Source organism: Ictalurus punctatus, chromosome 10 (genome assembly GCF_001660625.3).
Source record: "Ictalurus punctatus breed USDA103 chromosome 10, Coco_2.0, whole genome shotgun sequence".
Classification (NCBI taxonomy): domain Eukaryota; kingdom Metazoa; phylum Chordata; class Actinopteri; order Siluriformes; family Ictaluridae; genus Ictalurus; species Ictalurus punctatus.
The window spans coordinates 14,868,262-14,940,350 of NC_030425.2; the positions used below are offsets into that span (position 1 = coordinate 14,868,262).

Below are 72,089 nucleotides of genomic sequence, written 5' to 3' on the forward strand. Positions count from 1 at the left end.
CCAAAGTTTGAAAACCGCAAAAAGCGATTAGACACTGATGTTGTCACATTACGGATGTCCACGATCATGCTTCTCCTGATGGAAACGAGATAGATCTTTGCGCGAGTTTGCTCCTTGTCACTCCAAGCAAGGCAACCGTCCATTAAAAAGGTAAATATGCAGATCTAGATGAGCAGGCTGATTCTGACGTCATTTCCACACTCTCCTCATTCATCAATACTCGGTCTGACGCGTTTGAAGGAATGATTAAGATGCAGATGTCAGGCTTAAAGCTCAAGAACGTCTCACGGGCACCTGTGTCTCAGGTGGTAGAGCGGGTTGTCCACCAGTCGTAGGGTTGGTGGTTCGATTCCTGGTCCACATGACTCCACATGCTGAAGTGTCCTTGGGCAAGACACTGAACCCCAAGTTGCTCAAGAGAGTCACATATGAAAGGCCTAAGTGTTTTTTCTAAAATGGGGACTGTTAGCTGGCATTATGGCATTTGAGCTTTCATCATATTACAGCTGGAGCTTTTAATTTGGTCATTTTAAATTGTCACTTAAGCTCCGTTCTTTTCAATTTGCTTCTTATTTACCAGTCAGTTTGGACTTTTTGCCTTTGTTCAGCTTCGTCTTAGTAATTGTTCTTTTTTTAAAATTCATTTATTAATGTCGATATCGTTAAATTCTCTCAATGATAGGGGATTAACAAACAATGTGAAACGCAAAGCCCTTTTTTTGATAGTTAAAAACCACGCATCTTATTTATTTATTTATTTATTTATTTATTTATTTATTTAAAGAAACCCATTCCACGCAGGATGATGGAAAATTTTGGAGTTCCCAGTGGGGCAGTGATTATAGGGATTAGTGATGTGTCGTTCAACCATGATTCGTTCATTTTGAACGAATCTTTAATATGACTCGGGAACAACGATTTGTCTCACAGTGATCCGTTCATTTTTGACCGCGCATGCGCTGTTACATCCCCATATGTTCTGTACCGGAAAAAGAAATGATTAGTTCACCTCTTGAGAATGGAAGTGATTAGTGATAATATATAGTACTGGATACATAAATACCCAAATGCTGTTCATATTTTGGGTGGGGATTTTAATATGATATTAAATAATGATTTGGATAAGTTTCCTTCTAGAGCTGCTTCTGTAAGTCCAATTATGAATGCTTTTATGATGCGATTTATTGTTGTTAATATATGGAGAGAAACGTATCCACAGCAGAGACTATACCTGGAGCAGCAAGGACCACTCTAAGCAGTCTCAAATAGATTATTGGGTTATTTCCCAAAGCCTAGCAAACAGTTGTAACTCCGTGACCATTCATGCTATTCCCCTTACAGACCACAGTGATATCTCTCTTAAGGTCAGTTTTTCAGCATCCCTCGATTTCAGTGCAACTCCTTCTTATTGGAAATTGAACAATTCTCTTCTCCTGTTTAAATGTTAAAAAGAATACTACGTTATTGATTGAGCAGTATTGGAAGAGAGCTTTAGCGCTAGATTCATATTGTTGCCAGTGGGAGCTGTTGAAGTTTGAAATCGGCAAATATTTTAGAAAATTTTCCCCTCATCAGTACGTTATTTGGAACAATCAAGATATTGTATATAAGAATAAGTCTTTGTTTTTTAGTAATTGGTTTGAGAAAGTTTTTTGACTGTTTCCCAGTTATTTAACTCAGAAGGTCTTATTTTAATTTATGAAGAGTTTTTTTTTATGTAAATTCAGTTTCCCAGTAACTCCCAAATAATTTTTCACTGTAATAGACACTATTCCTAAAGGGGTCGTTATACTTCTAAAGGAGTCATCTAACACTTTACCCATTTCTTTAGATCCATTTAAGTTCCCAGTAGGATAACTGTGATTTTGTCTCATAGTTCATCATGTAATTATGGAATTATATCTCTCTTTCAAAAGGAGCGTGTAACAATTCCATGTGGGGTGTCATATTGGAAGAATTTGGTTGACCATATTGACTGGAAAAAAATATGGACTCTGCCTTTGAAATACATAATAACTAACAAGGTCAGAGAAATTTCATTCAAATTATTACACAAATTTTACCTGGCTAAAGTTTTTTTTAAAAATTTATTTTATTTTTTGAAAAGGTTTAAGTCAGATATAGACACAAGTTGTTCTTTTTGTGGTGCCCTTAATAAAACTGTTCTTCATATCTTCTGGGATTGTCCTCACACACAGCTATTTTGGATCAAATTAAATGTTTATTAACTGCAGTGTGCTTCCTCTTTTCTCTTTGTTTTTTTTGTTTGTTTGTTTGTTTGTTTTTTAAGTATGTACTATTTGGCTTCTTTAATGTACAAAAAAGCAAAATTTAATAAATACTTTATTATTAATCTATTATTGCTCCTTGCAAAATTCCACATTCACTGCAGTAAATTCACTCATCAAAATCGCTTATTCATAGTTTTTTGAAGCGGTCCAACAGTACATCCAAAATATTTAATCATCGAAAAATCTTAAAGCTATTAAGACAATAAGCTTGTTTCACCTTTTTAATTTATTTCAGTGAAGTTTTCTGGGTTTTTTTTTTATGTATAAGTGTGTATATATATGCATATGTATAAATTATGCTTTGCTTTCGTTATCATTTCATTGCATGTAATTTTTTAAATTTTTGCTATGTATTTGCATTTTTGATACGTTGGCATTAATTAAAATTTAAAAAAAAAAAAAATCTAATTGTGGAATCATGGACACCTGTATTAATCAAAACGGGTTAAGGGACTACTTGGGGCTTGTTTAGTAAACATCACGTGCCATTTAACGTCATTTCTCCTGAGTACAAAACAACCGAATCTGTCATGTTCACATTTACTTAAAAATGTGCATTATTCATCTTGATTACTAAATGGTACATACTTTTTCAGTATTAGTTCATAACAGCGCTTTAAAACAAATGCTAAGCGGTCTCTTTCTCACAGGTCTCCGTGGTTACGTCAGAACCCTAAAACTATCGTACTAAGCAGTATAGTATACCATTGCAGGTAGCTTACTATTCTAACGTACTATCTGGTAGGCTAGTATGCGGATTGAGAAGTTGCCCTTGTCTCTGGCGGCCAGCAGGTGGCGCTGTATCACGGCGCCGTTTCACACACTGAAGAAAGCTGAGTCACATCTAAATGCCGCGGCTGCTGCTAACGCTAACAGCGAAGGAGACGGAATTTCTGCGTTTATTTCTTCTTGCTATTATTGAACCATGTTGACGATTACGCTGAAAACTCTACAGCAGCAAACCTTTAAGATACAAATAGACGAAGAGTTGACGGTAAGTGGAAGTTAGCCACCCCTGTTCGACTAAATATGTTCTAGTGAGGCGTCTGGGAAAGAGAAAAACAAGGGGCCTTAAAATTCCTATTTTAAACATGTCACATATTAAATTCATATTCTATACAAACAATGTCATGGCGATACTACTGTGTAGTTTTAATAACACACCAACTTTTGTCCTCAGAAATGACCACGCACTATTATTGACATTAGATCAGGCTCCGTTATAGGCGGAATCCCAAATGGCTCAGCTGTCGACATGTAGTGCACTAAATAGTGTGTAAAACGCCATGATTTCATGTCCACTATAGTGCACCAATATAGGAAGTGAAGAGATGTTTAGGATTAAGACTTTGTAATACCACAACTGTTCAGGCATGTGTGTATTCAGCTGCTTAAAAAAAGCCACCAGTTAAACGGTAGTAAAAAAAAAAAAAAAAGTGACAATAATATGAAAAGTTAATCAAATATTGTATGTATTTTATCTATAATAACAGCATACGTTATAAAGTAATTCATACAAATCTCAGACGCTTTTGGGAGAGCAACTATTAACGGTAGATGCATTATGTTAAATTTATATAATATGATTTAAAAAAAAGAAAAGTAAAATTAGGATTAATAAAAGACTGTTTTACTTTTGTTAACATCAGTAACACTTAAAGCAATAATTGAGTGAAAAATAATAATAAATGTATACTGTTTGTCTCTTATCCCAAATGTAATCAGTTACGCAAGACAAATGAGGTTTTGGAAGTTTAATTTATTCAGTTGTGTGCTGCAGAGACAAGGCTAATGTAGCTAACAAGTAATGGAAGCTTAGAGCTACCAGTTTAGCATTCAGTGTAGGGATGGGCAATATGGAATTAAAACTATATCACTATATTTTCTGGTATTTATTGTGATAACAGTATCAGTGACGATATAAATATAGTACAATTCACCACTGTTTTTGGTTACAAGTGACAGCTGCATGCAGTCTTGAGAGCCTCAGAAACAAACATTGATCTAAAAGTAAAACTGATTTTCTGTAATAAAACCAATTCCAGATTGTAGAGGTAGCGCCTCATTTAGAGATAAACTCCTCCTCAGCTTCATGTCCGCCTTCTGCTGTACTTGTTTTCGCTCTGTACGTGAGCTGTGAATGGGTTGCAGACCGTCAAACACAGAAATACATCATCAACTAGGGTTTATCGTTATTATCGCAGGAAGACTAATTCTTATTGTGGGGAGAATTTCTACCGGTATATCTCAAATAAGATATCACCCATCCCTAGTTCAGCATACTTCGATCAAAAGAACTGATTTGGAAGATAATATTGTTCATATATTTTTTTATTGTCGACTTATGTTATGAAACTTTATATTATAATAACACAACTGAGCTGAATAACATCTTTTGAGGCGAGTGTGTAATGATTTAGGTATGAAGTTTACACGGTGCCAGATTGGAGGCTGTGCATTTCCATTAATTTTGTGGAAAACATAAAGGAGCGAACACCAGACATCAAACATATCTTGGCTAATCGAGGGAAACAAACAATGTATACATTTAATTGTTGACAAAATTATAGCTTTAAAATTAAAAAAAAAATCTTACAAATGTATATTTCCATTGCTGCTTGCTTTTATGTTCTAGGTACGAGCTCTTAAAGAGAAGATTGAATCTGAAAAGGGTCAGGATGCATATCCCATAGCTGGACTGAAGCTCATCTATGCAGGTCAGAAATCCATCTTTTTTGTCTTATTTTTGGAAATGTTAAATTTGTCTTAAGTTACAACATTTTATTTGATTCTGTGTGTTGGAATTTCCTGCATTTCACTTTGTGTTGATTGTATAAATGATTTTTGCGTTTATCTCATTGATTGTGTAAGTGGTTTGATTGAATTCAGATTGAGTTACTAACATTTTAATTCGTTTTAGGTAAAATCTTGAACGATGACATACCTTTAAAAGAATACAAAATAGAAGAGAAGAATTTTGTTGTGGTCATGGTAACTAAGGTAGGACTTATTTCAGGTTAACACATGTAAATTTTATATATTAATATATTAGTATATTATTATTTTTTTTTTTTTCTATAGATACAGTGGGGTCCAAAGGTCTGAGAGCACATTGAAAATCTGGGTTTTATTTATTAATGTAAAATTGGAAATAAACAGAAGGTTTTAGAATTTTGAAATATTAAAAACAAAGTAACTGTTCAGTATTGTGAATATTTAATGTTCAAGATTCTGTAAGATTTGTAGGTCTGTATTTCAATGTAAGCAAATGTGTGATACCGACCATGTTAACTGCTTTGTACAAAAGGTCAGATTTTCCTCATGTGTAATCTCTTCTACCGAAGCATGTGTTCAGACGACACTCTGATGGATCTTATCTAAAATGGAACATAAGGTTTTGCACAAACTCGTGGAGTCCGTGTCAGCTCGAGTGCATACTGACATTAAAGCAAAAAGGGGATGTAACAAACACTAAGAAACTCTGAAATTCATGTAAATATTCTACTTTTCACTCAATGCAGTAATATCATTTGTAATGAATTTTGTTGTATTAAATTAGAAAATAATGCAAATAGAAGAAGCATTTTCATTAGTGCTTTCAGATTTTTGGACCCCACTGTATAAATAAAGTTCATTGAGTGCAGTGTCCTGATTCATCAGTGTAATACTCTGCTCAGTCACTAGAGGCTCTCCTCTAACAGCTACAAAGAATGAATGCAGGCATTATGGTGCCCTTGGTTCTTTAAAGCTTCTGACTAATCTTTCTTTCTCCATTTGTTTCAGACCACTTCATCACATACTATACTATCAGTGATGTAGAGATTTTCACATGATAGCCAAAGGCTACAGTTGCAATCAAAATTATTCAACCCCCAATGCAAATCATGTTGATTGTCAAAATTTACAGACTTTCAGCTGTTTGCAATGAACAAATCAAACAAAAGCAATTGAAACAGTTCAACACAACGAATGCTTCAAGTGGTTTCAGCAACTTCAACTGAAAATGCAACTGATAATAATTTCTCCAGTCTCAAAATTATTCAACCCCTTCATGGCAAGCATCTCAGTACTTAGTAGAGCACCTTTTGCTGATATGACCTGCTGCAAACGAGATGCATAGCTTCTGCCAGCGTTCCCGAGGAATCTTAGCCAATTCCTCATGAGCAGTAGCCTCCAGTTCAGTAATATTCTTGGGTTTGTGTGCTGCAACCGCCTTCTTCAAATCCCACCAGAGATTTTCTATGGGGTTCAAGTCAGGTGACCATGATAGCCCTGTAGAATCTTCCAGGACTTCTTCTTCAACCAAGCCTTGGTGGAATTTTAGGTATGCTTGGGATCACTGTCCTGTTGGAAGATCCACTGACACCCAAGCTTCAGCTTCCCCATAGACGGCATGACGTTTTCTACTAGGATTTCCTGATACTTCAATGATTCTGTCTTGCCTTCCACACGCTGCAGGTTTCCAGTGCCAGAGGATGCAAAGCAGCCCCAGAGCATCACCGAGCCACCACCATGCTTGACTGTGGTCAGAGTGTTCTTTCTTCATTCTTCTTCCTCCAGACATACTGCTGATCCATCATGCCAAAAAGTTCAAGTTTTGTTTCATCGCTCCACAGAACTGAATCCCAAAACTTCTGTGGCTTATTTATATGATTTTGAGCTGACTTTTCTTGTGCTGTTGGTTCAGTAGTGGTAAACGTCTTGGAGTTCTGGCTTGGAAACCTGCAGCGTTTAGTACGCGCCTTACTGTGCTCACTGATACCTCAGTGCCTGTTGCCACCAAGTTTTGCTGCAGGTCTTTTGCAGTCACTCGAGTGTTTTTCACAACCTGCCTTCTCAGAAATCTGCTTGCAGCCATTGATGCCTTCCTTTTTCTGCCCCATCCAGGTATTTAATTTATTTTCAGCCCCTAGCCAGTTCAGGTATTTCATGTGTTCCAGCTCAAGCACACCTAGTGCAACTAATGAAGCCCTTGATTAGTTGTATCAGGTGTGCTTGAGAAAACACCTGTTTTGCATATTTGTGCTGTTGTGAGGGATTCTATTCAGGGGGTTGAATCATTTTGAGACTGGAGAAGTCATAAATTGTATTTTCAGTTGAATTTGTAGAAACCACTTGAAGCATTTGTTGTGTTGAACTGTTTCAATTGCTTTTGTTTGATTTGTTCATTGCAAACAGCTGAAAGTCTGTAAAATTGACAATAAACCTGATTTCTGATTTGGATTGAATAATATTGATTGCCACTGTAAATGTTTAGAATATTTAGAATTTTTAAACTTCTAAATAAACTTCTAAAGTAAACATCCGTTACTACGTCATTACTTGCTGACTGCCTTTACTGGCTATTTGAACAATGCTACTTTGTATCTCTGCAGCCGAAACCAGCAGCTCCTCCCGTCGTTCCTATTCCTCTCCCTGACCTTTCACCTCTGCCCCTTTCTGTACCTGCTCCCCCTCCATCTGCCCCAGCAGCTTCTGAACCCATCCCCACCCCTGCAACTGCTGCTGTACCCACCCCTACAGTTGCCCCTGCACCCACAGTCACCCCAACAGTTGCCCCTGCACCCACAGTCACCACTACAGCTGCCCCTGCACCCACAGTCACCCCTACAACTTCTCCTGCACCCACAGTCACTCCTGCATCTGCCCCTGCCGCAATACCTACACCCACACCTGGCCTTGTTGAACCAGTGCAGTCTGTGGAGCCTCCTGCTCCTCCAGCCACAGCGCCCCCTGCTGCTGCTCCTGCTGCCAGTGTGGAGTCAGTGGAGACAGAGTGTGCAAGCTCCCAGGCTGCATCTGCAGATCAGCCGCAGAGAGCCGAGCCGGAGCAGCCATCAAACCCCACTGCAGCTCTCTCAGCTGCCAGGTACGAGCTATGACAGAAAGGAAAAATCCACCCTGATAATTAACACGTGATCCTCAGTGGTGTTATGAATATACTGAGTTCACTTTTTTTTGCTTTTATCAACATGATGGTCTGTTTTCACATTGGTTACCAGAATCACAAAACGTAACATAAATATTTAATTATAAACATGTTTCATGTGTTTCAGGGTGGAGTTTTCCTTTATTTCCTTTAATCTGCACTGTGATTGTAGAATTAAAAGGCTATAAAGTGTATGTTGCTAAATTTAAAATGGGATTATTTTCCTCTCCACTCTAGCATTATGGATGAACTCGGCCTTTTAGAGGAAGCAGCATCAATACTTGGTATGCAAACTAATTTCTCCAGTTATATAATTATAGAAAGCTTATAAACATCACACTGTTCCGTTGAATCATGTTTGTTCATGTTGATTAGTCACAGGACAGGCATATGAGAATTTGGTGACAGAGATCATGTCCATGGGATATGAGAGGGAGCAGGTCGTCGCCGCCTTGAGAGCGAGCTTCAACAACCCTGACCGAGCGGTGGAATACTTGCTCATGGTGAGACACACATCTTCTCTGGTGTATCATTAATGCGTAATTAGGTCACTGAGTAATATTAACCTTTATACCACAGCGCTACTGAATTCTCAAATCTGATTGGTTAGAAAGTGTTGCTTAATGTTGTGTAACAGTACAGCTATGACAAAAGTATTGGCTGTAATTCAGGCGATTTTATAATGGTTTATATTAAGGCGCTCGTTCAGATTGTCGCATCAGCACTTGTTTCAGCCATAAAATGGCAGAAAAGGACTTCATATCCCAGCAGCAAAAGTCACATGATCTGGTCGCATGGATTTAGTTTGTTTCATTTGTGTACGCTTTAATTAAAGACTCCAAAGTGGTGCTCACTTTTATTTCTGTAAAATATGTAATTGCCTTTTTTCTAAGTAAAATTGTGACTGTGATTAGAATAACGATTATTTTGTATTCAATTAAGTTCCAGGTCTGTGTTAGTGGTTTATATATCTACAAGACATAATTACAATCTTGTTTCTCCAAAAGAGCCTCAGGGTCCTCAGAGGCCAGCTGGTACTAGAACCATTGTTGAAGTGGTGTCATTATTATAAACAAAATTTGTTAATAAAGTAAATAAATAAAATGTGCAGCGTATAGAAAGTGTGCTCAATGGATTTCTAATCAGCTTATTGGCAAGAGTGAAAAAATAAAGTTTTAATTTAAATTAAATGAGGTATTTAGGCGACACAGCCGGATAGTATTAAAGGAAACCTTCATTCAACATTGTGTTAGCTAAAGAAAATCGCGATTTCAATACAAAGCTGGTTAATCGTTCAGTACTACTCCAAACCACTTTTCTGACACAAATGTTATCGTTTCTATAGTAACAGCTCATACATAATCTAAGATTGATAATAAAGGGACTAAAAAGTGGTGTTATTTCTTAAAGAAAAATGTGAAATTGTTGATATGGGTGAAGTTTTTTTGTAAGGAGATTCGTAACAGTTATACTGTTACATAGATTTGCAATCACTTTTGAAAACTGAGAGCATATATTTCATATTGATTTGTGGTCTTCAAGGGTATTCCTGTTGAGCCAGAGCAGCCTGCACAGGAAGCAGTGCGACCCGCGGAAGAAACAGAGAGACCTCAGCCTCCACCAGCAGCCACTGGTGAGTTTCCATATGCATATTGGAGTGGCTAAGCATATTCACTTGTTAGCTAAAAATATCAAGAGTAATAAAGCACTAAAAGCGTTTTGGTAGCAGGCGTGTGCGCACAGGATTTTATGTTACAGGTTTACACATTTTTTCCTTAAGGCTTTTAATTACCTTATTATTCTTTAAACATAATATCAGATCAATTTTGTTATTATTGCTTTTTTTTTGATAATTCAATCAAAATATATAGTTTTGATTAATTGTTCAAGATTTATTAATATTCATAAAAAATTCTCATTCTGATGAGAAACGGTATATGATGCTTAAAGGAATAATTCAGCAACAAATCAAATGTACACGTTGTTCCAATTACCCCAAATATACAGTCCACACTGAAAGTATTTGAACAGCAAGGCCAATTTTTTATACAATGAAGACATTTGGGTTTGAAATCGAAAGATGAACATGAGACGATAGATCAGAATTTCAGCTTTCATTCCCTGATAATTTAGATAATTAACTGGAGTACCAGCAACCAGACACTGAACAGGTCGGCCAAGAAAAACAGCAGCATTTGATGACAGAAACATTGTGAGAACTGTGAAGGGGAAAAAATCAACAATCAGTGACATCACCAAGAAGCTTCACAGGGCAGGGGTGAAGGTATCACAATCCACCATTTGAAGAAGTCTTGGAGAGTAGAAATATAGAGGCAAAACCACAAGATGTAAACCTCTCCTCAGCAGTAAGAATCGGAAAGCCACATTGGAATTCGCAAAGAAATAAAGAAATATGAGCCACAAAAGTTCTGGAACCAAGATTAACTTCTGCCAAAATGATGTAAAGGCCAAAGTGTGGGAAAAGAAAGGATCTGCTCATGATACAAAACATACAAGCTCATCGATCAAGCATGGTGACAATAGTGTCATGGTTGGAGCTTGCATGGCTGTTACTAGAACAGGATCACTAATCTTTATTGATGATGTAACTCATGATGGTAGCAGCAGAATGAATTAAGACGTTTACAGGAACATTCCGTCTGCCAATTTGCAGAGAAATGCCTCCAGTCTAAATGGAAGGAACTTCATCATGCAGCAAACAAATGCTCCAAAAAATACTGCCAACTCAACAAAGGACTTCATCAGGGGAAAAAGTGCAAGGATTTAGATTGGCCAAGTCAATCACCAGACCTTAACCCAGTTCAGCATGCATTTCACCTCCTGAAGTGGACACTGAAGGGAGAAACCCCCCGAAACAACAACTGAAAGAAGCTGCAGTACAAGCCTGGAAAAGCATCACAAAAGAAAAATGCAACAGTTTGGTGATGTCAGTGATTCACTGGCTTGGTGCAGTTATTGCAAGCAAGGAATATGCAACCAAATATTAAGTGTTATTTACTTTAAGACTGTTCTGTTCCTAAGACTATCTGTTCCTTTTGCTCACCTGTAAATTGGGTGGTCCGGCACTAAAGGTGCCACAAATTGTTTGACGCATCTAGATGTAAATATCAGGAAATTAAAACTGTAATTCTGATCTGTTATCTCATACTCATCATTTGATCTCAAACCCAAATGTCTTCCATGTCTAGCAAAAACAAAAGAATTGTCCTTGCTGTTCCAGTACTTTCTGAGGGGACTGTAGTCAGCACATGTAATCAGTAAAGACATGTTTAATGTCTCAGGTTTGCTTCTTTAGTTCTGTACTGGAGCTACGAGGATAATATAGCTAACAAGCAATGGAAGTCTACCTTACTGAAAATATTTCTCTGCCTTAACCTGCATCCAGTTATTTGGTTGAGATACACTTCAATTGCTTGAATGAAGCAAACATCAGACACCAAACATGTCCTGCTTGTTTGACTACATCTGGGCAAAGTGGAGCTTAAATTAAAGAAAGAAATTTGTGGGCAAGAAACTCCAGTCTTTGCCTCACTTTTGATATCAAAATCTGAAATATATAAATTAAAATATCTGATGAGCACAATACATGTGTTACACTTCAACAGTTGTCAATTTGCGCTAATGCACAGTCTTGACTCTGGTCCACTGGTGCTTTGTTTGGGCCCGGGACACACTCCTGTACAGCCCTCTCTATACTGTAAACAGGTGCTACGCCCTCTCAGGCCCCACCTGCCTCAGCTAACCCCCTGGAGTTCCTGAGGAACCAGCCGCAGTTCCAGCAAATGCGTCAGATCATCCAGCAGAACCCGGCGCTCCTCCCGGCCCTGCTGCAGCAACTGGGCCGGGACAACCCTCAGCTCCTGCAGGTGATTGGTGCTCCGAGCTGTCCGTCTTTAGCCGCAAGTGCTTGGCCAGTTATGTGCTCAGTATTTAGTTCTGTTTACAGCAAATCACGCAGCACCAGGAGCGATTTGTCCAGATGCTTAATGAGCCGCTGGGAGGAGAAGCGGAGGCAGCAGAGGCACAGGGAGCTCCTCACACTAACTATATCCAGGTCACACAGCAGGAGAAAGAGGCCATCGAGAGGGTACGACTACTTCCATCAGATTTGTTCGAAAATATAACTCACTGGATTGAGAACTGTTCACAGCATTCTATCGTTCGCAGTATATTAAGAATTTTGTTTAAAGCCGATCCTCTCGCAATTTTGTAGGCTGTTGGAAAAGTCTGTGAAATGGGCTCTTCCTGTTAAAGTAGGCAGTTCTTGTCTGCATTTAGTAATGAAAGGTACAAGACTGTCTAGTGATATCTAGTGGTCTGTCTTGCAGGATTACTCTTTGTATTATTATAACACATTAACAGGTATTTGATTAGATGTTAAGATTTACTTTTTGTAACGTGTTAGATTTTCCCAGTGTATTTTTTGAAGACATTAAGGGAATAGTTCAGCCAGAAATGAAACAAAGTGTAATGTCACCCTTACTTCACTTGTAGTTGAATGCTTCTTTAGTTTTGCGTTGGAGTTATGAGCCTAATTTAGCTAAGAAGTAAGGAAGCTCATATCTGGCAGCATTGTGCAAAGTGCATGTATTCAAAAGTAATCATTTGGCTCTGAAAAGCCAATTGTACATAATTAATTTCAAAGTACTAGCAGATAATAACATTTAAAAATGAAATACAAAAAAATATTTATACTATATCCACAACCCCTGTCAAAATGTACGGAATCACCACACTTAGAAGATGTTCACTCGGGTTTTTCACGTCGTAGCAAATAAACAAATCACAGACATGACACAAAACAATTTTCCTTTAATAGCTGAACATCCTGGCTTTTTGAAACATACCTCAAACTAATTAAATGAAATTGTTTTAATTAATGGCAAATTTATTTCAAGTAGTGTAAAAAAAATATAGGAATTTATTCATTTATTTGCTATGAAGTGAAAACAAATCCAGGTGAACATCCTCTAACTGTGGTGATTCCATCATTTTTGCCAGGGGTTGTAATATCATCTGAATCATGTCCAACATAAAAGTCAGCTTCACTAACTGAGACTGATACTGGTGTTGAGTGACACCAATCTGTGTGCTGAGAAAAAACTGATTCCGCTCCAGATTGGAGCCAAGACTGTCTTTATCTCAAATGTCATTTTGTCCATTTTATAGATAGCTGTGTAAAGCAAGTCTTTGAGATACACACAGTTTGACAGGCAGGTTTGTGATGATTTACATATGCAATTTGTACAATGCTATTAAGCTTCCATTACTTGTTGCTTAAGAGAAAAACTAAAGCCACAGACATCAAACGCAGAACATGTTTTGGCTGATCGAATACCATTGGGGTAAGAGGAAAAATTATGTGAAATATTTTGCCTGATTTTTTTATTTTTAAAAAAAAATCTTTTAAAAAGCATTTAGTCTTTCATATGTATATAAATTTGCCACTACAGTTTTCTTGGCACTTTGTTAGCAAGCCTAAACAGAACTATTTGTTGTCTTTTGAAACTGTAATAGTATTGTCATATATTTATGCCAGCTCTAACAGGGGCTTTTGAATAAGATGTGAGTTAGAACAAAGTCAGTTATAGATTATTCCTGATTAGACATTTAATATAAAGGAAAATGTTTTACCCAAACCCTTATTGTTCATGCCTGTGTTTCTGTTTGTGTTCTGCAGTTAAAAGCTTTGGGCTTCCCTGAGGGACTAGTCATTCAGGCATATTTCGCCTGTGAAAAAAACGAGAACCTAGCAGCCAACTTCCTGCTCCAGCAGACCTTCGATGACGAGTGAATGTGTAACGTGGACTGAAACACTAGGGGGCGCTGGAGAGACTGAGAGTGCTAGTTTGTGTGTAGTGTGCGCTTGTGGCAGAGTTTGAGAGATTTTAAATTGCGACTGCGAGTACATTATGTTGGAGAGAAAAGCCATGTTGTGAATTACTCTAATATCAGAGATCAGATTTCTGCCTGTATTAGATTATTTCACTTAGACTGTAGGCTGTGTGTCTCTGCTGCTGTTCTCGCTGAGCGTGCCGTGTGAATTTACAGGTTTTTATCTCTGCTCTAAGTTATTAATTAAATCCTGCCAAGACCCAAAGACCCTTGAGTATGATCTCTCATCGTGTCCTTACAGTATGTGTGGCACATGGTCTTGCTTTTTTGTTGATAATTTTCACAAATGCTCTATAATCTGTAGTCACAAATGGGATGTACCATTCTTTAAGGAACTGAATTTTATGACATTGGCTTGGAAATAACACAGTACTACCACATGTCCAGTGAATAGACAACAAATTATATTGAAACCATTCTCTCTTGCTAAAAGTCTTGACAGTGTTTGGTGTCTTATCTAGGCACCTGAATAAACAGGGATGCCAAAACTTGTCTGGATTCTCATACTAATTCACCTGCATGTAACTCTAAGTTTGAATGGGTTTACATATATGCACTAAAGGGCAAACATATGCACCAAAGACGTTTTATATGGAGAAAAACCCTTTTCCTACTTTTTGTTGAGAACAATCTCTTAGTATATTTTTTTTTATGGATTTAGAAATTATTTATTTTGCCTAACCATTTCAGAGAAGTAATTCAACAGGAGTGCCTGAATATGAGAATCGGCTGTTTTATGTTTTAAATGAAAAATACCAAAACAAATGAATTAGCTAGACATTCCCTCTGTTTTTTTTTCCATCAACATACTACTAGCTTTTATATATTTATGTCACTTTATATATTGTTGCTTTCAGCACTATACATTTCATTTTAAAACTTATATATTTCCCTTTTGCCTGTAGTTTAGCTAGCTGGTTCAATAAAATTAAATTAGTACAAATTTTAAAAAGCTGCGAGTACTCTGTGTAGTTAAGGCTTTATTGTGAATTGTTTAATTTAAAAAAAAAATGTATATCACAAATACCTTAATCCCTTTTATTTATATTTTAATAATCATGAAGCATACTTTACAGGAAAATATTGTTTAGCATTTTTTGGAACAGTTGAGATGAATGCCACGAGTTCCAGAGAGTTAAAAAAAAAAAAAAAATACCCATGTTGCACATACTGTTTTAGCTGTTACATTTTCTTTGGATTTATGTGTTAAAGTGACACTTATCCTGACATCTCTGGAACATGCCAGACATGCATATACAAATAAGCAGCATGCTTTTAACCATTGGGTTATCACATTGCAGTGTTTGTGGCTATATTTAGCCCCTGTTTTTCTCTTGCATGCTTACCCCATCCCCAGTGTCAGTGATCATCTAGGAGAGGTTATAAATATTACGGAGAACAGGAGTACCCCAAGCAACAAGTTTACGAGTGTTAGCTCAGAGACATGGCTTGTGAAAAGCAAGTGGTAGAGAGCAAATGTCCAGGTCCAGGGACCGATGACAAAGAGCTCCATGAAGAGGTCCAAGAGGATAGTGAAGATTTGATGCCAGATGTTGTGCTTCAAGTGGAGACTGAATCCTTCTTTGTAAACCGTAAGCGACTGGCCCAAGTGAGTCCATACTTCCAAGCACTGTTCTTTGGCGGAGGTCGAGAGAGCAGCAAGCGGCACATTGAAATCAAAGGTGTAGGTTTGGACCCTTTCCGCAGTCTTATGGAGTACACTCAGAACCTCAGATTACATCTTGACAGGAAGAACGTCCTGGGAGTTCTTGAGACTGCAAATTTCCTTCAGCTGGAAAAAGCCAGGCTTCTATGCTGCAAGTTCCTGGAGAGAGAGTTACACCTGAGCAACTGTTTAGGCATGATGGCCTATGCATGGCAGCTAGGCTGTCTGGAGCTTTATGCTGCTGCACGAGAAGTGGTTCTCACCCACCTACCAGCTATAGTTTCTGAGGAGGACTTTATGCACCTCTCCAAGGAGACCATTGCCGACCTCCTTGCTAGTGATGACCTTTTTGTTCCACGGGAAGACTTGGCCTTTGAGGTTACTTTGCGCTGGGCGACATATGACCCTAGTCGTGAGGATGACTTCCTGGAGCTGGCAGGGCTGGTTAGACCTGAGAGCTTGAGTCTGCCATACATCACAGATCTCCTGACCAAGATGAAAAGTTCTGACCCTCGTGCCAAGCTCATCTGCAAACTGAACAATCATATCCCCACCAGCTGGACCATGGGCAGATCAATGCCCAGAACTCGGTCAAGAGAGATGCTGTTTGTGCTTGGTGGACCACATGAACAGGGCCAGCAGTCTTTTTACCAGTTCAACCCACGCAGTGGAAGGTGGCAGTCTTTGCCACCTTTACAGAGGAAGTGCTTAACACAGTACTCAGTAGCAGCAGTAGGTAACAAATCTTTTTTTTACCACTCACTGTATATCTGGCATGACATCATCACTCCTTTGGATCTTTGGTTTTATATGAAAAGTTGTTCAGTCCACTAAGGCCCAACCCTGCTCCAGGAGATCAACACTCTTGTTACATTAAGTTGCAACCTATTCTAACATCTCTATATTTTGCTTAACTGGATCAAGTACATTTCCAGGGGCAGGATTGGACTCTGTTTCATAAAACATCTTAGCTCTCGCTGTCTCAGATTGACCAACACCATCAACTTCTTCAAGGTAACAACGTGGTGGTGACTGGTGGCTACTTCCGGGAGGTTCTGTGGTACAGTGTGGACTGGGTTCGGATTTATGAGTGCAGCAACGAGCGCTGGGTGGATGGTCCAGCATTGCAGAAATCCAGGCACAGCCACTGTTCAGTGGCACTTGAATTCCAGGTCTTTGTGCTGGGAGGCAGCATGGATGAGGGGCTTGCACCTGATGTGGAGAGGCTAGTGCTGGGAGCAGACTGCTGGAACAGTGTTAGTCCCATGATACGAGTAGTAGAAAGAGCAGCTGCGGTTGCTATGGGCTCCTGTATCTATGTGGCTTGTGGTTTGGATGAAAACGGAGAGGTATACAGTGGAATTCAGAGGTATAAGACCGAGGTTGACCAGTGGGATGTAGTATCCTATTCTCCATTTCCACGGTACGGAAACAAAATTGTAGTATTTTGTTAACAACTAATCTACAACATATGCCACTGACAGCTAATAGAAATATACAGATGTTACCAAGCTGCTTTGGCAAATGAGCTTAATGAAAAAAAAAAAAAAAAGCCATATTCTATTCAATTCCTTGCACCACCGAGATTTTTAAAAAAATTATACCTTATTCATATCAGTCAATTATTTGTGCACATGGATACAATATTACTGTGGTGTTTCTTTTGCTTCTTCTCATCCATCCCTAGTTATGACCTTCTCGCCACTGAGCTCAATGGTGCCATCTATCTGCTTGGAGGTAAGGCGCTGCGGCTGGATGTTGATACTGACGAGTGGACTGTTCTGGAAGAGGAATTTCTAGACAGAAAGTTCTTCACTGGCTGTTCTACTGTGAATGGACAAATCTACTTGATTAGTGAGAGAAAGATTAACAAAGTTTCTACAAACATGGTACTCTTGGACCTGTACACTGACACTTGCATAGAAATGAATGATGCAATACCATGCCCTGTCCCCATACGAGGTTGTGTCACGGTCCGCTTGATGGACAGATGAATCAGATCATGAATCAGATTGTAAATTGGTACATTAATAGCAATACCATGCTGCATCCTTCATCAGTCATTTTACAGTTTTTGTTATACATAATTTCTTTCAGATGCATGATTAAACAATACCACAAACTTTTTCAATTGCAATTAAAAAAAAAAATAGAGAGTCAGATCCTATCAATTAGGAAAAAGGAGTGGTTGTTTTAGCACTTTTGTATTGATTTATTTATGTTAAAGTAAATAAAGAGAATACACCTGGAGCTTGTATAACAACCGGGTGTGGCATATCACCACTATAGCCATGCATTTTCCCTCACAGACTTACCAATAAATGCCTCGTCTGGTATCACTGCAACATAAATGACAACAAACATGGGGCTTCAACTACACAGTGAAGTAACTGAGATTATTTATACAGAAAGAAATTACAAGTCAGTTACGAACAAGGACCAGGACCAGCTCCATAGCGTATTCCTATTGTTAGGTCATTAAAGGCAAAACTGACCCCAGACCAGCATTGTACTCTTAAGATATTTCATAAGTACAAGGCCCTGCAGATAGTGGCTCACAAGCAGAAGGTTCAGTATTAACAACAGTGCAAATAACAGACAAGCTAAGTAAGCACCTGCAATAGAATGGCCACATGCCTATTGGATAGCACAATACAAACCACTTCCTCTTTAATGTGCTTCAAGCAAATTAAACTCAGGGGGCCATGTGACCAGAGTCATACCAATACTTTTCAGAATAAAATGGCTCTGGGTAAGGTGATTTTAGAGCTATACATCAGTATTCAAGGCATTGTTCAGTATTCAATCGCAACAGTCACTGTTGCTAGCCTTGTTAATATTTTTGTCCAAACTATACTGTTAATGATTGAGGTAAGGGCACATACTAAACTATGCTTTAAATATTGGTATGGATTATTTGTTCCCATCAGCTCCTGAACTGTTTCCAAAGCCAATCTGTTTTAAAGAAGCAAAATGAGCAGTCCCGTCCGAATTATCAGACAATGCTATTATTCCTAGTATTCGTAATAATAAGATAACCAAATGTTTAAGAGCAAACACACTGCTCAGATCATATGGACACAACAAGGACTCTTTTGGTCTTGTAAGGCAAGCTGAGTTGCAGATACTGCAGAAAGAGCTGAGCAAGCAGGTCCGCATAATGCAAAGCACTAAGATCTCATGAATCAATAAATCATGAAAGGCATCTATCATAGAGAGAAGTTGCCAAGTCAAGAAGGTCAGTGCTGAGTCCATCACTAAGCACGGATGAGTCTTCTCAAGTAAAAGAAAAAAGTATGAACATATGAATATGTAGAAAAACATTGGTGATGATTCAGATTTAAGAAGGTAAACCCAGTGCCATTTTGGGATTTCTAGTGTGAAAATTCAACAGTGCAAAGAATGAAATACTGGGATCCCTCTGTTAGAAAAAGCTACCTAAATGTTATCTGTCTTTTCTACATTATAATACTGAATAACTTCATTAGAAACATACGATTAAACAACATTTAAGTTTATATGCAAACGTTTTCTGAGCTACGCCTAAATTGTAGGGTTCTTTTTGTTTGTACTTTTTTAAAAATGCCATTATTTCTTGCTAGGAATGTAATGCATTCCATATGCTGGATTTATTTCACAATTAACACTCCCTTTAAGAATACTCTCTATAATAGAGAGTAATACCAACACACTTAGAATATTTAAGTGAATACTCCTTTTTTTTTTTTTTACACTAAATCTTTTGCAAGTGGTGTTAGTACCATGGATGAGACCATGGAGGAGTATTTTGAAGTTCCTTTACTGAAAAAAAGAGTGGATGAATGTTTGCTCCAGTTTTCCATTAAACTGTCTGCCTCATCCTAAAACCTATACTGTGTAAAGGCTGTAGTGTTTAATTCACATCATAAATTCACACATTTTCAATATATTAAAACAATTGCACAAACCCAAAAAGGGTTTGATTCTTTTCTTAGTACAGGGAAAAGTGTCAAACTGATGAATGTGTTAAATGCAATATAGATGTAATGGATAGAGATTAGATTCAAAAGACTTGGAGTATCCCTTTAAAACACAGTAAAGACTGCTGCTGTGTACCTTTCATGAGAAATAAACAGATTTCAAGAATACCTGAAATTCCTATCTTATACTGTTAAAACAGTGCATAAAAATGCTCTTATGTGTATTTTTTATGTAAGGATGGCTTGTAATAAATATTAACAGTGAAGTGGAGGAGGAATACTATCTGGCTTTTGGCAGTCTGCTGTTCATGTTTCTCCTCTGATGGGTCAGGTTGTTGAGGACACAGTTGTCAGCCAGTGAGCCGAGCTTGGAGTTGAGGGTTCCCTTGCTCTGCTCCCAGCAACACTCTCCCTCCATGCCACTGTCCTCTCCCTCCTCTTCTACATCGCTCTCGTCATCGCTCCGCTCGTCCTTCTCCACCTGAGCGTAGTACAAAATGTTATGAACTCAGTGGTACTAATATTGCCTGCTACATTTATAACAACAGCTTTTGGTAATATTCCATACTTTGCCCAAGAAGATGAATTTGTAGAGCATCCGCAGAATGAGATAAGCCCAGAAAATGTGCAGTGCCTGCAGCACCAGCAGGAGGCCATTGAAGAGGTAATAACCAGGGAATGGCTTGAAGAAATCCAATGACTCCACGAATGTTGAGTAAAGCACCCTAGTGGGCAAAGAGAAAAGATTAGTCCAGTAAAATGAACTAAGAACCAAATCCTACTCTCGAGTCCAGTCCCTCAAGTCTCACCTTCACACTAGCAAGCAACAAGTCACTCATGTCAATCATAGTTTGTCTCTTGTGGACATGTGGCCCCCGGTAATGTCGCTTGTGGGCATGCACTGTACAGCGTTTTTTTTATTTTTATTTTTTTTAGTTCCAATGACAAACAGAAGTAAAGCCTACACCACACTATATGATTTGTAAACATCACTTGTTTAAAATATAATTAAGTTTGAATTACACGTAAACTACTAGGCATCGTAGTAGCTTTCTTGGTCGATTAGCAAAACAAGCTAACTGTACTAGCTGTCTACACCAGAGGCAGCAACAATCTCTGCTACTTCCTTCCAAGCTTTATTTTGCTTTGTCATGTCTGTATACCCATTTAATTAGAGGTTCCATATGACAGGAAAAGATTAACAACTGTTCACTCTTCAATTTTTCCTCATTAAACAGTAAATGGGAACTGCAGGTATGAACTAAAGTTGTGAGTGGGGAAGTGAAGAAGTGTCGTACCACAAGCTCCAGAGGACTGGTCAGAGGAATTATATGAGCCAGTTGTTCGGATTTGTCACTTTACTGTATCATACCTAATTTGCATGGAATTGAAAAAAAAAAATTCAAACGTTGCTTGTCGTGCTGTCTCTCGCTGCTGTTTCTGAAATCACGGCACTCACAAATGTTGCTTGTTGCTTGTTAGTGTGAACAAAGGGTTACCTTTGCTCTCATATCTCATCATATCTCAGATCTGTAAACTACTTCTCAAGCTAAATTGAAATCAAATCCTTAATGGAGCCTCACTAATTTATTAAATTATCTCTAAGATTATGGCTGCCTTAATGACACGTGTGGTCTTTATTTTATGATAAACAACGAATCATTTTCATATCATATTTCTACATCAGAGCATGTGAAATTCATGCAAGTCCAAGTCCAGTTAGTTGCAGTACTGGACTTTATATCACAGGTATGTACTGTACATGCTAGATTTGTGCCAGTTAGGCTCAGTTATATGTAACAGAGGAACAAATGCACCCTGTTACATCATGGATTGAGGCAGGGCTACAGATACAGCAAGAGAAGCATAAACCCTGGTTTGTAAAGTTGGACATAATACATCGGAGAAGTAATTTGTCAGTCCGTACAGGATTTCGCTGAGGTTTTTTGTGATTGTTGTGGTCAAAAATGCTTGATTTTACTTCGGTTTTTTTCAAAATTTGCGATGCAACTTTTTTGTGTTTTTTGTGGGGGTTTTTTGTGGAAAACTACTTGAATTGGCAAAACTGCAATTGCACAAAATTCTTTGCATGGTTTTTCGTAGTGATGTTTGTTGGTAAATGTGACCTTTTAGCTGTACTCACGTTTGACGCATGTGAATCGAAGAGGGCTTTGGCTGAATGCATGTCACATGACGTGTCTTGGCTCAAATCTGCAGAAATTCTGTGGTAATTTAGAAAAATTGCAAGCTCCTCCACATATTGTGGAGTTTGCTTGATTTTGCGTTAATTTCTGCAATTGCAAAATACCAAAATCCTGGAGGGACTGATTTGTATTAATAACCTAAAGCTGTGATTTGGATTTACAACTCAGTTCCTTCGCCTTTTTAAAAATTGTTTTAGCTATTTGCAGTCAAAAATGCGGTAACATGGCATTGTGAAAAATGCAAATAATAGAAATCAGTACAAAGTCGCAGCACCAAAAACGTTCATTCATCAAAATGATCAGTTCTAAAAAATAACAGACTGTATCTTCTGAAAGAGACAAAAGTCTTCTCATTATTTTTTTCACAGACTGAAAATGCCTCACAGATTTACAGTGATATTGGCACATTTACCTGCATGGAAAGACAATAAGGCGAGTTCCCAGGAAAACCACAGCAAAAACAACAAAGAGGCTGTCGCATGTCTTCTTCCAGCCAGCGTAGTTAAACATCTTAGCAGACTGTGAACATAACAGAAAAAAGAAAAAGATTTGAAATGACTCCAAATTTCCAATAAATTAAAATGTTTTTTTTTAAATAATAAAAACTAACATAGCAATTAAAAAGTGTATACAACATCAACATAGTTAAATTGGAGTAGTTAGAATGGAGGAAAAACCTTTAAAAACATTACCAGGCTTTTTAGGCTTAATTAACTGTCACAGAAAACACTTAGATGTTACCATGATTGTAATCACCAGGGAGATTTTTAAAAAGATTATCACAGGCAGGTGGTACATCCTGAAAAGATAAAATCACTACAAGTGAATTTACAAGGAGGGCTGAGGATAACCTATCAAGTAAAAAAAACACCAACCCAGAAAGCCTAGCCTACTGTGATAATTGGGTAGGTTGCTCAAGACTCTTGTGTTGTTGTATTTAGGTCTGCCTGAGTGGTGTAGCAGGCTGAGGGTCTTGGACAGAGGGCTGTTAATCAAGGTTACTCATTAAAATATTAGACTACACATCAGATCTGTCCGATCATCAAGTTTATCTGGTGCCTGAACATTGTTCTATCATACCCTCATTAGACCACAGTGCTTTTGAATTCTTGGCAGTGATTAATTTTCTAACAGCAGCTCTGACAGTAGTGCCAGCTGTAATTCATATGATAGGTTTATATTAATGTGCTCATTCTCATATGTTATCATTTCTACAATAAAAGCTACAGTTACTACACTGCAGTACAGGGAAGACAATGAATAATCTACATATGTAATCTACATACTTCATAGCTATACATTTTATGAAGAGATTAAAATATGTTGTTATTTAACAAATGTATAATGTAAAAAATGTATTTTGTATAATATGACATGTATAATTGTTGACATGGGAGACGTTTTCTGTAAGCTGATGTTAATTTAACATTTCTGGAAGGAGTCTTCTGAGAATGTCTTCAGGACAGAGAAGAGATACAAATGCATCTGGTGAAGGAACAACTGTTTATAGCTGCTATGACGTGAGAGAATAACAGGACCTAACCTGTAACTAGAAATGGTTAAAAAGCACAATGTGTCGTTCATTAATAAATTCAAATTGTAATTATTTGCAAACTGCTGTGGTATAAGAAGAATTAAACCTGTTGGGATGTGCTGTTATAAGAAATGAGTCCACTTCAGGGTGGTAGCAGTAACTACACTTTGTGTCCAGCATGCCTAGTCCTGTTGTATTCCTCGCTTAATCCTTTAAATACATTTTTATTCCTGCTGAAATATTACACTGAGGTTCTTTATATTTTAGATTATGGACAGTTCCCCTGCAAAAATAATATCATCGTTGTTAGTGGTGAGGGGATCATTTTTACGCAAGTGTTACACAAGATCAGGACTGATAACAATAGTCTGGTAAAGCACAAGCAGACATCATAAATTATTCATACATTGTACTACATATAGTGGTCCTAAATACCAACATTAACCTCATTAGAAGGTAATTCAGGTTCCCTGTGGCTTACAGTAAGAGTAGTTTAAACAGGCTGAAATTTCTGCCAACTGCACATAGTTCAAATTTAGATACTATATCTGTCATGGGAAGAGAATTTGGTAAAGCAGGTTTTGGAAGAAACAGTCACAAGGAGCGACCAGAATGTAACGTGGAGTACCTCCAACAGGAAGTCGGATGAGTCGTGCAGCAGCATCACAACTGTTCCAACCCGTACAAAGTTGGCGCAGTAGGAGAAACTAATCAGTGAGATGGTCGCAATGTGATGGATGATCTGCTCCTTGAAGTCCTGCAGGCATCAGACATGAAATTAAGCTGTAGCTCATGTGGTAATGGGTTCAATCATAGCTGACAACTTTAGCAACCTATATAAGCATTATTACATTTTTTTTTAAAAGAAACACGAAACAACTATATAATAAAAGTAATCTTACAGGTAAATAGTTTCATTTAATGTAGATAATAGCTTTTTTCCAGTGTTCTCTTTTTCTGTGGCTCTTTTAACTGTGTCTGAATCTCAAATACTATTACATTTGTGGATATAGTGCACTACATAGGCTCAATGCTACTATGCTATATCTAGTATGCATATGTAGTGAATACAAATATATTTGGGATTGAGCCTGTGTATTAACAAGTATTAAATAAAATTGGTGATGCTACTACTATTGTCTAAATAACTCCCCAACTGCCATATTTCTAATTAATATGTCAGTAGTTACAAAAAAACTTGCCATATAAGCTTAATCTCTAGTCTATATGACTCTATAAGCCTATACGATACATCGCAATACACTTAAAGAGGCCAGTTAAGTTTAGATGAGATACAATGCAATATGACAACAAAGTGATTAACTACTGTGCAGATGTCTTGGTTTTAATTCCCTACCATTCCCTGCCCTGAGCCTGCCCTGCCCCCATTTAGTACAAATCAGAGGCGTACAGTATCTCACAAAAGTGAGTACACCCCTCACATTTTTGTAAATATTTGATTATATCTTTTCATGTGACAACACTGAAGAAATGACACTTTGCTACAATGTAAAGTAGTGAGTGTACAGCTTGTATAACAGTGTAAATTTGCTGTCCCCTCAAAATAACTCAAAACACAGCCATTAATGTCTAAACCGCTGGCAACAAAAGTGAGTACACCCCTAAGTGAAAATGTCCAAATTGGGCCCAAAGTGTCAATATTTTGTGTGGCCACCATTATCTTCCAGCACTGCCTTAACCCTCTTGGGCATGGGGTTCACCAGAGCTTCACAGGCTGCCACTGGAGTCCTCTTCCAATCCTCCATGAAGACATCACGGAGCTGGTGGATGTTAGAGACCTTGTGCTCCTCCACCTTCCATTTGAGGATGCCCCACAGATGCTCAATGGAGTTTAGTTCTGGAGACATGCTTGGCCAGTCCATCACCTTCACCCTCAGCTTCTTTAACAATGTGATCATGCTGGAATATTGCCCTGCAGCCCAGTCTCCGAAGGGAGGGGATCATGCTCTGCTTCAGTATGTCACAGTACATGTTGGCATTCATGGTTCGCTCAACGAACTGTAGCTCCCCAGTGCCGGCAGCACTCATGCAGCCCCAGACCATGACACTCCCACCACCATGCTTGACTGTAGGCAAGACACACTTGTCTTTGTACTCCTCACCTGGTTGCCACCACACACGCTTGACACCATCTGAACCAAATAAGTTTATTCTGGTCTCCTCAGACCACAGGACATGGTTCCAGTAATCCATGTCCTTAGTCTGCTTGTCTTCAGCAAACTGTTTGCGGGCTTTCTTGTGCATCATCTTTAGAAGAGGCTTCCTTCTGGGACGACAGCCATGCAGACCAATTTGATGCAGTGTGTGGCGTATGGTCTGAGCTCTGACAGGCTGAAACCCCAACCCTTCAATCTCTGCAGCAATGCTTGCAGCACTCATATGTCTATTTCCCAAAGACAACCTCTGGATATGACGCTGAGCACGTGCACTCAACTTCTTTGGTCGACCATGGCGAGGCCTGTTCTGAGTGGAACCTGTCCTGTTAAACCGCTGTATGGTCTTGGCCACCGTGCTGCAGCTCAGTGTCAGGGTCTTGGCAATCTTCTTATAGCCTAGCCATCTTTATTTGGAGCAAAAATTCTTTTTTCAGATCCTCAGAGAGTTCTTTCCCCTGAGGTGCCATGTTGAACTTCCAGTGACCAGTATGAGGGAGTGTGAGAGCGATGACACCAAATTTAACACATCTGCTCCCCATTCACACCTGAGACCTTGTAACACTAACAAGTCACATGACACCGGGGAGGGAAAATGGCTAATTCGGCCCAATTTGGACATTTTCAATTAGGGGTGTTCTCACTTTTGTTGCCAGCGGTTTAGACATTAATGGCTGTGTGTTGAGTTATTTTGAGGGGACAGCAAATTTACACTGTTACACAAGCTGTACACTCACTACTTTACATTGTAGCAAAGTGTCATTTCTTCATTGTTGTCACAAGAAAAGATATAATCAAATATTTACAAAAATGTGAGGGGTGTACTCAATTTTGTGAGATACTGTACAAGACCACCTTATCAATGGGCCAGTCTCAGTGAAGGAGGTTTGGCTTCCATGTCTGTCAGTACTGATTAAGGTTGTCTGGCATCTGTCTCTGTAAGTAACAGTGACACACCACCTTCACTGTAACCGACCGGCACAGAGACCACGCCTCTTTCACTGTTTTCCTTGTATTAGACATCAGATGTCTGTTGTCAGTGTCAGCTTAAAAATCCTAATAAAAATCTGATCAACTGATACACCACTGATCTCACTTTGCGTTTGACATCCACAGAGACACACAGCAGCAACGACCAGTAGAAGCTGAGCTCCAGAATGTAGTACCAGTAGTGCGAATCAGCCACAGGCTACAATGAGGCACAAACAGAAGGGGAGAGACAGAGGAAGAAATAAAAAATGAATGACGCATGAACAACACAATGTGTATATTCACCTGTTCAGCTCTTTACAATACTCTCTTTTCTATTGTTTTACATTCTGAATCCTCCATATTTCTAATTCTGCTACCAGTTTAGGACTGTGCAAACTGCATGCCTAAATCATCAAACACACTTAAATCTGCTATATTGTTTTGGATCTCACACACACTTCACACACATGCTTCTGTTGTTTCTCTATCCCTAAAGATGGACAAAATGTGAAAAAGGTGTAGCCAGAAACACATTTTTCTGCAAAACCTGTGCTTGCATACCGAATGATATCTCCTGAGCTAAGTCTATAAGATTTTATTTTGCAGTTTGCACAGTGCAAAACTGCTAGATATAAATACCCCACTCCTTTTTATGATCTGATTTCCATGTGCTGCTTTAGAGAAAGCAAAAAAGCAAAGCTGTGCCTTTCTCATTTAATTTCTCAGCACATACCAACAACACAAAAGACGAAATGCAAAGACCACTCACTTGTTTGGGGTATCCACGCCAGCACTCGCGGTAGTGCCAAAACCAGGCTGTCTGTGTGGGAGAGAAGAAAACAATTTACACTTAGTCCCTTAGCAGAACTAATTTAGCGGTTACACAGCCATGAAGGTGAATTCTTATGCAGTCACCATTTTTTGCATTAAAAAAAAATTTGTTCTTCAATATTATGGGCTCTTGTGTTTATTAATTATGGGCTATTTATCTTCTATTTAAACTATTCACAAGATTACATGTTTAGGTACATTGGCAGCTGAGAAAAAGCACTGAAGCATGGTGCTGGTAGCATCATAGACTGTAATGTGGCTAATTAAATTTCCCAGAGAGAAAAAAAAGGTGATGGATCTGACATCTCACATCAATCAAGAAGGTGAGTCCTGCCGTGAATGCGATGAGGTAGAAAACAAACCTCCACCTGCAAATAGAGACAGAGACAGATTGTTTGAAATATATCACCATTGCTCTCTTCCTCATTTTCATTCATCATTCGCATGAGTCAACCCAACTTAACAACCATGATAAATGTGTGAAGAGGCTAAATTTGCTCACGAAGCTTCGCAGAACTTCTTGGTATTGCTCGGCTTGTCCTGGTTGCGGCGAAGCCTGAGCCAATTCTGAATCTGACGCATTGTGAGTCCACAATGCTTCTCCAGGCCCATGAGCTCGCTCTGAATGGAGGAAAATGGCACTGTTACTTTACAGCAATCAAGCTAATGTACTTTTTGATGGGTAATAATGCATGAAACCTGTATTAACACTGAATCAGAGTTATGCAATGGCCTGTAGCATTGTGGGCCATAAATTCTCAATTCTGATTGGTCAGAAGCTGTTGATTAATTTTCTTAAACAGCAGCTCTCAGGGTAGTTCTGGCTACAAGACATTTCTCTAGGCATTTGCATAGCAGAGGCACACATAATTTAAGCCTAAAAATACATTTTTAAAGTAATGTTTTAAAGAAAACTGTAGAATCATTGTCAAGTTGATATGGTAAAGAATTTGGCAGGAAGGATGAACAATGGGATGTAAGAAGACTCCAGTGTTAGAACTTTTTAAGTGAAATGGGAAGCTGCTCATGTAAACTAAACTTCATGGTGTAGGGGAAGTCTGCAGGGCAAACACCTTTGTGCTTTGTGGGGATTCAGTGACATGACAAGCTGCATTTTTTTTTGTCTCATTAACTTAAAAAAATAAAAGCTGGTAAGGAAATGACTGTTAATAGCTGTTACAATGTAGATGATAACTGGGGCAATTTTTTCTGCCAATTTTACAACATTAAATGTAACTACAAATGGATTTTAAAAATTGTGATGCATTGTTCTTAATGCGATTAAATCTGTTAGAAATATAAATGTGCAAATTGTTGCCATATTGCTGTGGTAGAAGACACTCCAGAGTGGCTGTACATCACTCTGTTGTTGATTATATTTCCAATAGAAGGCAAGTTTTATTGCTTGCTAATATGTGCTTTAAAGGTCATGCAAGGAAGAATCTGACAGTGTCAAATATGGACTAAAATGACAAACTGCTTTGTTCAGCATTGAGCATTTGATCCATGAGCAAACAGAAAATGAAAATGTGAGGTTTGCAAATAAGCAACAAGGCTTATTAGCAGAACGAAGAATCCTTTATCGCAGAGCACACTTTAGTCAAATGAAAAAAAAAGGTCTCACTACAGTCCTGTTTTAGGAATAGCTGATGAATTATGCAAGGTGGCGTTTGAGTGACACAAACTAACAAATCACACAGAAAGTCTCTACAATCTTGCACATGAAGGTGGGCAAGTTATGCCTTGTTGTAACTTGTGGGCAAGTTGCACTACTGGTACTACGTTCTGGATGCAACCTTTCCTGGGAATTTATGAGAGTTTTACAGCAGAATTCATATTGAAATTGGGTGTAAATACAAATGAAAGTGACAGCCACTTCTCTCACAGCCACCCAGTTATTTTGAAAGGTGTATCTGTATAATCGAAGTGATTTTAGATGGTTTTGTAATTTCAGCATGATTTGTACATTTATTTGGTAAAATAAACTCTTATTGCAACATTTTATGAAATTGTTTAAGTAGAAGTGCTTTGAGCCATACAATGTCTTTCAAGGGGACTGCATGATTTGTAACATTAGCCTTATAGAATTAGTGCAAACTGAAAAAGCACACTTTTGTCACCAATCATGTTTAATGCGCTTCATTTAATACATGTGGGCTGAGAGCTATATTGTGTATAGTTGTTTAAATTTTTTTTTTCCACAAATATTAGCTTTAATTTTGAAACTAGCTAAATTATTTTGCAGGATGTTGCTGGATAAGACTGAAGCACAGGGGTTTAAGTTACAATTATCATAGCACTGTACATTGCTCTAGCACAGTTATGAGACTGTTATGGAAATGTCAATTTCAAATTAGGTAAAATTTTAATAATATATTTTTTTAAACAAAAACTAAATTAATTAAAACATGATCATTACAACGTGATAGAAGATGACTCAGTTACTCATGAGTCCTGTCATGCGGTAAAAGTTCATTGTTCAATTTCCAAAGCAGGACACATTTTAAAAGTACAGCATGGAGTATTTAAACTATTACCACTTTGCACAATGTACAGCATAGCCCACATAGATACATTTAATACCTTATTCGAGATATATATATGTACAGTTGCAATCAAACTTATTCAATCCCCATTGAAAATCAGGTTTACTGTGACAATATTTACAGCTGTGTGCAATGAACAAATCAAACAAAAGCAACTGAAATAGTTAAACACGATGGATGCTTCAAGTTGTTTCCCCAAATTCAACTGAAAATGCAACTTATAATGATTTCTCCAGTTTCAAAATTATTCAACCCCCTGAATAGAATCCCTCACAACTACAACATTATTCTCCACTGACCTGCGTAAAGTGTTTTTTCCTCTGCATGTAAAAAGCCTCCAGCTTGGGGTTGGGTAGCACTCGGACCTGCACCCTGTCAAACACTCCCAGCTTCCTGCTTAGCGGCAGAGCCACCACCCTGAGAAAACAGACAGATTAGCATTAAAAGACTTAAACCTTTGCCACAGGTCAAATTAATGTCTCAGTGCCTCAACACACTGAGGCCTGACACTTTCTCCTCTACATCAGTACAGACATTTTTGCTTAAAACTGAAATGGCCTCAAAGTGCATCCTGTACACTGATTGACAAGGTGTGTATGTGTAATTCAAGAGGCTTGATTAGGTGAGAGTAGGCAATCGGAAGATCCGGTGATAAGGTTAGTTACAGGGAGAGCTCCAGTTTCAGGACTAAGGCAGGAACTGGACTGCTTGATTGTGGTCTAGCCAATTCGGTTAGCTAACTTCAGTAAAAAAAAAAAAATAAATAAAAAACCTGTATGTGGTTAACTAAAAGTGTTAAGCTAAAGAATGTTTTTCTTCTTGTAACCATTAAACGCTGTTTAAAATCACCCAAAACGTCATTACATGTTTTTAAGATCGAATCCCAGCTTGCTTTGAGCAACTACATTAATGTATAGTGATACTAGGACTGCATTTACACTTGCCTATTTCATTGCTCCTGTATATGGATTGTATCCTGATAGGATTTCAACCACATGCATTTACACATGTAGCCAAATACATCTCCAGTCGGCTGGACTGAAATCCAATGGCTGTACTGTGTGTTAATTTCCAAATCTTCCAAGAACACAAATACTGTTGTCAGGTTTCAGTTGTATTTTCAAAAAAATGTTGTTGTTTTTATTTTGACAATCAATGTTTCACTTCCTAAATGCATCTGCATAAACACCTCCATACCAGTAACAACTGACCTTTCGAAAGCAAAGCGGACAGCAATGAACCCCAGTGCCAGAGGAAGAGCGACAAGCAGGTCGCAGGGAAGAGGCTGGTGATTGCCCCCCGTTGTGCCGTTGTCAATGTCGTGCCATGTAATAGTTGGAGGAAGCCAGAACTCCTGCGACCACAACCACTGATTCAACAGCTTCTCCATCTTACAAACAGATAGGAGACAAAAAGACTTGTTAGAGGAACAATTATTTTAAGACCAGCACAGTGCCACAGTGTCTAGTGTTGTGGCTTCAAATGCTTCAGGGTGCCTGTTTCAATCCTAAGCTCGGTTTATTTTTGGAACAGGGGTTTTACCATGTTCTCCCCGTGTCCATGTGGGTTTCCTCAGTGTACTCCTGTTTCCTCACGCCTCCCAAAAACATGGCATTAGATGGACTGATGATTTCAAACTGCCCCAAGGAATTAGTGTGTGCGTGTGTGTGTGTGTGTTGCCCTGTAATGGACTGACATCCAGGGTGAAATGTCCTATCTTGTCAGTGTCTCCTACCCCTGACAGGGATAAAGCTGTCACTGAAGATGAATGAATGAATTATTTACTGGACATAGTAATGAGTAATAATAATAATATCATTAAAAGAGACATAATCTAAAGAAAAAATAGAGACTTGTGTAACAGCTCAGTTTTTGCTGGTAGAGCAGGTCAAAGCCATGACGTCAGCACCAGCCTGCGAGTTTTAACCCTCGCAGCTCGTGTACATCATAGCAACAGCATTTAACATCCCATTTTATAAAATATAGGTAATAAATATGGACAAACCATATTCAGGGGGAATGTAATCCCTGAATAACATGAACATCTTGCTGAATTCAGTCAATACCAATGGCCTGTTATTATCTACTATAGATAACAGAACGATTATTTTTTAATTCCATTACCTGTCCACGGTTCGATTATGGTGATGATGGAGTAAAACAGAGAAGTCTGAATTATTCACCGTTATCACCTTCTTCCTCTATAAACCTTTTATCCGTTACGTTCCAAGACTCTCATAATCGATTTAAAACAAATAAATAAATAACCGTCATTTTCTCTGGAACATTCGCGACCCACACGCGCGCGCCGACAGTCTTTCAGTTCCCGAATACACGAAATATATAATCTTAATGTTCAAAATAAAACCGAATAAAATGAGCAATATCCTGCGTTTGGGAGAGAGAGAGAGAGAGAGAGAGAGAGAGAGAGAGAGAGAGAGAGAGAGAGAGAGAGAGAACGAAATAAAGAGTGTTGGAGACGATGGAATTTCACCCCCTTTTCAGTTCATTAGCGTAAGGTGCAATTCTCGGTGCAGGTGATATTCTGCGCCATCTGCTGGCCAGTAATGGTGTAAACCCAAGTAACAAATTCTGACTTACATCGCAAGACATTTGAGGGACAGGCATGAGACGGGACAAGGGGTGAGCAGAGGTGGCCAGTGCCAGTCCAGCGTGAAGCATGGCCACCCCAGTAAAAAAACATCATCACTTACTTTCAGTAATGAATGCTGGTAAGGCAGAATATGCACAGAAACCCTGCACAGACAGTAACCCAGGATCAGGATCAAACAGGAGAATCTGGTGCTGTGATGAGGATGAGGATGCTGATGATTATTTTAGGGATGCACCGAATGTTCGGCAACCGAAATTATTCGGCCGAAAAAAAAGGACTTTCAGTGTTCGACCAAATAAGTGAAAAGCCCGAATAGATTTGACCAAATATTGACGTGTTTGATGACGCGACTAAATAGCCTAGCAACCAGAGTGAGACGCGCTAATATCACGACCTCCACTTCCGGCAGCGCTCGGAGAGGTGAGGGGGCGCGCGCATGCACGAGCTACGTACACGAGTTGTCATCGAGCGCATGCTCTTCGGATGTTGAACAACCGTGACATTGTTTACTCTGGAAACGTGCGTTTGATTTGTTTCTGTTACGTCGCAAGACGTAACGGAGTAGAGTATGGAAGCAGGTAAAGACGTATTTATTTAAGGCCAGGCAGACAAATCCAAATCGTAATCCAAAAAACGTAGTTAAGACAGGCAAAGGGTCGGGCGATCGGCAAACAGGCATAAACGGGGCAAAGCTGGAATCAGAGCCGGGGTCACAGAAAACAGGGTCAAAACACAAAACAACAAACATGAACTAGTACTATGGACTGGGAGCGGAAAACCCAGCGGGGACTAAATGAACTAATCTATAGTTTAAACTAACTAAATCTATCAAGGATCATAATATTAACAACGTATCTAGCTATACTATATCCACTTTAATACTCCGCGAGGTGTACAGGTATACAGGTGAGCGGTATATATCCCCAAAATAATCAGCCGAATAGAACCATTTTTTGCACTCTTGTCAATGCACTTTTTAATGCACTTTTTGTTGTAGGCTACAGAATTTTCCATTCTTTCAGCAGTCAGTTATAGGGCTAACATAGGCTATTCAAGGGGGGCTCAAAGATGACCACATCAAAATATTTGTATTTTACTAATTTATTTATTTAAAGTTATATTGTGCCTTGTTGGTAGCCTACGCCTGCTGGAATGAAAAAAAAAATGTTCAGTCTTAAATAAATATTTTGAAATTGTAGTTTTTGTAATGATTTTTTTTTTCTTCGAAAAGCAAGACAAAATTGTAAAAAGCACATTTTGACTATTTAATATATGGTGAAAAAATGGCAAAATAAATGGAAAAAACGCGAAAAAACGTGTTTGATATTCGGCCTTCGGCCAAGTTTTTCATTATATTCAGCTTCGGCCAAGAATTTTCATTTCAGTGCATCCCTAATTGTTATTATTATTATTATTATTATTAGTCAGTGTGGTTACCAATGACACGAAACACTTGCTAAAGCCCCAAATCCTCTCTCATTATGGCACCGCAACACACTGATTAATCTCAGACTTTACACCAGAAATCAGTCACCAATACAAGATTACAAAATCAAAGAATTGGCATTCAAACAGCTCAAAAGCTCGCCAAGTACAACAGACCTGTCTCCAAAGGACAATACAATAAAACCCTACACAATATTAACAGACATTACATACAAACATTCTAATATCTTTTCATTTAATTGTACAGTAAAAGTACAGTACATTACCTTACATTAAATGAAAGTATATTAGAATTCAAATTTAAAACGTCAGGTGAGCTTACTGAGATAGCTAATTGCTAATTGTACAAAATAATCTCTGAAGCAGGTTAAACATCAGCTGCAGTCCTTGGTGTTGAGCTTGGCTATTATCTTAATGTATACACTCACAAATATGTACAAGGTAATCAGTGTAGATCTTCTCAATCCTCAAGATTCATCTTCAGAGGAATTCCAAGCATTTTATTGCTATATCACCTGACAGACTAAAGAAAAACTATTGTTCAAACATGGCAGTTTACCTGGCATTCTCGATACTGGTATGTTGGAGGTGACTCACCAGTAGGTGTATTGGTATTGTTTGCGAAAACCTGTTTCATGAGTTAAAGGAACACTTGGCAGAAATTGAAATGTAAGTTGCACAATGTTACACTGAGCTCAAATATAGTTGATCAGCCAGTATATCTTAGTTGTACAGAGTTTGTTTTTTCAAGTCTGCTAATGCAGTTAAAATATAAGGGAAGCCTATAGTGACAGGCTTAGCATCATGGAAACTAGCATGCCTAAATCCTCACACGCATAATTAAGCTAGTGCATTTCTAACATCACAGCTAGCAAACTCTACTTTCCCTTGTTGGTGAAGGGTGGTACCAGGAAGGGTAAATATGTTGTACATTTAGTTTTTGGACACCTGACCAGTCACACCCATTTGTGTTTTTTTAACATCCCAGATTTAGTGCTCCTTTGCTGTTATAATAATCTCTACTCTTCTAAGTAAGGCTTTCAACTAGAGTTGGGCACTGATGTTGGGTGAGGAGGCCTGGTGTGAAATCAGTGTTCCAGTTCATCCCAAAGGTGTTCATTGGGGTTGAGGTCAGGGCTCTGTGCAGGCCACTCAAATTCTTCCACTCCAGCCTTGGTAAACCATGTCAAAATGGACATGGTTGGCTGAGGTTTGTGCACAGCTGCAATATGCTTGGGCCCCTTAGTTCCAGATAAGTGAAATTGTAACGCTACAACATACAAAGACATTCTACACAAATGTGTGTGTCCAACTTTGTGGCAACAGTTTGGGGAAGAACCAGATATGAATGTGATGGTCAGGTGTCCACAAACTTTTGCCCTTTTTTTGCCCTTTTTGCCCTTAAGGACAAATGATGTAGCTTAAATTATTTTGAACGGTACAATACTTTAACATTTTCAGATTAAAAAAAAAAAAAAAAAAAACTTTGGTGGTATCACATGACATGAACACTGTTATGATATCTGCTGACTTTAGGAATAATTTCCTTTGGAATATTTTAAAGAGATTTTTCAAGATGCATCTGGTATTAAACCAAATTTATATCTGGGACCTAGTCCCACATACATGGTAGGGGGTTTGTCATTTTTGTATACTGAGCAAGTCATGTAACAAAAGCAATAAAGGCTCCAAGACTGCATTTGAAGTTCTCTTAAAGGACACACAGCTTGCAGCTTACACTTTCACCAGACCTCTGTATCTGTACTACAGTGTAAGGAGACAAGACGGGATTAAACACAAGCACAATGTCCCTGTAGATCTGTTACAGGGTAATAATGTAATTTACCATGCACTTTAATTAAATGATTTTTGCCCATAGTGACTAATTTGATGTTTTTTAATTTAAAATTTAGTTTTTTTTAGTATTGACTTACATTCTAATAAATTTTTTTTTTTAAAAAGCTGCTCCATGAACTATAAACTGCATGGGATATCTCTGGACATGTAGGCCACAGATGTTGTATTCATGTCAAATAGGAGTGAGTGAAATGACTGATTTGAAAACTGCTCACATCAACATCCTAGTAAGAATTTTGGGAGAAAAGAACCCAGATTTATCCAACTTGCTGTAGCATTAATTTAAAATATTAAAATAGTCGTGTTTAATACATATTTCACTTTATAATTATTTACAAACTGCTTTAGGTATGATAAAGCTTAGGAAATTATGTGCTAAGGCTTAACATGAACACATGCTAATGCTAGATAAATTTTGATAAGTACACCAACCAACAGAATTATTACAAAAGAATTCTCTTGTACTGACTTACTATTCTTGCATCATTCCTGTGTAGCAATATGATCCATTTTTTTTTCTAATGGGGGAAATTAGCTGTTATGGTAGCTACAGTAATCAGGCAGGGAACATAGTATATGCTAAGGATGGATTATGTTTGCTAACTACACCATCAGTATTCTTTTCTGTCCTGACTTATTTCCTGTTATTCTGTCATTGTTGCCTAGCAATGCTAGCAATAGATAATACTCGCATTACATTAACTACAGTCCAGACACAAGGGGGGATATTTCCTAGCATGTTAGCCACAAATTCTACATTCACATCCTATGAGATGAACTCTAACATGTTCTCATTGAGAAAAGCTGTTAATGAATCAGAATTTTGTGAGCTTTTGGAAGGCTCAGATTTCTTCACCCTGGGTCATTTCATTACAGTCTCCAGGCAAAGAAAAAAAGTCCTTTATTCAAATTTAGTTAATGTTTCAGCTTATTGAATATACTAATGCTAGCTTATGTTAGACATCAACTACAGCTGCCATTTTACGATAGAGCAAAAAAAAAAAAAAAAAATTGCAGTCCTAACAAATTCTTCAACCTGACATATAGATACACCAGAGCACTAGACCTGGACTTGCGCATTGACACATCCTGATTTAAGGCATGTGTATCATTGTAACAATTTCTGGTGTTTTTGATGCAACATAAAGACACAGTGAGTCAGTGTGGGGTTCAGCATTGCTGGATGGCTGAGCAAGAAGCAGCTGTAAACCAGACGTAAGGCTTTCTAGAGGAAATAACTTGACCCAGAGCCAATCACAACCTGCCATAAAAATCTGAAGGCCTGGAGAGCACTGGTTTGTGGAAACCGCCTGTAATTTGTCTTCACCCACTCCATGGGGACGTCCTGGCTCTGGAATGAAGATCACGTAATTAGAATGATGTTACTTTAGTTATGGATTTTATGGAGTTATTTGTTACAACTATCAAAGAGAAGGATGATCACTCTAAGACAAAAGATTTACATTAATAATTTGCATGAGGCTGTGTTTTTCTTTGTGTTCTTGCTCCATCCTGAGGTTATCTCAGTTCAGCTAGTTAGAGCTAGTCAATTGAGACACAGTCTGAAAGAAGGAAAAACATATGTGTTGGTAAAACAAAGCAAATGCTGGAGATGTTTCAAGCTGTGTGGGGCGAATTTGCGTCAAAGTTACAGTAGGAGGGCGGCCCCGTCTGGTGCCCCATCAACACCCAGCAATGCCAAGAAATGCCAAGAGGATGACTGTATTTCACAACATGCTCAGCTGCCAATACACCCATCCTTTACATAGTCTACATGGGAGATTTGTCTTTTCCACAACACCCTCAGTGAAAGATATGGACCAGAGAGGAAACACCCCCCCCCCCCCCCCCCCCCACACACACACACACTGCTGTTATCACATACATTTTAGACCACTGTGCTCAAGTCTGTGATTCAGCCTTGTAAATGGAAGCTTGTTATGAAGTAAACAGAGTGAGCCCTTTTCATCACAGAATGGGAAAGTGTAGGAAATGAGAATTAAGTGAAAGCAAGTGATCAGGAATTAGACTGTGTAATCAAAAAGGACTGGATGGGGGTGGTCGGCATTATTATTATTATTATTATTATTATTATTATTATTATTATTATTAATAATAATAATAATAATAATAATAATAATAATAATAATAATAATATGTCTTGATGCGATTTAAAAAATTACTAATTGCATCTTTAAGGAAAAATAATACAATGTGCACTTCTAGTTTCCATACTGTGGCCATTAATAAAAATCTACCAATGATAAAGTTATTTTTTAAAAATAATTGTTATTATATTTTTATTTTAAAAATGCATTGGCTCCAATTATTTGGTCTAATTTGGGTCTGGCAGTTGAAAAGGTTCCCACCCCCTGCCCTAGACTTAGTCCAGCTTCCCTCTGCCAGACGGCTGGTTGTTTTTTTCAGACTCCCAGCACAATGGCGCCTCTATTCTAGTCTAGAAATAAGGCATTTCTTCAAAGCTTGTGAGCTCACCAAGGGAGAAAATTCTTGCTCATTTTACCCACTGCTGTCACCGCCAAACCTGCCTCCACCCACTGTTATTTCTCTTCCTGTTCTTTTTGGCAGGAGCTGCCGAACCCCAAGAGATCAGCAACTATACACCCACCACCCACAACTCACTATACAAAAGAATAAAGCCCTTGCGTGATTTACACACACAAACTATGGTGATATAACATGAAACAATAAATTGTGGTTGTTACCTCTGGGTAGTACATATGCCAATCTCCAGTGTGTCACCCTAAAGAGACGGAGATTCCTCCAGAGAGAAAGTAGTGTATTCCCTCTGGAACGCTGCAGGTGTTAATAATGCAAACCTTCTGTTTATCCAGGCACTGACACCCTCTGCTCCAGGGCTGTAAAAGAGCTGATCTGTCTAAATATATATCTGTGTTAAAACTGTCAGAAGTCGAGACATGCAGAGCTTACCGAATTAAGTCATACCCACTGTAACAACTTACACAAGGACTTGTATGGTGGACCCTCCACATACACACTGATTTAAAAAGGTATGCAATTGTTAACATGGTGAAGCTTTCTATGCATTTATTCTACATTTATGGAAGGAGTCTCCAGTGTCAGCAGTATCAGGCAGAGGTACAGTAATGCTGCGACTTATCCAGAATGGGACAGTCTTCAAGATGGAGTGCTTTGTGGTTTCTCATTAATGTGACAAACTGCGTTTTTTTGTTTTTTTGTTTGTTTGTTTGTTTGTTTGTTTGTTTACTTCAAGAGCGAGAGAAAATAGAGGCTGTTTATCAGAGAAGTAATAGATAAAAAGTTGTTCATGCTGCAGGTTGCTGTAGTCTAAGATGAATGAAACACTGAGATAAAGTAAATTTATCTTATAGCCAGTATCTTTTGTACTGTTTTTAAAAACACACTTGCAAGTTTGTGTGACATTACTGAAATTTCTTTAATGAGCATTAAAATATTTTCAGAAAAAAATATGTAAATTATTTTGGCTGAGAGATTTTCATTCACTGGTTAGCTACCTTAGTGATATCGCTTTGAACGCAAATGTACAACTATTGAAGCAAACATCAGTAAAAACACTGATCGAAAATGTGATTTTTGGCAACTCTTTTCTTTAAGTTGATGACTTGAGGTGTGGATAGTGAGATAGGAAGCTAAACTCACACTTTTTAGGTTCTCATCACTGCTTGAGAAATAAAAAGCTTGCAGTTCAACATTTCAACACTAGAGGGTGCTGCTTTTATTTCTCACATCCTTTCAGGATCTCAAGAAATGACTCAGTAATGTGCTCTGTAATAAAAACCCTTTCGTTATATTAATGTCTGTAAAATATATTAATGTTTGTAAAAAAGAAAAAAAAATCATAAATAAAAAAAAATCCAAATGTCATCACATGAAGACAGGCAAAGTGTATATCTAAACAAAGCAATGGTTCCAGTTGTTGAGGATGGGAATTATATTGCCTTGTTAAAATGTAAAACTGTATTACTGTAAAAGGGAGGAGGCAGTAACTAGTTTATGGCACTAGTTGTTCTTAGAGTCCTCACTTGACCGTGTACAATGAATCACCATGAAGCTTTGTGTAACCTTCAAATCCCCCCCAAAATAGCTCAGTCTTCATTGGGAGTTAACATTTGGACCTGGAGTGTGGTTCTGCTTTCTCAGATGAGATTGGCTCTCCTTTTGCTTTCCGAGCATGTAACAGCCTTTGACAGAATTGGTTTCCCCAACCTTATCCACAACAGAGTTCAATTTTGTCAGAGACAACTGACAGGAGAGTGATTGAGGATGGTTTTAATGCTTTCTTTGGAAATAATTCAGTAAATAAGAATGCTACTTCATACAAAGCATTACATAACTGTAGGCTAAATGGAAGTTTAATGGAGGGTTTTGAATTTATTCTAACACCATGTGTGTGTAATTGTGAGAGGGCAATTTTACTAATGTACTTTGCTGAATTATTTATCATGTGGAACTACTTGTCTTATAATGGAAAATGTGAATAAGACCAAGATGTAGACAGCATACTAATGTTATGTTACTAATGTCAGGTCACATACTGAAACTCAGGATACATCCTGAAACTTATGACACATTTAGAAACTAGGGACACATTCAGAAACTGCATATGGATGATTCTGAGATTGCTGTGCCATTTAGCACTGTTGTAACTCTTAAAATTAAACTGTATTTAAAAAAATATCATTTTAACTCATCTCCGTCCTTTAACATTCATCCTATCTACTCTGGAGTTTTTCCACATACTGTTATGGTTAGATAACGTGGTATTCATCCTTATCATATGCCGATTTTAAGTTGCACCAGCAACAGAAAGTGAATTGAGTGTGGTCTAATGTCCTCACTCCAGTTCATATCAGACTACACACTGATCTCATTCCTCACCTTCACCTTACGCCATATTTAAATAGCTTCTCCAGTTCTAATGATGCTTCTTAAAAGTGCAGGCTTCAAAAATGCCTTTACACCAAATGCATTTATTGGTTGTATGAAGCAGCATTCCTCAGAGTTGCTGCAGGTTTATAAATGTTTTGTTTTTTTTAATCTAAGTAAGGAACTTGATAAAACCTTATTTAAGTATCTCTCAAGTATCGCTACATTCCTGACATTCCTTGATCTGGGATTTTAATTTGTATCCATTCTCACATAATTTTTATGATCTTTTTAAAAATCTCATCTGATCCTCTTTCACAGAGTTATTAAATCTACATCTAATCCCTCTGAATGCTCCATCATATGGACACACCTATCAGTGAACTTCAAACGATAAAATATGATCTCCTCAAGCCATAGATAGCACAGCTGTGGAATCAGACCCAATTCATGAGGAACGTCAGCCATTTTTTAACAGCCCACTGAGGGTGAGACGGGAAAATGAGGGGAGGATTTAAACATGTGCGCTTGGTAATGTGCCTCCTTGGTGTGCAGTTAGCTGGTCATTACACAACCACAGTCTGATAGTTTTAAACTATTACATTTTGACCAAAAACCAACCAGCAAATGTCACATAGTTCTCATCTGGCAAAAAAAAACAACCTTAGGAAAAGATCTGAATCTATTTCTGACTTAACTGAATGATTATGACATGCCTAACCTAAATTAATAAAGGGTTTAGATTAGATGTCTTTGCTTAATCTTCACCTCTAAATGCTTAGTGAGCTAGCTAACTCTGCTTACTACACCCTAGAATGAAAACGTCAAAGTATGGTTTGTTATAAATATTTTGTGTGGAAACATACAACAGCAGGTTTATCTTTCGGAAAGGAGCCTTTCTGGACAGTTAGAACCATTAAAAATCAAGTGTTTGTCATGTTACAGATAAACTGCAAACTCCTCTGTCCTGAAGACTTTCACATATATATATATATATATATATATATATATATATATATATATATATATATATATATATATATATATATATATATTTATATATATATATATATCGCGATGGACTGGCACCCTGTCCAGGGTGTACCCCGCCTTGTGCCTGATGCTTCCTGGAATAGGCTCCAGGTTCCCCCGTGACCCTGAAAAGGAGTAAGTAGTTGAAGATGGATGGATGGATATATATATATATATATATATATATATATATATATATATATATATATATATATATATATATATATATATATATATATATATATATATATATATATATATATATATATATATATATACACACACATACATATTCAGAGCATTTCCAAAACAGCAGGTCTTGCGGAGTGTTCCCGGTATACAGTGGTAAGTACCTACCAAAAGTGGTCCAAAGAAGGATAACCTGTCAACCAGCGACAGTGTCATGGGTGATCAAGGCTCATTGATGCACATGGGAGCGAAGCCTAGTCCATCTGGTGTGATCCCACAGAAAAGCTACTGTAGCACAAATTGATGAGAAGGTTCATGCTGGCTATGATAGAGAGGTGTCAGAACACACAGTGCACTGCAGCTTGCAGTGTATGGGACTGCAAAGCCACAGACCGATCAGAGTGCTCATGCTGACCCCTGTCCACCACCAAAATCATCTACAATGGGCACGTGAGCATCAGAACTGGACCATGGAGCAATAGAAGAAGGTGGCTTGGTCTGTTGAATCACATTTTCTTTTACATCATATGGACGGCCAAGTGCGTGTACGTCACTTTCCTGGGGAAGAGATGGTACCAGGATGCTCTATGGGAAAAAGAGACAGAGGTAGTATTATGCTCTGGGCAATGTTCTGCTGGGAAACATTGGGTTTTGGCATTCATGTGGATGTTACTTTGATAAGTACCACCTACCTAAACTTTGTTGCAAACCAAATAAAGTGAAGCTCTTCTTGGAAACCGTATTCCCTAACGGCAGTGGCATGTTTCAGCAGGATAATGCGGCCTGCCACACTGCAAAAATTGTTCAGGAATGGTTTGAGGAACATGACAAAGAGTTCAAGGTATTGAATTCCAAATTCCCCAGATCTCAATCTGATCGAGTATCTGTGGGTTGTGCTGGACAAGTCAGATCAATGAAGGCCGCACCTCACAACTTATGCCACTTTTCCTCTGCACAGTATGGCTCGACTCAACTCGACTTGGTTCGCTTAACTTTTCTGAGCTTGCTTTTCCACTGCATTTTAGTGCCGCCTCAACGTGGGTGCCATCTTCCACTCACCATCACGCAGGAACAATGTTGAAGCCCTGTACAAATAGACGGCCAGGCCATATTCCAAATGCCTTCCCTGTTCACTGAACATGGACCAATTAAGGATGTAAAATAACCGTTCTACAATCTACGCAGTGCTCGATATGACTGTTAGATTCAGCCGTGACAGGAGTGACTTCATTAAATGCCTGTTTGGAAAACGGTAAAGATGGAGATGTAAAAATCTAAGACAGAAACATTTGTTGTAATTTTATCTGTAATGAGATAAATGATACATAATAGAAAATTACCATATGTAAATTTATGTATTAAATGACACATTTATACAGGCACAATACAAAACCACTTGTTAAGGAGAATCCATATGATACTGTGCACCAGGTGTGTGTGTGTGTGTGTGTGTGTGTGTGTGTGTGTGTGTGAGAGAGAGAGAGAGAGAGAGAGAGAGAGAGAGAGAGAGAGAGAGTGAGTGTGTGTGTGTGTGTGTGTGTGTGTGTGTGTGTGTGTGTGTGTGTGTGCGCTAAAACACAAATGTTGAGGAGGTCATGACGTCATCCTTTTCAAGCAAAGTCTCATCTGCATTTATATGGCCTTAATTAACAGGCAAACATTGGTTCATGTGATGGTTTTGTTATCCTCTGTGCCAGGACATTACAAATTAGCAAAAGAACTTGGAAAAAAAAACCTGAAAGCAATACTCACTCAGCAAGCATTTATATGACTTCCTTTTGAATGATTGCAGACAACAGATATTCGTTAACTACAGTGTGAGCAGCACAAAGACGATAGTGTTAAACTTCTCAAGTTGTGCTCTGAAAAGTGTTTCCAATCCACATCCACATTCCTCTGTGATGACTGACAACAACTAATGTGTATAGCATGAAAAATACTGAATATATGCATTTATTCTTCCATGAATGTTACTTTTAAGCTATTTCATTTTTAATAAAACAGAAGGTTGTGCTATGACAAAATCATGATCTATAACATTGGGATTCTAAACAACTTTAAGTAACATTATGAAATTAAATGCAATTTAGAACTAGAACATTTCTAAACTAATGAGTATGTTTAATAATATGGTTATAATTATAATGTTTAATTAATTATATGAAATATGTATATGGTGAGAGTTGGCTTTGAATGCTAAATAAGTGTCAGTGTACCAATATGCCTAAGGGATCCTATATACAAAATGAAAAAAATAAACAGTTTTAAATAATTTTTATAATAGGGGTGTAACCCGATGATACAATCTGCATCTGTATCTATTTAATGTTCCAAATATATGTATCTGTAGCTGTATTAGGATTTAAATCCAAAGTGGGAATGGTGTAATGGGATTTTTTTTTAGTTTTTATTATTGAATATGAACCCTACCAGTCTGCCTTCAGAAACACAACTGGTCATTCATAATTCATAATTGGTCTCAACTAAAGATGTGTGTTGCCCAGTGTGTTACATTAAAATGTATTCATTTATCAGATACTGTAAGCAACTTACAAGTGAAGCAACATAATGCAGTTCAAGCATCTGTCATATAAAGCTGTATTTCCCAAACTGGTAATCAACAGGGTACCAGACAGGCCACATTTTTTTGCACTATTCCAGTTCCCCACATAATTAACCAAGCAACAAGGAACACCGATTCCCTTGGAAAGACGTTAAAAATGTGCAACGTCTGCCATTTGTGATGGCATGCTTTGGGGAAGCCTGTGATAAAGGAGGTGTAAGTGATATAAATGTTGCAGACCAGACCTTAGTTTCCCGTAATTTCCACCAACTAATCAAGTGCAAAATAATGTAGGAAAAGAGCAGAGAAAACAATAACTAAGCATAAGGTTAGGAGGAAGTGCTATTATTAAGGAATATTACACAGTAGGAATTGAATCAGGAATTGGTCAGGGAAAGAGTGGTCTATATTTTGTGAAGTAGAACCTATTTTGTTATAAAATATCATAACTATTTAAACAATACAGTCCTGTGCATATCTCTAGTTGACACCAATTATGAACTGAAGTAATGTGACTGAGGTTGAGGAAGTTTGAGAGCCAGAATTCACCACAAGTGCCAGGATTCTTCCACAAGAAAATGCTCATATATACTATAATGTCTATTATAGGAAACACTATATATGTCTATAGTTGGCTTCATTTAAAAGAGTAAATATCCCCTTCTCAAGTGGTTTTACTGGGTTGTCTTGAATCACAATTGGCCAATTAATGAGTTTCAGAGTAGAATTTGTAGAGATGATCAGTTTCGGCATCTGCAGTCATTTGCATAAGAAATGCAGTGTAGATAATTACTATAGCTGGATATCAGCAGCAAGAAGACAGAACAAAGATGAATTAGAGAAAGCAAGATTATTTTTTATAGAAGAAGGATGTACGAAGAATGCTTATACTCTCTTCTAAGGTCCCTTGGATGGTTAATGATTGTAATTACTCTCTAATGGTGATTTACTGGGAAACCTTTTCTTGAAGAAGAGACCTCTGTACAGTTCTACATACAACTATTAAGGGTTAGGAGAAGGGGAAGGGGAAGGGGAAGCAGTTATCATGTGATATGAAATAAATGAGATTAGAATAGATGAGAATGAAGAAATTTCTAGTGGTAAATCCATTAGAACACAAGTTTCTATGCTAAGTTAGGTACTGGCTAATAGAAGTGGCTATTAGCACTTTTCATGAATAAAATGGGCAATGGATTTGAGGTGCTTTTTTAAAAAAATCTTAAAAAAAAAAAAAAATCGTTGTCTCCATCATGTAACTCCATGAGGACTGAAAATATGTCCCACTACGGTTCTAGTCGATACTTTTATACAACGCAACTTGCTAGTAAGTAGCTGAGGGTTAAGGCTCTTGTTCAGGAGATGAAACTGAACACAAGATTCTGGACATTACCACAGAACTTAACCATTGTTCTACAACTGACTTTTTCTAAAATGAATGCCGTAGAGGGTTGGCACATTATGTGTTTGGTCTGACATGATTAGATTATTTGGCTAATTAGCAAGTTGTATCAGATAGCAAGATTATTCCTCCCACCTGTGTTCTCTGACCTTGAGGGTTTACTTTTCACCCTGGTGTCATCATGATCACTTATCATGATGAGTTAGCAACCCTGTAATAAGAGGTGTTAAAGAATGCCTCATTAGCACTTAAATACAGTTAAACCCTGCAGGCTCAACCATAACAAAGGCGTGCATTGGTAACGCCTTGGCTTGAAGGCAAACTCTTGATCAGTGATATTACTGAGATAGAATAGCTCTGCATTCATGTATCTATTACTATTCATCCACACATCAGAAATTCCTGTAGATGGAATTTGGGACTGATCTGGCATGGCCATTATCAAGGAGGGGTCCCATAACAAAGACAAGTGGTCAGACACAAGGTGGTGTTCATGAGAACTACATTCCTCTGCTCTGATCTCCCAACTCCAGCTGAGTTTATTCACACAGGGGGAAGGCAGGAGGGGTAAGAAAAGGATTCCCCCCAAGTTCCTAGTGCCAGATTTCCCACTGCACACTCAGAAATGAATGGGGGGTGAGGGGGCTGGGGGGTATCAAGAAAAACATCCCAGTAGCTATCATGTTTCACAGCAACTGCCTCAAAATTGTGTCTGAGGTGTAACTTTCAGGAAGACTGGTCATTTGGGTGTAGGCCACACTCTAATCCTGAGGCGTGTGGTCTGGTCTGAGAAGAGTGTGTCTAGGCATTTGCTTGAAAAATAACCTTTCTTTCCAGGCCACAGGCAGTCTTCTTACAGCTGATCCACAATTGATTCTCTTTTCAAGTGGCCTTGGCCTGCCATAACCGACTATCGCTATGCTGTGCTAGTTGCGGCTATGTCAACAAGCTGAGTGTGTTCAACAGCCAAGCCTCAACAGTTACCAGATGCAGTACATGTCTGAGGAATACTCAAGGACTCTATACTTTCGACGAGTACAAATATACTAATGAGAATCAACATATCCAAGAGGAACAATTCAGAGTATAGAGCATCCTTGATATGAAACATGCCCTGACGTGATTTACACCCATATAATCTAACGATTTTCAAGTTTTTCCTTTATGTAATATTGTAAGAAATTAGCCAAGATGTGTTTAGTTTGTTAGATTTGTACAAACGCTTTTCTGTAAATACACACCCAAATCTTTATGTACTTGCTTCAAGCAACATAGTTCTAATCTCTGTTGGGTAAAATAGCTATGAGGTGGGGCATAGGGGGCAGAAAAATACCAAACTGCACTATGGAAAAAGCGATTCTTGTTGTCCCCCCAGAGTTTAGCTACATTGTGAAGTTGTGTACATGTTTATAGATTAAAGTGACACCGTATCCTGAACCACAGCAGCAAGTCTTTTGGATACAGTTTGAGGCTACAGAAAAGATTTTTACTGCCAAAACTTCCATTACATGTTAGCTACATTAGCCACTTAGCTGTATTGCAAAACTAAAGCAAATATTAGACACCAAATATCTTTTGCTGATGACATTTGGGGGAAGTTTCTCGTCCTGTAACCTTGATAGCTCTCAGTATGTGACTGTTTATGGAAAGGTGTGCTGTCAGTGTGGGGTATCTAACAGCTGGTAAGCTTCACCCGTCAATATTGGCTCTCCACCCTTCCCCCAGCCTCTGACTGACCCCAGGCATCACTTCAAAGCTTCCTCCTGGGAGTTCCACAGAGGTGCCATTGCTCCATAGTTTTGGTGTACAGGATCCCACTTGCTAACGTTGTGCAAACAGATGTTAAGCTTTGTACTTGTGGAGCCTCTTCTTGCTTTCGGCTACACATCTACCAACATACAACTGGGGCATGTACCCAAAAAAGATCTCCAGATGACAGACAAGGACTTTTGAAGAGCGCTCAATCTACATACTAGCCAGTTTCTTCTCCTCTGACATTTGATGGAGCTTATTATGTGACTGTTTATATAGGCAAGTGAGTGCATTGGAAATGCTATTGGGCTTCCTGCTCTGCTATTGCTGACAAGGCAAACACAGCTGGTCACCTGATGGACTCTGTCCAAACTTTACCCTGCCACAAAATGATGTTGACTTCGCAAATGAAAAGCTCAAGACAAGATGGTGTCACTCACAAAAATGTGTGAGCGTGAGAGCATGAACTGTGAAAACGTGGCCATTTGAGTCATCTTTCATGTGACTTCTGGTGTTTGGATACAAGGAGTCTTTGCTTGTACACTGGTTCAAAGACCACTATAATGCACAAGACTTCTGGGTGGTCTACTGATGTAATTAAATGTCATTAAAGCATCTCCATATGTTGGGGGAGTGTGACTTGAAACAGATGCATCCCTTAGGAAGGCATAGAAAGGCGACAGATACATGAATAGAGCCATTTTCCAAGTAGGGTAATAAATTATAAAGCTATTTTCAATTTGGTCTTTGATCATTAGAAAGTGTTACATTCTTACATAGTCAAGATGCAAACATGATGTTTATTTTTAATTTCATGCCCAGATGTCTATTTTAATGTAAAGATGTTACATGGATATTGGAACCAAATAATCATGTGTCCAACACAAGTACATGCAGACACACACACATAAACATGTTCTTAAGGTTATTGGTCATTACACATTCCAAAACAAATGTTGTTTATAACTGATATGATAATATGTGATTAAAGTGAATAATTTGTTCTGTGGACATTTCACAACATTAAATGGATAAAAAGTCTATCATTAATAAATCACAAATTGTAATCATTGGAGCACTATTGTGGCATAAGAGGAATAAAACACTTCAGGACCTGCTCTTATTGGTGGTAACGGCCCTAGTCTTTCCATTTACATATACTATTTTTCCTTCTAGCAACAAGACTACTCACAATGGTTACAGTTAAAGTGATACATCCTGATTAGGGCATGTAAAGACACCAGTGTTAAGTTCAACATGGAAGAAGTTTCATTGATTAACATTGTTCCTTTGTCTGATTGGCAGTTTGATTAAGTTGCTTATATCACTACTACCAAAGTTACTGATGAAAATGCACTTTGTTGAAAGTGTGTTGAAATTTAGTGAACAATAATGGCAAGATAAAAGAAATTACAATGAAAATTACATAATAAGGCACATGTGATTTTCGAGAAATTAATAAACAATTGTGTAGGTTGAGATTGAGATTTTATGCATTTTATATCCCAAATAATCAACCAGGTTTAGTTTATTCTGTTTGTTATAATTGTGTGGGTTTTAATAAGGTGTTTGTGTATATGGTGGTGTTTTTTTGTATTATGTGCTATGTGTAAACATTTAGCAATTGCCAGTGCTGTTTGTTGCTCTGTCCCTCGGTACCAGTAGTCCCCATTGGTGCCTATGCTGGTACTAAATCGACTCAGCCAATAACATACAGAGAAAGGAGACAGATATAATGCACAGATACTGAGAAGCCCAGCTTCTGTTTTGAAACCCCTAATAACCATCCATGCTGTCCCATCTCACCATTAGGCCATCTGTTCTAGCCTAATTTCACTCGTAAACAGGCTGTCTGAGGCATGTTAGCTAGTACCGAGCATTGTCATTACGGAGCGGTTAAGCGGTTAATTTGTCATGAAGGACGCTATTACATATTCAGTATTTCATGCTTTGTCAGCTGGAAAACCTAAATCAAGGAAATCACAACCCTTGCTGCTTGATTTTGTTTATTTTGCATGTTTGATTTTTTCGGTTGATTCTGTGTACCGCTGTTCTCACCTTGGCAGAAAGAGTGACTGCTGGCTGACTGTCTGTTCTGAGTTGGTTTTGGTGTAAATAATTAAGGCTAGAGTGGGCTAGATGAGGGCCTGCTGTGCAAACAATCCAAGCTCTGGACAAAGGCCAGGTTTTTATTATCGTAGAGAATGTGCACTTTCTTGCACTTGCACTTAAGCATAGTTTATATGCCCAACTCACACGCTCTCACTCTCACTCTCTCTCAAGTGAACAATGAACATGAAAAGGAGATGGGGAAAAAAACTCACCTTTCACATATTTAGGTGAAAATTCAAACCTCATGTTTGCTTATTTTAGTTTGAACAACTTGTTTTAACTGTGTTCAGTTCTCCCACTGAATCTAGACTTAAGTTTGAGAAGACACAATTACTCAGATGAACAAATGACCAATGTTTTTGTTTAGCGACAGTCTGCTGAACTCTGAATCCGAGCAGAAAGAGGATTAAGTTTCTGGAGGGCCGGAGTCTGTGCTCGGTGTTACTGTCTTGCGTTTAACCAAAGTCAGCATAAAGGAAACTTCTCCCATTCTCTCAGTGGGCAGTGAAAATTGGATTCTGACTTCAGGTCCTAGTTTAGCATAAAGAATATTAGCATGTTTCTTTACAGTTTGTCAGTTTCTTCAAAAGTAGCCCCTGCCTAGTGGACCAAATCTGCTCCCAGCAAAAACATGCTCTAATGATATTTCAGAAAAATGGCAAAATGAGAGGGGAAAAAATAGCAAGTATAAATTACATTTATACAAAGACAAAGAAAAGCTGTCACTCCTGTGTGTTCTTAACTGCAAAATCTTTCTCGTAGCATGGCCTCTTCTAATTTACACTAGTACTGAGGATTAGCTTGATCAAAAAAGAAACCTAAGGCTGTACACATATAACGTCGACATGAGTTTTCCTTGAAAAGTAAATGCAGATGCTGTAGGAAAGATGTAGCTAAATTGGTCATGTGTGATTGGCCCAAAATAAACACCCATAAAAGAAGTCATACTTTTATGCTAAATATAACTTTAGTTAATGTGTTAAACTGTGGAGAGATAAGTTGTTAAACTGTATTAGAAATAAGATATATTTGGTCGGGAAATGAAATGGGAGGGATATCTAATATCAATCAATAGCTTGATAATGAAATTATTAGGGTTAATCATGCATTATACTGTATTACATGGTCTCATTGATGGCATAATAAGATGTAGGTCAAACTATTACACACACTTAAAGGTGGATAGATAGCTTCATTCATGATTTAGATTTTTTTTTTTTTAATGCTGATTGCATTAAAAAATTAATGCCTCAGAATACCAAACAAACTGAAAAGCTCTAACCCTTTTCATTAAAAAAAAGAAACAAAACAAAACACTAAAATTATGGTTCTGTCATCTGTCCTTTTGTGTAATTTGTAGTTTGATTGGACAATGTGTGCTTAGTTTATCTTAGTTAGTTAGTTAGTTTATCTAAGGTTTTAGTTTCTCCTCCAGTGTCATTTTGGGAGAAAAAAAGATTAAGATAGAGTAAATATTCTTGTTTGAGTCAACTTGTTTGTGACTGTATTTCACATGCACTTTCTCAATCACTACTGATGACTTGTCTGAAAATGATCAACACAAATAGAGATCAGATCAGATCTGGGAGGAATTTCACTCTGTATGAAATTCCCTGACACGGCTGTCATTGTATAACTCTATAGTCTGGACTAGAAAGAATCAGCCCCAGTCGCACTTCTTCATAACATTCTATGTATTTTTCTTATGACTTGCACTTGGTTTCCAGAAAAATCCATAATAATTCACTTTAAGACATTTGCTAACAGTAAATAATCTGGATACATCAAAATGCTGGAATAGTATTTTAGTATATGGCAATAGCCCTGCCTATATAGCAATGACAGAGCACTCATTGTTGAATTGTTTGTAATTTTCTATTTATATTTAATGCAAAACCTTTTTGTTTGCAGGTACTATATAATCCCTAATGAGTAGTGTAAGAATATAATGCATAGTGTTTTAGTTGAGACATGGAGGAATATCTTGTGGTTTGTTGAGAGAATGTGAGTTAAGGATGGAGAAATTCTAATCCCAAAAGGATACTCAAAAGAATGAACTCACTCCCTCCATTCTCTATCGTTCCTTAGTTAAAACAAAACACAGACAGAAAACAGGAAAAGAAATAATTGTGAAAAAAATTATTAAATTCTGTGAAGCACATTCACTGAAGCAGATTTACATCATAATCAGTCGTAAAGCTGTAATTGCACTATGTTTGGAACACATTACTCTGTTGTTTGGATTCCCCTCCGTCTTATGTGCTCTCAAATGTGAAGCATGTAATACATCAGAAAACTATTAGCCTTTACTGGAATTAGTGAGTAAACATTTCATTCAGCTCTTAGTATTGCTCTGCTTGTTCTCTGTTTTTGTCTCCTGTTTTCCCTCCGGGAAGTCTTACTTCATGATCGAGTGATTTCAAAACTCAACATGCATCAACTGAAAAATTCTCTTCCCTTCTCTCTACTTCATGTGTCTTCCTTCTGCGTGTTTAAGAGGCAGTAAACCAAACCCCAGGGATGATGTACAATATGTCCAATCAACTCAGGGAGCCTCGTACACATGTACCGTCCTCCCTATAATCTCAGAAAGCGTAATGACATTCAAGGCCATCGGGAATAAGCCGACACACAGGGCTTGCTGGAGTACGCTTTATGGGATGACATGCTCTCAGAGCCGGAACACAACTCACATTTGTCCCCGGTTCTCGTTTGAAGTCCTACATTCTTGCTGCACTACATCACTGGCCGGGCACAGCTGCTGCTGGAGGGTAGATGAGGTTACAGTTACCAAGCAGTCATAAAAAAGGAACAAGGTGTTTTGTATGTTGAACGAGGAGATGTAGTAAAAACACGGGCTACATTCTCAAGCCCATCATTGCAGTATAGTGATAAAATGAATGAAAAAGCAGATGTAGAAAATGAACATTGCAAAGATGAATAAAGGCCAAATCCATGGCATTTGTTTTATTTTGCAGCCCTAATTATCCCTTATGAGTCCATGGATGTTTGGGTGGAGGAGAGGAAACATCAGTAATATCGTAATTTGTATAAATATTGTGTTAAAAAATAAAGGTTGAAGGTATATGTATCAACACCATGTATATAAAGCTACGTTCACATTAGAGGTGAAATCCAGTTCTTCCCTTTTGTTTTTCATTACAGTGTGAAAATTTTGTGCCTTTTGGCCACTTTTATATATACAGAAAACTTAACAGTCTTATTGGAATTCATGCAACTTGCCATTAATCCAGTTTGACATTTGGGGTGAAGCAGTTGAGCAGCAGGTAAACCAGGATAAAGTGGTTACTGATGATGAATGAATAAATGAGATCTTAAGGAAACAGTTTTCTTCTCTTCAGAACCTTACCAAAATTAGCAGACAGATGTTGCCCTAGACATTGTAAAATTCTGGTTGAATTCCGTGTCTAGAAATGCATCCACATCTCGGTTCCACAAATCCTACCACGTAGATATTCCCGGTTTTATCTTGCTCCTCTTATTTTGTCTACAAATTTGCAACCTGCCTTCACTTGCACATTAATGTTAAATGATACTTTTGATAAACAATTGCTAGTCTTGTCTTTTCTTTTTTGTTTACTGCTACATAAGTGAGTACTGTGGATTTTGTGTTTTTAAATCAGAATTGAGCATGTAGGACTTGCTCATGCATCTAATCATTGATATGGTGAAGGCTTTGTAAGAACTAGTTTATTCAACCTTTATGGAAGGACTAAGTGTCGGTGCTTTGAACCGGCAGTTTTCCACCATGGGAAATTCGTCAGGACAGATGACTTTGACTTTCTGCTTTCTTGGTAACATGACAAGCTCCAGATTTTGTCTAATTAACTTCAAGAGAAAATAAAAGAGAAGCTGATGAGGGAATGATTTTATAGCTGTTATAACATAAATTATAACTGTCTTGTCTCTCAATGTTGTTCCACAACATTAATGCAACAATAAACAGATAAAAAGTATAAAGTGTTGTCCTTTAATAAAAAAAGCAATTGTTGGCAAATTGCTGTGGTATAAAATAATAAATCCTATCCCCAAACACCTCTTTCCATACTGTTATAGAAACAGTACTCTCCACCCCGACCTGCCTTAATGCTGGTTTTTGGCAATGCTGTTCTTCTAACAAATCTGTGTGCTTTGAATAATAGAAAAAAACATTCATCTGCCATTGTACAATACTCTGTACAAATGTGGTGTCAATGTATTTGGGAAAAAAAAGTCAGAATTTAGAATTTGTGTTACATTTAAACAATTGGAATTTTGTGTTCACACAGTTCTGGAAAATCTGATTTGTGTTACATTTAGACAAAAACTGAAATTCACCAACTGGCTTAAAGTGCCTTGGAGAAAGCAGGTTTTATCACTTACGCTCCTAAATTGGTAGCTGCAGCTGTTATGTGACAGGAAACTAGGAGAATTAGGAACTAGTAGGTGTGAATTAGTGGATAACACTAAAAAATGTATTTGTGTCACTTCAGCAATAAAAAAGAGATTTGTACCCAGATTTTTATAATGTAAATGAAACCAATGTGGCTTACAGTTATGCATATGTGATGGAAGAGCAGTTTCCCAAAAACTAACCTCATTCTGTTCTGCAGTGTTTTAAAGGAAATGACTATATTTTGGGCAAATAAGAGCATCCTGTTCAAAGTAAGATTTATAGTGAAGTCAGTGGTGGCTCTTTCTACTCACTGACCACAAAGTGCACCCTTTTGACCATGGCTGCATCTGACAGGCCTCAACGATTCTGTCTAACGAGCTTATACTGACCCTACTGACATCTCAACAAAAAAAAACCCTACCACATTGCTCACACATTATTTTCCTCAGAACGGAAGAATTTTTTCCCCATTCTTTTTTTTTTTGTCAGGAAAGTCCTTATTGAGTGTTTCTCTTCCTTTCCAGGCGGGAGTTTCTCCAAACTGAGCTTGCTCCACCCACACTCCACAGACTCCACCACAAAATCCAATGCAGAAACACATCCAAACCTCCATTCTCATACATCTCATACACTATACTGGACATGCAATCTCTCTTTTCTCTAAACATGCCGGTTTGTTTATCCTGGTCAAGGCGGAGGCATAGCGGTGGAAAAGATATACATGAACTGAAACCAAGCACATTTCGAGCCTTAATGCATTTTATACCTCATCCAGCCTACACTCTAAACACACTTCAAATTCCAAGTTCACAAATGTTTTTGCCACGTTCATGTATCCCAAGGACTTCATCCAGGGTGTATTCCCACTTCACACCCAGTGTTCCCAGGAGAGGCTCTGGATCCATCACTACCTGACCAGGATAAAGCTCTTAATGAAGATAAATGAATGGTATCCCAAATCACATTAAATTACAGCAGTCCTGTCTTGGCTGCATGACCTTGTAGTAAAAACGCTGATGAAGCTTATAAAATGCTGCTGAAGTTTTCTAAAGATAAACAAACCAGAGATTCACATGGAGTCTAAGAAAAATCTGATATTTGGACTTTGAAACTGTTCACTATGCCAGAAAATATATCAAAGAATAAGACACTTTTTTGATACTTTGTTTCAGGATATGAAAAAAAGGTTTGCTTAGTGTGTCATAGTCCCAAAGTGGCCCAAATCAGGTTTGGTGCTCATTTTCATTCAAGAATGTTCTTTACTCCAACTTGAGACAAGAGACTGAATCATGTCATGTGACACTGAGCCCATATGGTAACCAAACTGCATTCTCATCTGGTTGCTGCAGGATGTGTTGTCTACATAACATTGCATGCAGGGACTTCAGAAATCTGTTTTTCCACATTTTGAGGACTTGAAGGATGGGCAGCAAAAAATCAAAACAGCCAGTAATAACAATAAACACATATAAACCATATTCAGAAAACCCTACCAGTGTTGTAATGGATATTCTGTATAGTTTGAAAAAACAGTGTCTCTATTGTATGTCCAAATAGGTCTAAATAAAAGACACAGAAACAGATATCTGATTCTACCTCATGCCATGCGAAGCACTGGAAGGAACTTCAGTCTCATTTAACTCATTTTAACGAGTCATGGAGTATGGGGGTGGGGGGGGGCATCTTACTGGGCTCTGCAGAAAATGTGGTTCTGTTTAGGACAAAAGGAGGGCGGGGAACAGCAATGGCCTTGGGGGAAGGGGGGTTGAGCCAGCAACGTTCTTCCTATCCCATATTCTGGAACAGATGCAGTGTGATCCATGGGGGTTGCAAAATAAACTGAAAATCAGTCCTGTACCTCCACTGCACCATGTGGATACAGTTCATAAGCCTTCTTACAATATATGACTGTAGAATCTTGCCCTTAAGTGTGAGAAAATCACCAGCATTTGCCTGTTTTGCTGGGATTAATGCAACATTGAATAAGAGTGCTGAACACTAGTAATTACATGTTGTATCAGACTGATAGTGTTACCAAGTGAATCTTAATGATTTATTGTAATCAATGACAAAAACGATCCTCTTTAAGATCTCAAGTGATTTTTATCCGAGATGCATTTCTCACTTAAAGGGGACAGTTAAAGATGAAGCCAGTGGTCTACTGCTGCTCTAGGTTTGGTGTTTTGTGCATTCTGAGATGCGTTTCTGCTCACCATGGTTGTAAAGAGTGGTTGTTTGAGTTACTGTAGGTGTTTCCACCCACAGAACTGCATGGTATTTGGTGTTTTTTTGCACCATTCTGTGTAAAATCTAAAGACTGTTGTTGTCGTGACTTTATTCACTCCCTATTTACCATATAGTGCACTATTTAGGGTGCAGCCATGTTAAATTTAATTTCCTGTATAGTAAAGTTTATAATACAGTACTGCTGAACTCTCAATTCTAAGTTGTCAGATGATGCTGATTAATTTTAATAACAGCATAGCTCAGACAGTAGTTCCAGCTGTAATGCAAATCACAGTTTTATATTAATGCGCTTCTAATACGTTATGGTTTCTGTAGTCACAGTACATTCACAGGGACTTGTGTGGCAGATGCGCCACAGAATCTAAAAAACTGATTAAATATGTGTTGTTTTTAAAATGTTTAATTTGTAATATGATGACGTTTTCTGTAAGGAGACATTTATTTATCATTTATGGATGGAGTCTCCAGTATCAGCATGTTTTAACAGTCGGGAGTAAAGTTGTAAGTTTCAGTTTTCTAACACAAGAACGTGTAAGGATGGAGGGCTTGCATTTTGTGGTTTCTCTGTAACGAACTGCAGTTTTGTTTTTCTAATTTCATATGAAAGTGAGGGAACTACTGTTTTTAGCTGTTATAGTGCAAGGGATAGCAGGACCTAATTTCTTTCACTGACATTTCAAAACATTAAATGTAACTATAATCAGATAAAAAAGTATAACATTAGCTAGTTACATCTATTTTGGTATCTAATTACTTTGGGCATAAATTTGCATTATTGAAGCCAATTTCTAAGTTATATTTAGAAAAATTATAGGTTAGAATTAGCTGATCGCTGAAATATCTTTTTCTTCAGAACAACATCTAAAGAAGATTCTTCAGTGCTGTCCCAACCTGCTGTCTCATGTCATCATTCTGTGAAGGTGTGTTCAGCTGCTCGGCCACCCGGCTGGTAGAGGCAGTGAGACGCGTCGTCGAGTAGTGACCGTGGTGTTTCAGAGATAGTAACTGAAAAGTGAGCAAACAAACTGGCCTGGTCTTGTCATTGGATACAGATGGGCTCTGAGATATCTGAGATTTTAAAATGTGAAAACATTTAATAAACACACAAAACACACAATTATAGACTGATGAGATTTAAAAATCCCCACACAATTTTGTCTTCTTATCCTTGTGAGGACATTATGCGGATAGAATTATGCATCTAATTAATGCTATGCCGATACGTAAATCTAACCCTAACCTTAACCATAGGAACCAAAAGGAAACCCTTAAAAAATGTAAAGTTTTTTTTGTTTACAAAAATAAAAATTTCATTTTTTTCCAAAAAGCACTTTTCCTCATGGGGACCAGCCAAACATCCTCACTGTCATGTTCAGATCCTTATGGTTACATCTGGTCTCCACCAAGATATAAAAACACGCCCCCGCACACATACATATAATAATGGATATATAATTCATACACATAAACACATAAAAACACACAAAAAATAATTCATAATGTTCAATTACACAATTTCAGTAGTCAGCTAGTTTCAGTTTGACTGATTAATTTGATTGATTGGTGTGTGTGTGTGTGTGTGCGTGTGTGTGTGCGTGTGTGTGTGTGTGTGTGTGTGTGTGTGTGTTGTTCCCACTTACTCCCACTCACTAAAACTATTTCGTAGCCTCAGTGTAAGTCTGCAGTTTGCATTGCTCTTAATTATCTCATGGCAGTAAAGGTATGCGGGTCACCCATCCCCCCCCCCCCCCCCCACTGTCCGCTACAAACCCCGCCCCTTTATCACGTATTACAGGAAGCACCTCCCCTTTCCCTTTCTGCACTAATTCACTAAACTTTTTCTTTCCTCGCGAGCCAGCGCTGCAATTTTCCCCATTCAGACTCCGTGGCGTATCCCGTTACAAAAACCGGATTCCGGGCTGGACAGTCTCAACGCACCCCGACAGTTATAAGGTAATTCGCTTAAAGATTTTCTTAGCAAAAACGTATTAAGACCTTTTTTGTGTGCAAAAAAAAGTTAGTCATTGCAGTCGAGCCTGCAATGAATAGTAACGGTAATAGAGTGGGGAAAAAAAGTTCATTGAGGAATTCCATGAAAGTCAGGTTTATTCATTCAGTCGGATTTCATTATGCTTGATGCATTGATGTTGTTTTATTTTTATATATTTCCATATATTCTTTGTCCGGTTACCTGATTTTCTTAGGATCTTCTCGATCATCCATAAAAAGGAAGGTGGTTAATGCAAATAAATAAAGTTCCAGTGATTCGGTTTAATAGCCTAATGTTCGCAGAAATATGTTCTGAGAAAGCTGTGCAAGTTTTTCGTCGCTCATCTGCAGATTTTTCTTTTGAGGTGTTCAAAACTTTTTTGGGTCCGTCACCAAGACAACCCTTGCAGCTCCCGCGCCGTCATATTTCACGCGAAAATTAAATAAATAACGCGCGTGCACAATGGAAACCGGAAGCGTTTATGAACGTAACCATGATTGTCTAATTAGCGTTTATTAGAGTGGTGTCTGTAATTCATCTAGTCTGAAAGAATAAACATGATATGGCTCAGACATTTTACGCTGTAGTGTCTACATTGCATATAGATTTATAAAGAATACACACTGTATAATGAAGTCTGAAGTTTTCCAGGGAGAGGGTTTTGTAGACCAAGGGGTTAGTACAGCTTAATTTACAACCATCCTTTCAAAGTTTAAAGAGATATATTGCTTTCTTTATTGGAATACAAATAGATCCTGCTGAAAAATACCCAGTCCCTATTCCCAGTTGTTTCACAACCCCCTTGGAGCTGAAACTCATTTCTACCAGTTATAAATCTTCAGAGGCCCGTTATTTAGCCTGAACTCTTACTTTAATGAGAGGACTGAGCAGTTGGCCATTTTTCAAGACCACACTAATGCGGTCGATGTGGACTTGTAAAACCACATAGGCTGGTATGTGATTCAGCATCGCTTTGCTCATGAAAGCTCTGATCGAGTGGGCATAATAGGCTATTTCATGGTATAAAGATTAGCTATGGGTTTCCAAATTTTCAGTTTTACAGAGGGACTCATTTCTTCCGACCATAACCCACTTATATAGACATTAAGGGTGTGACTTGTTGGAGCTTTGATTTGTACATCATTAGTGTTTATTCCGATTGATTCAATTTGATTTCATTTTGAAAGCTGAGATATGAAGTCTGCAGGTCACCAAGGAGAAAAAAAAGACACCATCCCACACAAATGTTCAAATCATCTCACAGAGTTTCAGAGACGATCATTTGATTTAAATAAGATTTTATTTCAATCAAATGATCAAATGATCATCTCTGAAACTCGGTGAGACCATTTGAACATTTGTGTGGGGTGGTGTCTTTTTTTTCTCCTTGGTGACTTGCAGAACTCATTTTAAAGAGTGAATTCTTCATAAATCTATTTGCAATGTACAGACTAAAATGTATGACTAAAATTCAGGCAAGTAGTGCTAAAGAGATTGTTTGGTGTTTTATTTACAGACCCTGCCCTTACTATGGGTGTGTTCATAAATGCTTGCGGCTTTAAATTCCACTGTGGATCTGTGAAACTGTTTAATTATGGAGATAAAAGTGAAGGTGCGTGAGCCGTGAGGATTGTCTTGGTCAGAAACCAAAAAAAAAAGGTTTTGAACAGCTCACAGGAAAAATCTAAGATGAGAAACGAAAAACTTTTGTAGATGATTAATAGACACTATACTGTCAAATTAAAGTGGATGTGGATGTTGGAGGACTGAGCAACAGCATGCTTCCAGCAGTACTGACATCTCCTCTCATGCAGCACACCTGTATCCAGAATAAACACATACCGACTCACTTAGCCAAGCGCAGGAGCCACGTTTTTAGCAGAGCTAAATTTGGAAAACAGTATATTCCTCGAGTAAGGGTTAAGGAGTAAAGGCCACATGATACTGGATATTTGAGTGAAGGCTATTTGTTGTCGTATACTACTAGGGTTTGTCTTCAAGTAATTTGTGATCTAGTAGTTATGTAGTTATAAGTAAACTGTGAAATACACAACAACATAATCAAATACAGCTCAAGGTCAAGGCAATATATAGTATGCACTTATTTACTCCTTCCCCCTGTGAACCCCCAGCTCTCACCCTGGAGTGGAAGTGGACAGGACAAGTGGAACTCGGAGTTGTCCAAGTGATCAGAGTGACTGAGTTTTAAGAGTGAGGACTCGGGGAGCAGCACGGCGTGGGCTGATGGGGGCTTGGACTGTAGCAAGGGTGGTGCTGGGATGGGCTGCCGTGTGCTGGGCGTCTCTCCAGACGGTGCAGGCTCAGGGAGACGGAGGCCTGCAGGCGAGCCTCTTTAACGGAAAGCCAGAGGGGGAGGTCCAGCAGAGGGTGCGCCGGAGAGGACAGGATACCCTCAGGGGGTAAGAGGCTTGTTCACTACCACTTTCCCACCAATATGGTGATGGAGCTGGTTCAGGGAACCATCCGCATTTGCAATCTAGCTGCTACTTAGATTGTTGCAATTGCCAGTAAAAAAAAAAAAACAACAGGCTGTTTCCTCCTTGCGCCATTGCTTCATGGTTGTAAATATTTAATTTCACAGATTTTCCAATGATAATCCTAAAATCCACCTGGAATTGCCTGACGTTATGACCCAGTTCTCAGTTCCAGAGCATTTTGTTGATGGAACTGAACAAAACTGCAGTTTTGCAGTGGAAACGCCCAGAACTGCTTAAGATTAAACACTACTAGGGATCCAGCATTAGTACCTTGTCAGTGCAAAAAGTCTTTTCTAATTCACAAAGCGAATCAAGAGGCAGAATCTTATTTGAATATGTCAATGTGTAGTCAAAAGGCAAGCACAGGATAGGCTCACTGTTCAAGTGGTTGCGAGAGCACTTTTGATAGGCAACTGGAAAATATGGACACTGAACATAAACTAGCTAATCACTAAGGCTAACAATTTATTTAGCTTGACCGCAGTCATAAAATCATATGTAATTATAATGTAAAGGCATAATGACAATAATAATGAGATAACATTGTTAGGAATATCAACATTTTCCTCATACATGTTGGTAAATTTGTGAGAAAATATTCTAAAATGCCACTTTTATTACACTTAGCCTGCTAACAGAACTGCAACATTGAGAAAAGTTGCAAGAGTACTGTTGCTAGGCAATTAGAAATATGTATAGTAATTATAAAACTAGGTAATGGTAATGACCTAAGGTAACAATTTATCAAGCTCGATCATGGCCATAAAGTCGGTTGTACTGACAGTGTAAAGACATAATGACAGTAGAAATGAGATTTACCTCAGATATGTTGGAAAATTTGTGAGCAAAAACACCATATGTCTAAAATGAAACTTTAATTACACTTAGCATTACCTGCTAACTGAACAGCCACATTGCCATGTTGTGAGAGCATTGTTGCTAAACAACTGGAAAACATGGACACTGTGCAAAAGCTAGCAAGTGACAGATGGTAACAATTTAGCTAGCTTGGATATATCAATATATAAGTCTTTTGTACTGCCAATGTAAAGACATAGTGACAGTTAATTTGAGACAATACAGTTGGGAACATCAACATTTACCTCAGATATGTTGGTAACTTTGTAAAAAAAAAAAAAAAAAAGACACTGTATGACTAAAATGGAACTTTACCTGCACTTAGCTTTGAATGCTAACTGAATTGCAATATTGAAAACCATTACACATCAGTTGTGAGAGCACTGCTGACCCTGAAACTATAAAAAAAAATTAGACTTCAGAAGTTATACAAGAATAAATACAAGAGTGGGCTGTTCGTGTGAAATCTTCTCGTAGATATAGTGAACACACAATTTCCCATTTAAACATAGCACAAATGGGAAAAAAAAAATCTGGAAAATAACTGTAATGCCATTTGTTGAAGAATAAGCATGTGACCATTTGCTTTCCAATACCAACTGGATTAAAGCCCTACCAAATTTAGGACGAGTATTTAAGGCGACATACTGTGTAGGTGATATAGGTGAATTGACCTGGCAATTTTCAGAAACAGTGAAATGATGGATGCGATGGTGACATGGGCATTTACTTTCTACACATTTGACTACAAGGATAATTTCACAGTGGTTTATTTCAAAAGCTATCGTAAATACACTGTCACTCAACACGAAGCTTTCTGTGATGAAGGTAGCTTTCCAAGCCTTTCTGCAGTGTGCCTCTCAGGGTTTCTGGGACAGATGTGTGAGTCCACAGAACTGGGTGGATTTCAGTATATTTGAAAAAGTTTTGCTGCAACAAGGGATGTTTTGTTTTCTGTGGTCTCGAATGTCTGGATCAGTTATTCCAGTCAGCCTCTCATCTGTCCTTGCTTATTTACTCCCCCGCAAACTGCCACAGGAAATGAGGTATTCCCATCACTTGGGTGCTGTTACAAAGGACGTTTGTTTCCAGGCTACAGGTGACAACGAGGCAGAAAGCACTATGAACAGAAATACGTCACCATTACACTGAATCATCTGTAATTACGTTAAGCAGGACCTTGCCATACCCACAAAGAACTGATTTTTCAAAAATGTCTGTGAGTCAGTCGTCCAGGCCTAAATAAATACTTTTGGCTTGAGTGTCTAAATTCTCCTGGCTCTGTTTCTCTTTCTGTACAAGAAATCATGACAGATTTTAATAACAACATGTGTAGTGGAACCTTTTTGTCTCTGCACGCAAAAGCCCTCCAGATGGTTAGATCTATTGGCCAGTTTTCCCACCATTACTTTTTATGAATAATCTACACAGTCAGCCAGAACCTCCTTGTGTAGAACTGATTTGTGCTGCATAATTTAGAAAACACAAACACAGCGGGACTCTGAACTTGCACAACTTCCTGATTCCTGTTCTTATCTAGAAAATAAGATATCCCTTCTGACATAGCCTAAATGAATGAAATGTTCTTTAGAGAGTGGGTATCATCAGCCCTTCTGCAACACTGAGCAACTGTATTGTTGTTCTGCGTAACAAGTAGCTGGCCGGATGTTAAAATATGTAATTCTTGAAAAGGTTTTACATTAAAAATGAGTGGTAGCTACTTTTTATATAGGTGGTAGTGTATTGTGTGCTCCAATTCTAACCTCAGCAAAACTAACATCTTCAGATATCCTGATATGATATTTTTGTCACGTCGCCCACCCTAAAAGACTGCCATTTTGTTTGTGTTGGCCAACCATAAATCTGTACCCTGATTGAAAAGAAGTCTAAATTGCACAGTTGTCTCTAAAACAACCCCATTTTGCTTTCTTTTCATGGAGTGAACAGGAAATTATTATGTTGTTTTTTTTTGTTGTTGTTTTTTTGGAAGGAACGTAATGATGAAAACTCACCTCAGACGGTCTTGTAGACTGGATGTTAAAACTGTGTCCCGGTCATTATGCCTATTTCAGACTGTTTGAGCAGGCTGTTTAATGTGGAGTCTGCCTGAATTATTGGCTCTCTTAGCGGAGTGATTTGTAAGAATTTGTGGCATGGGTCCACCAACGGCAGGCTGCACTGGACTCAAAGACCTCTGAAGAAAAGCAGAACGTTGGCTAGGAGACCAGCAATGCCCACAAGGGAGATGTTGAACATTTGCTGGCTTTGAGAATGTTCCTCAAAGCAGAGAATCATATTCAGACACTCAGACCACAGCCAAGGGACTGTCAGTTTTCATCTGCTAGTCAGGACAGCTTTCAAACGCCTCATGCACAATGAATTCCGTGATGAACAACAAATGTTTTATGAATCATAGAGCGCATTTATATAAATGTGCATTGTGTAAATATTTTGGCTTGGGAAAGGGAAAAGGAAGCCTTTCTGCAACTTCTATGCAGATAATCTCTGTTATAATCTGGTAACACAGCCAATGTGGTTATGATCTAAAAATAAATAGATAGCACTGTGTAAAATAGATAGCATTGTGCACAATGCACATTTATATAAATGCACTCTATGATGTAAAAATGTATTTAGTTTATAGTATATAGTGTATATTTATACCTTACGCCACATACCAGAAAACAAAACCATACGGATTGCATTTTATTGCATGTGAATTTATATTGTTTTTCACTGATATTGTAAGGAATGCATAATCCATTTGTTTTTCATAAGTTAACTTCGGAATGGCAGTACCAACATTCCTCTTGGAACTTGTGTGAATAGTTTAATTCAACTCAATTCAATTTTATTAGTATAGCACTTTTAACAATAGATTAATAACAAAAAAACTTTACAGAAATCCAGATGTACACTGTAAGAAACTGACTATAAAATTTACAGGGTTAATAATGAAGTACTATAAAAATTTACAGTAAACAACTGTGAACATATCTCTAGTAAAGTAGTGTTGTACATAGTATAAAATAACACATAATCCAGTGCATTTGCTAATTTGATATGCTTTAAAAAATGGCTTACATTTGATGAGCTGATGATTAAGGGTCTTGCTCAAGGACCTAGCCGTAGCTGTTTGGCAGTGCTGGGAATTGAACACACAACATTCTGCTTCATAACTCAAAGCCTTAGCTACTGAGCCACCACAACTAGCACTGAATTTCTACCACTGAATTAATGAACACTAAAAGATGACATTGAATCAGTACAAACTATTTGTCTCAGTGGTTAAGGCTTTGAGTTACAGAAGGTCATGTGTTCAAATCCCAGCACTTATAAACTGCTATGGTTGAGTCATTGAGCAAGACCCTTAACTTTCAGCTGAGTTGTGTCCTGCAACAATTGTTAAATGCTTTTTTTTTTTTTTTTTAAACAACACCCCCCCCAAAAAAACAAAAAAACAAAACCAACATCAGCCAAATGTGCAAATGTGCAGGATTATGTGTGATTTTATAGTATGTAAGATATTACAGTACTTATTATTGTAAAAAAAAAAAAAATAAAATTATAGTATTTTGTCAACCCTGTTGCCAATAAATTACTGTAAAATGAACAGGCAATTTTTAGAGTGATTTTTTTGTTTGTTTGGTCATCTTAGTCTTTATGATTACAGCAGCAGTTCTTAGGTTAGTCTATAGTATGCAGTTGAGTCTATCCACTGAAAAAAGATGAGATGTGAGAACTTGCAGACTCCTCCGTGTCTGTTCAGACATTCAGGGCAAAGTCTTGTCTAGACATCTGGGTCATCACAGGTCATCCAGGCCAAAAGTTTGGAAAAGACCATGCACGACCTGCAAAGACAATTGACAGATTTACAGGGTCTGCTAACAGCAGTACGGAGGTTGAGCTTAGAGCAGATGCCAATGACTCACCCTTTGACCTGTTCATGGACGGTAGCTTCTGAGTCAACATTGTCCTGCATTTGCCATCACGTCTGCTTAGAATGTTTCTCCATGAGTCTGGCTAGTTCTTTATAGGTTTGAAAACTAAGCTGGAGGCCATTGAAGAATTTCCTGCTTTGTAGGTCCCAAGGTGATGTGTTCTTTTTATGATCTTTTGCCCTGCTCCAAGATCATTTTGCAAGGAACATGCTTGGTTCCTGCTTCATTTGTCTTGAGATATTTGGCTGGTAATAGATCAGTGCCCTGCAGGGGTCTGTCTCTTGAAAATGTCAAAATCCTAAAGCTGTTTTTAAAAGGAGTTTGCCAAAAATGCACCCTTTGCCATTGACTTCAATGAGAACATGTTGACAGACAGCAGGCTCCTTCCTTAGCATGGCAATGCTTAAAAATTATTCTCATGCTACTGCAGTCATTGTAGTGCAGTCATTGTACATTATGTGTTATGTATCTTGTTTCTTACCAGGGCTGACAAATACATGTATATGGTTAGTACATTTGCCCGCACCTCCGGGGTTGGGGGTTTGAATCCCGCCTCCGCCCTGTGTGCATGTTCTCCCCATGCTTCGGGGGTTTTCTCCAGTTTCCTTCCCCAGTCCAAAGACATGCACTGTAGGCTGATTGGCATTTCCAAATTGGTTCAAGTGTGTGATTGTGCTCTGAGATGGGTTGCCACTCTGTCCAGGGTGTCCCCGACCTTGTGGCCTGAGTTCCCTGGGAAGGGCTCCAGGCTCCCTGCGATCCTGTGAAGGATAAGCGGAATGGAAAATGGACAGATGGATTATACTACCATCAGACGAGCAAACATTCCCGTTCATACAGTTTGCTCACAGGGCAATCATAGGGTTGGCGGTTCGATTCCTGGCCCACATGCTGAAGTGTCCTTGGGCAAGACACTGAACCCCAAGTTGTTCACGATGGCAGGCTAGTGCCTTGCATGGGTGCTTGTGTGAATGGGTGAATGAGAAACAGTGTAAAGTGCTTTGTAGACCATTGTTTGCAGGTGCCTATTATTTAAGTTGTAACATTAGAGCTTTCCAGCGATTTAAATCTGAAAAAATTGTGCCTTCTGACAGACTTAGACATTTCTACATCAAACAGCATTCTAATACATTCATGTTGGAAGTAAAGCATGAGATCCCATTCATATGTGGAAATGTAAATATTATGTAAATTGGTACAGGACAATGAAGTATTTTAATTTCTGAATATTTATATGCAGGTTTTACATTTTGTATAGACATGAAAATCTAAACAGGAAATGTCTAAAGAAAAGATCTAAAGGCAAGGTTAAAAACAGCGCCAGGGCTGACATCATATTTTTTATGATGTCATTTGTATTAAACTTGTATGAAATCCAGTCATATTCTGAAATTGCAAAAAACCCCACCAAAAAAACAAACAAAAAAACCCAGCCACAAATATGCCTACAACAAACCAGCACTGACAAAATATTCTTTTAAAAGCCGTCTATGGACATCACTGATTTTCCTAAAGCTGGGGATTTTCACAAATGTACTAATTTTAAAGGCAGTAAATGTGATTATTGGCTGCTATAAAAAGTAAAAGAACGCCTTACATGCACATTATGATGTATGTCCTAATTTAGTAAAACTAAAAAGAAAAAACTGAGGAGTTCTTAGAATGGATAAAAAAGGACACCACCCTCACCCCCACCTCCCCACCACAGAAAAGGACCCCAGAGAAACAATCCCTTTACAACATTTATGGTGCTCCTTTTTTCCTAAGATTGCTAATTAGCTAATGTACTGAACTTACTTCCTTCTAAAATCATATCACATTAGGACCCCGTCATATTCGCCTGGTCAGGAAAATTGCAATGTCTAATGCAACCAGTGCTTAAGTGTGATGGGAGAAACAACAAACCCAGGAAGTGTATTGGCTTAAACTCAAAGAGCTGTCAACTATGTTCATGGCATTTAGTGGAGGCCGATGCAGAGAGACGTCTAGGGGGATCCATTTTGGCAGGTTCCTTTTATTCTCTGTATGTACGAGCGCATTTGTCATGTTGTAAAAGAGAGTGCGTTAGGCTGAGAAATGCGACCCCTCTGGGTTTTTTTTTTTTACCCCGATAGCTGGTGCTCCATCATTGTCTGGCCTGATATCCCCGGCTTTGTTTTCTGCCACCCCTCCCACGTACTTAACTTAAAGCTGTTTTTTTCCCCTCCTGCCGATTCTTAGCCCTTTCCCACCATTTCTTTTTCCTGTCTTGAGCCTCTAGTTTTTTAAAATATCTCCTTCACCCTTTCACCTCCTCACAATTGTTCTCTCGCTCACGTGCTTTATGGCTGTGTCTTTGCTGCTCAACAGCTCTCTCTGCTTTCTCTTCTTCTTCACCTTGTATCTCTCTCTTCCTTGTTGTCCTTGATTTTGTCGTGCTATTTCTCACTTGTGATTCATTATCATTGGAATCCATTAAACAATCTACAAATTTGCTTTCATGAGACATCTTGATTTCTGCAGAAGAATGATGTTTCTGTTTGTGTGTGTGTGTGTGTGTGTGTGTGTGTGTGTGTGTGGACAAATGGATGTTGCTTGTTTGGGGCCAGTAGGCTTAACCAGGTGCTGACAGAAATAAAGTGGCTTTAGCAGACAGAGCTTGGCTTTCCCAGTGGACCTCACACTATTTTTTTAAGCAGGGATAAAGTGTGTAAAATCACAGAAATTGTACCACATGTACAGGTGATTTTGTCCAACCGGTCATGCAGCAGCAGGAGTCTGTCGTAGCACAGAAACTGGATCAATTCACTTCAGATAGTTCTTGTTTCTTGGTACTAAATAGAACCCATTCAGAAAATGGTGCAAACATTGTTATCTCAGAAATGCTGGGTAATTGGGGAAACGTGAAACACAGCTACGACATTAATCTCATGTGGTCAGACGTCTTCATACTGAACTCTTTAAGTGGACTTCAGAGCTGGAACTCAGCCAAAAACAGCTCAGCATTACTGAGAGAGCTGCACCATTCTCTGTGAGCCCCTTGAAAAGTGTGTTTTAAGCTTTTTTTATACCATATTTACATTAAAAGCCACATCAGCGTTAAACTTTTGCATTAACTCATAACTGTGTATTTTTGGGAGATTTTCCTGTATGATTACAGAGCTGAATGGTGATAGTGCGGTTCCCTTGCGGTCAGGTCACTTGCTATAACACAGATCTGGTATAAATGTGCGAGCCGGGTGAAGCTACCTGTCTTTCAAAGATAAAAAGGGTTTCAATTTTGGCATGCACATCAGAATCTTTACTGATAATAAATGTTCTATGGTGGAGAAGTGTGAACTTTTGTGGAACCAAGTGCAACAGCACCCCCACTGGTCTTAAGAGAAATATACAGAACAGTATGCAGAAGTGAGAAGTGAGGTGTGGGCTGGGTTTTTTTTTACTAGCCCAGACTGTAGAATCATGTAGGGACATTTATTTATTTATTTATTTATTTATTTTTACAGGCAAACAAATGTGAAGCATAAACTCCATAGAAATCCCTTGAAACCACAAAATCAGACTTTCTATACGCTGAGAACATTATATAATTAATATCATATGGTGGAACCTGTAGTTTCATAGAAAAGTGTAAAACGGATACTGTACAGATGCAAATTATTCCACTCGTCACCTCTTTCCATTTATATTGCTTTTATGTATTTTATCTGTTAGTCCTGTTGTGTATATGTTAGTGATTTTGTCTATGTTAGTTTTGTCAACATGTAGTGTTTTATATTTTGTTGTTATAGTATTGATTTGTTTCATGTTCCTTAGTTTTATTCTACTGAATTTGTTTAACTTAATTGCTTTCTAGTTTTCTGGATGGCTAGTCTAGCTAGTGATCGCAGAGATACTTTTGGAACCCACACGGTAAAAACGTGGGCTGTCACCAATTCTGTAGTAATGTCTGATTGGTGGCTCTCATTATAATAATACAGGATTATAATACAATTTTCCACAGCATTCATGAATGATGTTTTTATTACTATTTGTACACTTTAGCACTTTTGGTGTGTTTTGTTTATTAGATGTATTTGGTTTTGTTTCAGGCCCAATGTATGTGGTTCTCGATTCCAGCCTTACTGCTGCCCGGGATGGAAAACGCTGCCTGGGGGAAACCAGTGTATAGTTCGTGAGTAGTACCTCTGTGACTCATGACTGAGAGCTAAAGTGGTCCAGGAAGTTTTTGTTTTGAGAAGTGATGGGTCATGTGTTAAGGGTTCCCAAAGGGAAATGGAAAAAGGGAACGCCTCCCAGAGATACTAAAGCACAACTATGCATGTAGCAGCTCTCCTAGCCATACTCTAAAACATAAATTTAAAGCTATAGCCATAAACTCTCAGATTTTTACTTATTTATTTACATTAAGCATAGTATTTAGTAGTAACTACAATGAAATTAATAGGTGAAGTGTGTAGTGAGAGAGTGAGGTTTGTAAGTCTGGACCCTCTGATGGGTCCTGGTGTTTAAGGGATTCAAACAAATACAGAAATAACTAATATTTTGGCATCTTTAGCTGTTAATTTAAAGTAAAAATAAAAAGGCTTTTAAAAATAATTTTCATTTATTTGTTCTTACACAAATGCTTGATACCATCATCCAATACAACAGTCATTAAAATAAGCACAAGGTTTCGTGAATTGCATACACAGAGGAATGTGTGATCCCGGAGCCATGAATCAAGCATGCAGAGCAACTATGAGAGCACTTCAGTTCTGCGGGCACTGAGACATGCATGCTGAATAGCGCTAGCACTTATTGCTAAAAACCATGCTCTGTGAGCTCAGGTCGATCAACCTGGCTCAGTCTATTAAAGATTATTTTCAAAAACCATTACATCTTAAATATAGTACAGACAGTTTATTTCTGTCAACACATGGCAACAACCAATATAAACAGAGCAACATAAAATATTCAGTGATGTCCCTGATTGAGTAATACCAAGTAGGTTACTCATTTCGGTATCAGTAACAGTTTTGGTATTGCTGAGTACGAAAAAACTCTTACTCAGTCCAAAGACAATGGTATCAATGTCATCAATGGTAAAAAAAAAATGGTATCAATATAAAATAATCCATGAATCCAGAGGAGGATGTGTTCTCTTAGCCAAGGCCTGGTTCCTCTGAAGGTTTCTTCCTGTTTAACTTTATGATTGTTTTTCTTCACCACTTTCACCATTCCTGAGTAAGCCAACGATGTCACCTGATCTGACACAATTTGTAGTGTAAAAGGCTATAAATATATCATTATTATGTATAATTCCATAACGGCTTCATAAGCCATGGCGTTCGCCTATTATTAACTCCTTTTCGTTTTCTCCACCTTCACCTTTTCTCCTCTCAGCAATTTGCAGGAACTCTTGTGGCGATGGCTTCTGCTCGAGGCCGAACCTGTGCACCTGCTCCAGTGGTCACCTCGCTCCCAGCTGTGGAGCTGCAGCTGCTGCAGGTAAGAAAAGCCATGCTGAAATCTATTTTTAAAAAATGTTATTAGAAAGCAGCGAAATGTTACAGAAACATCTCCGTCTTTTGAACCTGCACAATACACCTATATGGATTGGAAATACCCTTTGTGCCTTGTCTTGCTGCCCATGGTATGCCAGCGCTGCATAGCCTGTGTTTGCATACTGATAATTATAGTGAAATGACACTCCTTCACCTGTCACATGTTTAATCCAAAGCAATTGTCCAATGATATTTCCTGTTTTCTGTTTTAAAAGAAAAATGGAGCAAAACTGCAACAGTGGCAATTTTCACTCAGACTGCACTTGAATGAATAAACAGGTTTACTAATGGAATTTTATCGTTGGAGTATTTCCACAATCGATTGCTTGGCTCGACAGGTTTCTCTAGCAATCTCTGGAAATATTTATGTTTCTTGATGCTGTTGTGACCTTTGTAGAAGATCAGACGTAAGAATGATAATACCATGATACCTGCTTTTACACTAATTTGGGGATTTAGATTTGAGCGGTATGTAAGAAAGATGAAAAATGTATTAAAAGAAAAAGTAACAGCGACAATAATAATAACAATAATCTGATAGCTACAAAGCAAACAGATATGATGGCCAATAATTCAGTTGATTCAAATAGATTTTCTAAGCACCCATTCCTGAATACAGTTCATCCTTCTGACGTTGCCAGGGGTTTTCGATAGAGTCTAAAAACAAAAACAGGGGAAAAACAGGGGAAATATGGACTAAAGAAACAGATTGTGTAACACAACAGCAACAGACAATTAAAAAATAAATAAACAAAAGC

The 72,089-nt window shown here is 38.2% G+C and overlaps 4 protein-coding genes across 8 annotated transcripts in view; 3 read left to right on the forward strand and 1 right to left on the reverse strand.

Moving 5' to 3' along the window:
- Positions 1-3,092: 3,092 nt before the first annotated feature.
- rad23ab (RAD23 homolog A, nucleotide excision repair protein b) lies at positions 3,093-14,624 on the forward strand. Of its 2 annotated transcripts, XM_017478688.3 has the most exons (10): positions 3,093-3,285; positions 4,927-5,008; positions 5,212-5,291; positions 7,667-8,160; positions 8,458-8,504; positions 8,596-8,723; positions 9,763-9,853; positions 11,947-12,107; positions 12,188-12,328; positions 13,922-14,624. In XM_017478688.3, exons 1-10 carry the CDS (start codon positions 3,217-3,219, stop codon positions 14,033-14,035), a joined length of 1,407 nt encoding a protein of 468 aa, XP_017334177.1. In that variant the 5' UTR covers positions 3,093-3,216; the 3' UTR covers positions 14,036-14,624. The 2 variants fall into 2 exon arrangements, with proteins under 2 accessions (XP_017334177.1, XP_047014022.1); XM_047158066.1 differs by lacking the exon at positions 5,212-5,291 and having other exon boundaries at positions 3,219-3,285.
- An 826-nt stretch (positions 14,625-15,450) lies between these two features.
- LOC108271251 (kelch-like protein 24) lies at positions 15,451-18,504 on the forward strand. Its single transcript, XM_017478695.2, has 3 exons — positions 15,451-16,538; positions 16,817-17,225; positions 17,490-18,504. The coding sequence occupies exons 1-3, from the start codon at positions 15,581-15,583 to the stop codon at positions 17,794-17,796; spliced, it is 1,674 nt and encodes a 557-aa protein (XP_017334184.1). The 5' UTR covers positions 15,451-15,580; the 3' UTR covers positions 17,797-18,504.
- Positions 17,842-34,660, reverse strand: cers4a (ceramide synthase 4a). Of its 4 annotated transcripts, XM_017478691.3 has the most exons (12): positions 32,147-32,638; positions 31,565-31,780; positions 31,234-31,412; positions 30,322-30,439; positions 27,979-28,097; positions 27,787-27,844; positions 27,415-27,465; positions 26,770-26,862; positions 24,128-24,256; positions 22,378-22,484; positions 20,330-20,486; positions 17,842-20,242 (listed from the first exon to the last, which is right to left on the reverse strand). In XM_017478691.3, the coding sequence occupies exons 2-12, from the start codon at positions 31,565-31,567 to the stop codon at positions 20,042-20,044; spliced, it is 1,215 nt and encodes a 404-aa protein (XP_017334180.1). In that variant the 5' UTR covers positions 31,568-31,780; positions 32,147-32,638; the 3' UTR covers positions 17,842-20,041. The 4 variants fall into 4 exon arrangements, with proteins under 4 accessions (XP_017334180.1, XP_017334183.1, XP_017334182.1 ...); XM_017478694.3 differs by lacking the exons at positions 31,565-31,780; positions 32,147-32,638 and adding an exon at positions 34,511-34,660; XM_017478693.3 differs by lacking the exons at positions 31,565-31,780; positions 32,147-32,638 and adding an exon at positions 32,737-33,508.
- Positions 34,661-58,328: 23,668 nt separating this feature from the next.
- Positions 58,329-72,089, forward strand: part of fbn2b (fibrillin 2b) — an 83,905-nt gene continuing 70,144 nt past the window's right edge. Inside the window, exons 1-4 of the mRNA XM_017478483.3 lie at positions 58,329-58,472; positions 60,642-60,929; positions 69,877-69,959; positions 71,171-71,275. Of these exons, the coding sequence (XP_017333972.1) occupies positions 60,754-60,929; positions 69,877-69,959; positions 71,171-71,275 (364 nt within the window). The 5' untranslated portion in view covers positions 58,329-58,472; positions 60,642-60,753. The remainder of the gene's footprint in view (positions 58,473-60,641; positions 60,930-69,876; positions 69,960-71,170; positions 71,276-72,089) is intronic.

What these genes read in the sequence shown, in the direction of transcription:
- LOC108271251 (XM_017478695.2), top strand. Translation starts at nt 15,581, where the DNA reads ATGGCTTGTGAAAAGCAAGTGGTAGAGAGCAAATGTCCAGGTCCAGGG. An exon ending in GTACTCAGTAGCAGCAGTAG is followed by an intron (nt 16,539 to 16,816) that starts GTAACAAATCTT and finishes AACTTCTTCAAG; the next exon opens with GTAACAACGTGGTGGTGACT. An exon ending in TCCTATTCTCCATTTCCACG is followed by an intron (nt 17,226 to 17,489) that starts GTACGGAAACAA and finishes ATCCATCCCTAG; the next exon opens with TTATGACCTTCTCGCCACTG.
- cers4a (XM_017478691.3), bottom strand. An exon ending in AAGAAGTTCTGCGAAGCTTC is followed by an intron (nt 27,845 to 27,978) that starts GTGAGCAAATTT and finishes CTCTATTTGCAG; the next exon opens with GTGGAGGTTTGTTTTCTACC. An exon ending in CTGTGGATGTCAAACGCAAA is followed by an intron (nt 24,257 to 26,769) that starts GTGAGATCAGTG and finishes TGATGCCTGCAG; the next exon opens with GACTTCAAGGAGCAGATCAT.
- rad23ab (XM_017478688.3), top strand. Translation starts at nt 3,217, where the DNA reads ATGTTGACGATTACGCTGAAAACTCTACAGCAGCAAACCTTTAAGATA. An exon ending in TTGTGGTCATGGTAACTAAG is followed by an intron (nt 5,292 to 7,666) that starts GTAGGACTTATT and finishes GTATCTCTGCAG; the next exon opens with CCGAAACCAGCAGCTCCTCC. An exon ending in GCCTCCACCAGCAGCCACTG is followed by an intron (nt 9,854 to 11,946) that starts GTGAGTTTCCAT and finishes TACTGTAAACAG; the next exon opens with GTGCTACGCCCTCTCAGGCC.